The sequence below is a fragment of the Paroedura picta genome, chromosome 7, assembly GCF_049243985.1.
Source record: "Paroedura picta isolate Pp20150507F chromosome 7, Ppicta_v3.0, whole genome shotgun sequence".
In the NCBI taxonomy this organism is placed as follows: Eukaryota; Metazoa; Chordata; class Lepidosauria; order Squamata; family Gekkonidae; genus Paroedura; species Paroedura picta.
Window position 1 is genome coordinate 18,302,587 of NC_135375.1, and position 60,948 is coordinate 18,363,534.

The 60,948-nt window shown below is 45.5% G+C and overlaps 2 protein-coding genes across 2 annotated transcripts; both read right to left on the reverse strand.

Moving 5' to 3' along the window:
• Positions 1 to 5,714: 5,714 nt before the first annotated feature.
• On the reverse strand, positions 5,715 to 23,072 carry CPLX4 (complexin 4). The gene is made up of 3 exons (XM_077346402.1): positions 22,712 to 23,072; positions 17,670 to 17,757; positions 5,715 to 8,179 (listed from the first exon to the last, which is right to left on the reverse strand). The coding sequence occupies exons 1-3, from the start codon at positions 22,876 to 22,878 to the stop codon at positions 7,952 to 7,954; spliced, it is 483 nt and encodes a 160-aa protein (XP_077202517.1). The 5' UTR covers positions 22,879 to 23,072; the 3' UTR covers positions 5,715 to 7,951.
• Positions 23,073 to 31,802: 8,730 nt separating this feature from the next.
• Positions 31,803 to 59,433, reverse strand: LMAN1 (lectin, mannose binding 1). The gene is made up of 13 exons (XM_077346906.1): positions 59,166 to 59,433; positions 53,784 to 53,938; positions 53,592 to 53,699; positions 49,840 to 49,901; positions 47,527 to 47,626; positions 46,012 to 46,135; positions 45,469 to 45,527; positions 43,191 to 43,323; positions 41,352 to 41,545; positions 41,160 to 41,230; positions 35,484 to 35,637; positions 34,390 to 34,511; positions 31,803 to 33,826 (listed from the first exon to the last, which is right to left on the reverse strand). The coding sequence occupies exons 1-13, from the start codon at positions 59,365 to 59,367 to the stop codon at positions 33,790 to 33,792; spliced, it is 1,521 nt and encodes a 506-aa protein (XP_077203021.1). The 5' UTR covers positions 59,368 to 59,433; the 3' UTR covers positions 31,803 to 33,789.
• Positions 59,434 to 60,948: the final 1,515 nt, after the last annotated feature.

Consider the following 60,948-nt stretch of genomic DNA (forward strand, 5'->3'; position numbering starts at 1 on the left):
AAGGTCACCCAGCTGGCTGCATGTGGGGGAGCGCAGAATCGAACCTGGCATGCCAGATTAGAAGTCCGCACTCCTAACCACTACACCAAAGTGGGGCATAAAAACTCCTTCTTCTTTGGGTCATGGCTTCCCTGACTGAGTCAATCCATCTCAAGCTGTGTCTTCCTCTTTTCACTTTTCCTGGAGTTATTGTCTTTCTCAGGGACTCCTTTCTTCCTACAATGGATCCAAAGTGGTAGCCTCAAGTTTACACAATTTAGTTTCTGGGGAGAGTTCAGCCTTAATTTGACTTGGAACCCACCCATTTGCCTTTTTGGCAGTCCAATCTACCTCAGTATTAACAATTCATTTTCTTTTTAAAACAGCCACAGATCGCTCCTGAGCCGTAGGAGCTCCTGCCTCAGATGGCTGCAATGCTCTTCTCTAGAGGCACTGTGTGTTTCATGACTGAGAAATTCAACAGGTACAGCATCCTATGAATCACCAGACCATAAAGAGTCACTCTCATTTTGTATCTGCCTGTTGTTGTTGTTAGGTGTGAAGTTGTGTCTGACCCATCGCAACCCCATGGACAAAGATGCTTTCTGTCCTCTACCATTCCCCAGAGTCCATTTAAGTTTGCACCTACTGCTTCAGTGACTCCATCCATCCACCTCATTCTCTGTCGTCCCCTTCTTCTTTGGCCCTCGATCGCTCCCAGCATTAGGCTCTTCTCCAGGGAGTCCTTCCTTCTCATGAGGTGGCCAAAGTATTTGAGTTTCATCTTCAGGATCTGGCCTTCTAAGGAGCAGTCCGGGCTGATTTCCTCTAGGACCGACCAGTTTGTTCGCCTTGCAGTCCAAGGGGCTCGCAAGAGTATCTGCCTACTACATGGTTATTGGCAGAGAGTCTTTTAGGGAAACATAAGAAGAGCCCTCAAGGTGTAGAGGTTAAGAGCAGCTGACTCTAATCTGGAGAACTGGGTTTGATTCCCCTTGGGCCAGTCACAGTTCTCTCAGGGCTCTGTCAGCCTCACCCACCACACAGGGTTTCTGTTGTGAAGAGAGGAAGTTAAAAAGGTGTTTTTAAGCCGCTTCAGGACTCCTTCAAGTAGTGAAAAGCAGGGTATAAAAACCCAGTTCTTCTCTCCTTCTTCTCATCTTGTTTCACACAATGGCCAACCACTTCCCTTGGACAGCCAACATCAGGGCATAGAGGCCAAGGCCTTCCCCTAATGTGGCCTCCTGGCTCTGGGATGCAGAGGTTCAGTGCCTCTGAAGGTGGAGGTTCCCCTCAGTCACCACGGCTAGTATCTCCCATTACTCTCTTTAATCCCTCTATATCAGGGGTAGTCAACCTGTGGTCCTCCAGATGTCCATGGACTACAATTCCCATGAGCCCCTGCCAGCATTTGCTCATGGGAATTGTTGTCCATGGACATCTGGAGGACCACAGGTTGACTACCCCTGCTCTATATGAGTCCTTCCTGCCTGTCACACCCATCTTAATTAAATTTAATGGCTATACAGATCAAATGTAATCCCATGGTTGTTGGTTTTTTAAAAAAATTCCTGGACCAAGGTGGCTACATGTCTGACCTTGTCAGTATGCATACAATGCAGCTTTGAGCAAGAAGCCCCCCTTCCCTTCCCTTCCCTTCCCTTCCCTTCCCTTCCCTTCCCTTCCCTTCCCTTCCCTTCCCTTCCCCCGTCCCTATAATTATATTTCAGACCTGTTAACTCCCGTCTACTCTTACATTTGATGGGAGCCTCCTAATCACTTGTTTGGTGATTCGGATGGTACTTTCTCCTTTGACCCTTTAAACCAGGAAAACGCTGATCCTATATCTGCTGACGAACTTAATTAGCTCCTTTAAACCACCAGATGCTTTCAATAAGATTTTCAAGATGTCCCTGTCGCATTTTAATTCAAAGGTCAAAGAGCTTTAGACTTGCTGGGCGCGATGCTTTTAGAGGGGGCATTTTGGTTTATAAGGCGATGCAAAGGTAAGTAGGCCTGCGTCGAAATTCACTCTCGAAATTGCTGTCCGAAGTGGATTTAACATACTTTTCAGAGTATTGCCTTCAGGGGACTTAGAAGGATATAGAATCGTAGTTCAGCAGTGGAATAGGCTGCCTAAGGAGGTGGGGAGCTCCCCTTCACTGGCAGTCTTCAAGCAAAGGTTGGATACACACTTTTCTTGGATGCTTTAGGATGCTTAGGGCTGATCCTGCGTTGAGCAGGGGGTTGGACTAGATGGCCTGTATGGCCCCTTCCATGATTCTATGATTCTATAGAATTGCAGAATTGGAAGGGCCCACCCAGGCCATCGAGTCTAGCCCGCTGCTCAATGTAGGATCAGCCTTGAGCATCCAGGATAGGACCGCTCTGTGAGAACCGTTCTAACAGGATTGTTACAAGGTCAAGGTCACACAGCTGGCTGCAAGTGGAGGAGCAGGGAATCAAACAAGGCTCGCTGAATGGAAGCTGCCACTCTTTACTATGATACTAAGCTGGCTCTCAGCTTCTGCTAGGCTGAGACCATCAGGGATGTCTCATCTCCTCCCATGCCAGAAAAATAATTCTATTCAGATGTTTTGCAGCCTTTTTGTTGTAGCTTTTAGAATCATTTGGGAAATTATCTGGTTTTTTTTTTACAAAACAGAAAGTTAACATATATTTTAATACATTTTTTTGATTAGCACACAAGAAAGGACTGCTAGGTGTTAGCCAAAGATTTCAAACAATTTAGCGAATTGTCTTTACCATAGAGATTTGTGAAATTTGTAGAACTTCTGGTTTCTGTTGGAAGTGATGTGGCAACATTGGTTTTTCAAGGGGCCTGTTCCCCCAAATCAGAAGACTAAGGTCTTCTGATCTAGGTCACAGTCCATAGTATGAGAGCCACTGTGGCTGAGCTGCTATACAGTTTAAAGGAGGGGTTGCCAAACTTTGACTGTCCAGATGTCCATAGACTATAATTCCCATGAGCGCATGCTGGCAGGAGCCATTGGTAATTGTAGCCTATGGACATCTGGAGGATATACTGGCAGGGGATCATGGTAATTGTAGTCTATGGACATCTGGAGGATGTGCTGGCAGAGGATCATGGGAATTGTAGTCTGTGGACATTGGCCAGCCCTGCTCTTGCGTGAATCTCTTGATACACAAAACCAGCACCAGAGGATCAAAACTCCATGTTGACAGCATGGCAGCCAAGTATCAAAGCATCATACAACTGAGTTTTCCTGCTAAAAATGTATGATAAACTCTGCCTCAGAAATGGCATGAGAAGCTTCATAAGAGGCTATTTAGTCAGCATTGCCTTTTCCTTCTCTACCAAGAAAAACTTCAGCCGCCTTTCTACTCTCTCTTAAAGGGACAGGCCCACTGGCAACATTAAGCAGGAAGAAAACAGAAAAACCCACAAACGTTTGGGGAGAGCTGGTCTTTTCCTCCCAAGTTTGTGTTTACTCCATTCATAAGGTCTGCAATGACTGCATTTGCATGGGAGAATATTGCCTGAAGTCGTCCTGCGAAGGACAAGAAGATCCGTAAAGGACTTTTCAGGATTAGTTGATACTTGGAAACTCTTCTGGGCACTTAAGAGATTAGCAGCTCCTGCTTCGTTAATAAAACGGACAATTATAGTAAGGTGCCACTTAAGAGAATTAATCTACTTGGCTGGGTGCTGTGGCATAAACAAAACAGGCTGGTGCCCATCGGGTCACTTTCAAATATCTCCATGGAGTAGGTTTGCCTTTCACAATGCATAGAGAGCCAGTTTGGTGCAGTGGTTAGGAGCACGGACTTCTAATCATAGAATCATAGAATTGGAAGGGGCCATACAGGCCATCTAGTCCAACCCCCTGCTCAACGCAGGATCAGCCCTAGCATCCAAGAAAAGTGTGTATCCAACCTTTGCTCGAAGACTGCCAGTGATCAGTAATCTGGTAAACCGGGTTCGATTCTGCACTCCCCCACATGCAACCAGCTGGGTGACCTTGGGCTCGCCACGGCACTGATAAAACTGTTCTGACCGAGTAGTGATATCAGGGCTTTCTCAGCCTCACCTCCCTCACAGGGTGTCTGTTGTGGGGAGAGAAAAGGGAAGGCAATTGGAAGCCACTTTGAGACTCCTTCAGGTAGAGAAAAACGGCATATAAGAACCAACTCTTCTTCTTCTTTATAGAGAGGGAGGCTCCTTTAAATCACTGGGAAGGAGCAAACGGAGGCTGGGGATGTCTGATGAGGCTTCCCAGCTCAGGGTTGAGAGATACTTGGAGACTTTGGGAGTGGAGCTGGAAGTAGTCAGGATCTGGGGCAGAGAGCGATCTCATTAGAGATTATATACCATAGAGTCCCCCCTCCAAAGCAGCCGTTTTCTCCAGGGGAACTGATCTCTGTCACCTGGAGAGGAGCTATAAAACTGGGGGTCCTTCAGGTGCCACCTTGGGACTGGCATCCCTATATATCGGCATATTTACCTGGGATGAATGGATCTGTGGCCATCTGAATTTCGAGAATCCCTTCCGCTCCATACTAAGCAGCTTTGGGACTACAACAGGTAGTGAAAAGCAGGATATAAAATCTAACTCTTTTCTTATCATCCAGATTCGTGCAACGTTCATCTAGAAAAATGCCTCTACTGGGTACCGGGCCTATGACCTTCAATAGCCCTCCACCATTCCTTTCAAGGGTCTTCTGATTCTTGCAAAGACTTAGTCTGGTCTTCATGCCTGGAGTTCTTCCAAGAGGAGTCCTCTAGGGCTGTGTGTCTTCCTTCAAATCCCTCCTCCAGCCCACCTCTTTAGTGAAAGACTTTGGCTTAACAGTTTAATCTTTTATCCCCAACTGCTATCAAGCTGAAGGATGCTTAACGCCAGATGCTCCCGTGCGTTTCCTGCCCTTCGTTTTGGAATCTCCCTCCCCAGCAGAGCTGCCGACCTACAGGCGGGTCCTAAAGATCTCCCAGAATCACAACAGAGTCTTTATGGCATTCTCCCTCCCCTCCCCTCTCCAAATGCCCCCTTCCCCAGGCTTCAGATCTCCCGAAATATCCCACCTTGGAACCCTATGTCCCTGGCCTTACTTGTACTGCGAACAAATTGGGACAGAGACTTTGGTTTGGACCAATGGAGGCTGAGGCGTTGAGATCCATCACTTGATGGCCCTGCTCAGAAGTTACAGTGAACTTATGTAGCCCATCTGTTGTAAGGTGTTAGCACCTGGGCATTCTCAACTAGCCCCCCCTCCCAATAGTGAGTATTAGTCTTGGGAGCAGGGCTTGTGTTATTTCTCCTGTTCAACGTGTATTTCTATATTGTATTGGTATGTCCTTTTAATGGAGTTTTTAATGGGATTTTTAATGAGGACCTAGTGACCCGCCACAAGCCATTGTATGGGAGTGATGGGATATAAATCACATAAATAAAATAAAATAAACTAAGAGATGGAGCCAACATTCACTCACTTAAGACATTAAACTACAGACCAGTCCCTGGATAAATGCAGGGGTTATATCACATGCTCAGCTATACATAGGGATTTTTTTCGCTGCTGTGGCATAGTGGCACTATCATCATTATGACCCCAAGATCTTTCCCCCTCTCAGTCTCCACTTGTACAGATCCCACCCCACTAGCCTGTACCTGAAGTTGTCCCCACCCACTTTCAAAAAACACTTGGTGGACGCCAGGAATGGTGCTGGTAGCATCATGGTGCCCACAGGCTACGCATTGGGGAGCCCCATATTAGAGAAACAATGCAAAAAATTCGCCGCATGTGAAGCAAAAAACCAATAATGCCCCAAAGCAGATGCTGAGAAAAGCAGTTTAATAAAAATAGCTAGTTCCCCTTCCCCTTGCCTGACAGATTTGAATATTAGCAGGACCCAAGAGATACACCTGGACTGGCTTGGAACTCAAACAAGTCACCTGTGGTGGCTGTCCTGGAAATTTGAAAAAGAAGTCGCAGCTCTGTGGTTCTGATTCAGGCTATTCTTACTTGACAGCTTCTCTTCCCTCCTCCTAGTTATTGGTACAATATATGTTTTTTAATGGAGCAAATATATTTCAAGCAAGAAGGACCAGCTCAAGATCATGATTTCCACGTTCAGCCATCTCTTCTGGCTCTCATTCTGTACTGACTCAGAGCCTCAATTTGCCTTAGGCTACACAGGAAAGAAAGAGGAAGTTTAACACTTCAATCTCCTCTGCGTTTCACTGTTCAGAACTGGTCTCCTTTCTTGTTTTATTTGCATCTTAAAAGGAAATAAAGAAGAAGAGCTCGAGTGTTTTACCCCGCCTTTTACTACCCAAAGGAGACTCCAAGTGGCTCAGAATCACCTTCCCTTGCTCTCCACAGAACTGACACCTTCAAGGTAGGTGAGGCTGAAAGAGCTCTGAAAGAACTGTGACTGGCACAAGGTCACCCAGCTGGCTGCATGTGGTAGAGCAGCGAATCAACCTGGATTCTCCAGATTAGAAGCTGCTGCTCTTAACCACTACACCAACCTGGCTCTGATTTGAGTGTATGGGTTTTTTTTTTTAATATGTATTATTAATCCTGCTCTGACTCCTAATTTCTCAAAAACTGCATGACTGTAGCTGCCAGTTGTCCTGGAAAGGAAATAAAATATACTCTGGATAATTTTTTTCTGTGAGAAACTACCATTGTAAAGGCATGAAAAATAAATGGCTATTCTAAACCCCAGGGAAATTATAAATCTGAGAACTATAAGAAAAGTATTCAGAAATTTCACCTTCAAAGGAGGATGCTGTCACAGCAGTATTTGCCTGTCTACACTGGCTTCTAGTTTGCTTCTGGTTCCAATTCAAGGTGCTGCTGTTGACCTGTAAAGTCCTATATGGCTTGAGGCCGGTGTACCCAAAGAGTCGCCTACTCCCATGTGAACTAATTGCTAAAGTCATTGTCTGGGGCCTTGCTTCATGTGCCACCATCTTCTGGCCTTAGTTGGGGAGCCAGCCGAGACAGGGCCTACTCCGTTTTGGCACCACAACTGTGGAACTTTCTCCTTGGGGATATTCATCTGTCTCCTTCTATCACTGTCTTCAGCTTACAGGTGAAGATTTTTTTGTTCTTCTGGCATTCTCTCAATCATCCTTCCTCTCTAACTGCTGTTTTTTTCTATGCTTTTTAACATGTGTTTGGGGTTTGACTGTTTTTGTGATGAACTTTCTTAATGCTTTGTTTTAGTCCTGTGCTTTTTGGGGAAGAAATCTGGCACAAGTCTCCACCTTCCCCATTCCATCTTTTCCTCTCAAAGCCTCCACCAAACCTATGGGATCTGTCAGATGGGAGCTGATATTTTATATCACAACACTGACCTCTTTACGCTATTACAACTTTGCTCACTGGGCGGGGGAAATGAAATCCATTCTTTATTACTGCTTGGCAAAGCCCATATGAAGAAATGGTCCCGAATTACTTTAGTGTCAGTCACTCGTCTAAGAAAACTCTGCTCTGCTATCCCTGATAAGAAATGTGACCCTTATTTTCAAAACTCAGGACGCTGAATTGGCTTCCTCATAAGAACGTGAGAGAAGCCATCTTGGATCAGGCCAACGGCCCATCTAGTCAAACACTCTGTGTCACACAGTGGACAAAGCCGGCTGTGACTACTGTGAGGAGATGAATCTTGTCATACGGTTAATAACCTTGAAAACATTTGGGGGACGACCAATTCATAGAATCATAGAGTTGGAAGGGACCATACAGGCCATCTTGTCCAACCCCCTGCTCTACGCAGGATCAGCCTGTCTTTTGCAACCCCAGTCGCTATCTTGGATCATGGACTGTATTTTGAGAATCCCGCACCCTCCCTACCCACATTATTCAACAGAGACACTTAAAGAAAAATTAGAGGAAAAAATCCTCATAGAGGGGTAGCAAGTGAGTAGCCACCCACAACTAGGGAGCCAGTGGTACGTAGATTTTAGAGAAGTCTCTGTTACATCACAGAACATTTCTCCTCAGCCGCTTGCTTCATTTCTGTCAACGTTGTTTGGGCCTTTTCTTTGAGGGTGTCGAAGTCCATATTCTGAATGTTCTGCAGCTGCCCCAGAATAGAATCCTTGTCTTCTTCTTCTACTTGATCTTCATCCACCATTTTCTGAAGGTCTTCTGGCAAGTCGACGTCATCGCCCGCCAACTGGATCTGAGTTTCGTCCATTTCGCTCTGAAAGGGAGAGGGAAGGAAAACAGAGAGAGACGAGGAGGAGGAGGAGGAGAAAAGAACAATGCATTACAATAGTGTGTCTGCTTGGTTCAGATTCTGCACCAAGAAAAAGGGAATTCTGCGAGCGGCACAAATTATGCAGATTTGCCTGTAGATTCTTATTTTGCACAAATCAGCACAGAGCTGCTCAGCTGGGAAGATGTAGCAGTTAAGAACGGCATAATCTAATCTGGAGAAGCCCAACAGACACCCTGTGAGGAAGGTGGGGCTGAGAGAGCTCTAATAGGATGGCTCCATGAGAACAGCTCGAAGAGCTCTGTGACTAGCCCAAGGTCACCCAGCTGGCTGCCTACGAAGAGGGAGTGGGGCATCAGACCCAGCTTTCCGGATTTGAGTCCACCGCTCTTAACTACACCATCTTGGCTTTAGGGACTCTAGTATTGCAAATCAACTGTGGGAGAAGAGAGGAATAAGCCAACCATCTAAAAACTTTCTTTAGTTTCCTTTTTTTTTAATGATATTTTGTGTTCTGATGTTGTGCTCCTCCTTGGGAGTTCAATTTGATTAGCAAGAAGGCATCTAAGTTGAAGAATTCAGTGGACAGAAGCTGCCTGGCCTGAGAGTTTGTTGTCCGTTTCATACCTGAAGTTGTCTCTTCCCATCCAATTGGTCCCCTGTGTTTTGTCTTGCCTGTTCAGCCTGGCAGCAGCTCCTCAAAACCTCAGTCCCAGCCTACCTGTGGGGCAAGATTCCCCTTCTGCCTACGAAGCACATGCTTTGACCACTAGTCTGCAGCCCCTTCTTTAGAGCTGTTAAATCCAGAGTTGCTTTATCTGTTTTCCCTCCACCTGCAGCTTCGTGGCCAATGAAATCCCTTTGCTTTGGGGAGGAGAAAATCTGTGGCTTGAAAGAACAGCAGTGAGGCACCAGCGGCCCCTTAAGAATTTGGCCCCTCTTAACCATTTCGGAGTTGCCAGCTCCTCCCAATTAGCACCCCCATGAGTCATTTTTTCTGACCAGCTTTCCTTGCGAGTCAGCATTTACTGCCCGTTCCTTTTTCCACTACATCACCTTTGCCAGAACACAAGCTGGAACGGGGCAGTAAAATAACGAACAATAAAATGGCACAGGAACGGCCACATTTATTGTGCCGTACTCCGAACGGCGCTCTTTAAGGCACCCGGGCGGAGTCAACCTTCTGTTTTATTTGACACGCTCATTGTTTTGTCACCTGCTCCATGGAAGCACATTTTCACACCATATAAATGAGGTTACGTTCCCATGAGACACAGGTAATCGCGGGGAATCGTTCCAGAGTTTAGAAGTGATGTTGGCAGACAGGAGAATCCAGACTAGGTGACAACATGGGTGCTTATTCCTGCTGGCAGTTCACTGTTGTTGTGTGGAAGTGATAGTTGTGCTTATCTTTCATGTGTACGTAGCGTAAAAATGTACATAGATTCCCTTTAACGGCATAAAATTCAAACAGATACAAATAGCTGCATCTCAGATAAACCTAGGCGATGTACACAGAAAGCCGATGTGCAGTCCAGCATTTTTGCAAATAAAACCCCCTGAATTTTAACATACAGCAAACTTTATTGGTGACTTTAGACAACAGAACATGGATCTTCTTGTTGAGCAGAGCTTTCAGGTTTTGCTGTTCATTCCTGCAATTCAGCCCCAATTTGGTTAGCCCTGAATCGGGACATACACGGACAGACAAGGATGATGTGGGGGAGGATCTCAGGGACACCACAACTGTGGAGGCAAAGTCCAAAGTATGGCAAAACCTGCTATGGGTCACATTTGTGGGAAAGACATTTTGTCTTCCTAGGAGTAGTGCCATCCTTGCCTGAAGGGAGTCCAAAGAATAAAAATAAGAGGGGGGAAATGCACATATAAAGATCAGATCTTTAATCATAGAATCATAGAATCATAGAGTTGGAAGGGGCCATACAGGCCATCTAGTCCAACCCCCTGCTCAACGCAGGATCAGCCCAAAGCATCCTAAAGCATCCAAGAAAAGTGTGTATCCAACCTTTGCTTGAAGACTGCCAGTGAGGGGGAGCTCACCACCTACTTAGGCAGCCTATTCCACTGCTGAACTACTCTGATTGTGAAAATTTTTTTCCTGATATCTAGCTAGTTTGGTGTAGTGGTTAGGAGTGCGGACTTCTAATCTGGCATGCCAGGTTCGATTCTGCACTCCCCCACATGCAACCGCTGTGAGCCTCCTTCGGGTAGGGAAAAGCGGCATATAAGAACCAACTCTTCTTCTTCTTCTATATCATTGTATATATCGTTTCAGGATTCACTGTGTAAATTTGAGAAACAGGGCCATTGTCTAGCAACAAATAAACCAGTCCTGTAGGGAAGGATTTACAGTAGATATTCAGAAGACACCAACATCTGATGCATACTTAGTTGGAGTAAGCCCACTGACTTTAATGGGGGTCATTTCTGAGTAAATAGGCATAGGATCAGCACTGCATCCTAATCTGGAGGTTTCCCCATTGGATAAAAGTCAACATTAAACAGCTGCAGCTAATTAACCTGAAATCTCCTTTGCGATACTGCCGGAGTTTCAAACGCTTACTGTAGGAGAAGGCCTTGGCCTCTCTGCTCTGTTGTTGGTCCTCCACAGGAAGGGGTTAGCCGCTGTGTGAGACAGGACGCTGTACTGAATGGACCACTTGTCTGAACTAGCAGGGCTCTTCTTATGCTATGACGTCTTCCCATTTTAATTTCCCAGTCAGCCCCCAGATCAGTCATTACCTGTCAGACTAACCCAGCTTACAGGTGTCGTTGCGAGGACAGGTGTGCACAGCAAGGGGAACCATTTGCACTGCCCCATCCTCCTTGGAGAAAGGGGATGATAAAATGATAAATGAAAATGCACAGTAGCTTCATTTTTAGGCACTGCTGAAAAGATAAAGGAGGCAGGGGAGGATTTAAAATTGTACTCAATCAGTGTATCCATCAAGCATAACGATGCACATGGTGCATAAATATTTATTTGATGTATACAAAACAAGCCCGTTATAAAAACGTGGAGGGGGCAAGATCTGGCTACTAACTCAGCATCTAATGGAGAAAAATACAGAAAGAGGAAGGAAGGAAGGGAGGGAGGGAGGGAGGGAGGGAGGGAGGGAGGGAGGGAGGGAGGAAGGAAGGAAGGAAGGAAGGAAGGAAGGAAGGAAGGAAGGAAGGAAGGAAGGAAGGAAGGAAATACTGGAGGCTAACAGTTTTTAACTTGCAAATGACATTTTTAAAGATAATTTTTGGGAAGTATAATCATAAGAAATTCACAATGCAGGAAATTCTACAACTACTTGTGACCCCAATTTCATGCCCAACTATCCCCCTTCCCAAATCTTCAGAATCCAGCCTGGCCTGGAGGAAATTCACCTACCATCCCACAGTGATCAGCAATTCCCTGGGTATGCAAGAAAAAACAAACCCTGACACATACCTTCCTGTCCACCCACTTGCAAGTTCATAAAACCAGCATTTCTGTCAGATAACTATCCAGCCTCTGCTTTAAAATTTCCAAAGAAAGAGAACCCACCACCTCCTGAAGAAGCCTGTTCCACCAAGGAACCACTCTGTCAGGAATGTCTTCTGAATGTTTAGCCGAAAATATTTTTGAATTAGTTTCAACCATTGGTTCTGGTCTGACCCTTTGGGGCAACAGAAAACAACTCTGCTCCATCTTCTGACAGCCCTTCAAGTATTTGAATATCTATCCGTACATACTGTGAGCCAGCCGCATTCTAAGCATCAAACCACCAGGTGGCAGTGTGGGTACTAAACCGGAATACCAGGAATCTTTTTAGTGATATGTAGATAGATCCGATTTTCTCATCTTTTTAACCCTTGAAAACCCCCTGAAACATTCTTCCGCCTTTGAGAAAACCCAGAAGTAGCGCAATTGTACCGAATATGGTTGGGAAGCATCGCTGTGTACACACCAACCCTGGAGGAGAGGTGGGTTCTTGTCGTTTAAAAGGAACACAGCCCCCAGACTTGCAGTGTTAGAAATGGGCTATGTACCAACTGATTTTAAACATTACACAGGCATCTCGGTGTAGTGGTTAGGAGTGTGATCTGGCAAGATGGGTTTGATTCCATGCTCTCCAACATGCAGCCAGCTGGGTGACCTTGGGCTCACCACGGCACTGATAAAGCTGTTCTGACCAAGCAGGGATATCAGGGCTCTCTCAGTTCCACCTACCTCACAGGGTGTCTGTTGTGGGGAGAGGAAAGGGAAGGTGATTGTAAGCCACTTTGAGACTCCTTCGGGTAGGGAAAAGCGGCATATTAGAACCAACTCTTCTTCTTCTTTGGTAATATCAGGGCTCTCTCAGCCTCACCCACCTCACAGGGTGTCTGTTGTGGGGAGAGGAAAGGGAAGGTGATTGTAAGCCGCTTTGAGCCTCCTTCGGGTAGGGAAAAGCGGCATATTAGAACCAACTCTTCTTCTTCTTTGGTAATATCAGGGCTCTCTCAGCCTCACCCACCTCACAGGGTGTCTGTTGTGGGGAGAGGAAAGGGAAGGAAATTGTAAGCCGCTTTGAGACTCCTTTGGGTAGAGAAAAGCGGCACATTAGAACCAACTCTTCTTCTTCAGTAATATCAGGGCTCTCTCAGCCTCACCCACCTCACAGGGTGTTTGTTGTGGGGAGAGGAAAGGGAAGGCGACTGTAGGCCGCTTTGAGACTCCTGGTAGAGAAAAGTAGCATATAAGAAAAAACTCTTCTTCTTCTTGCTATATTATGTCATAGTGTATCCATAAAAATAGTCGAGGCATTTGTTTCGTAAACAGTTGCGTGGAAAGAGGCTGCACCTTCAGGGTATCATTGTATTGGACGTTAAAGAGCACAGTATGCCAGAATGGCCTCCAATGTCTGTGATGTCCAGCTGAATGGTGTTAGATCTGTCAGCCTCATGGACTGGAACCTGGCTGAAGCTCAGTCTGGGTGTGTCAGTACCTGGAAAACAGTCCACCAGAGAACCAAACACATCCGCACTGGGTTCCATGAAGAAGGAAAGAAGGGGGTGCAAGTGACACTCAAAGAACAATGACCTCCAGAGCTCACTCTGAGCCCAGCCACAAAACAGAAAACATCATTGACTCTAGAGTTCTCCGCCCTCAGGGATCCCTGTCAGGTCCTATCCTTAAGCATTTGATGCCCAATGTTTTAATATGCAGAGAACTCAAGGTAATTGGGAAGCATCCAAGCCATTATTTCTGGTGCCTAAATATTAAAGAATATTTTAATCGGGTTTTCAGAAAGATACCCTTCTGCCTGCTCTGAATGCACCTTCCTCTCTACTGATGCAATCAAGTACACATTTGTGTCTATAGCAAGAGAACATGGAGATGTCCAAAATGTAAATCAACACAAGGTGCAAACGCATAACAAAAGAATGCCTCTGAACATGTGTAGAGTGACAGCTTCCCACCCCTAAAGGAGAGCAACCAGCTTGGATACATGTAAGAAGACTTTGATGATCTGGACAGAACACCCAGTTTGGAATTTGCCCCAGGTGAGCTCAATTTGCATGGTTCCTTCTGGTCTGAGGTGTGTATGCGAAGGAGAACAGTATGTGTGCATGTAGAGTGGTACATATATATGCTAGGATCTATGTAACCATGGACAGCTCCAAGTATGCTCTCCCCCCCCCCTCGGTTCCCCAATCTCAATGTGGAAGTTGATAGAAAATGAATTCATGCATTCCCACTGGGACTGCTACATTCTTTCTCCTAGTTTCAGAGGGGAGGATATGAAGGATATTAAGTTTTAGTAAAGTCATTGCCCAATTTGGGAGGAGGAGGGAACAGAACAGCATGACCATATAGAAGAAGAAGAAGAAGAGTTGGTTCTTATATGCTGCTTTTCCCTACCCGAAGGAGGCTCAAAGCGGTTTATAATCACCTTCCCATTCCTCTCCCCACAACAGACACCCTGTGGGGTGGGTGAGGCTGAGAGAGCCCTGATATCACTGCCCAGTCAGAACAGTTTTATCAGTGCCGTGGCGAGCCCAAGGTCACCCAGCTGGCTGCATGTGGGGGAGTGCAGAATCAACCCTGGTATGCCAGATTAGAAGTCCACACTCCTAACCACTACACCAAGCTGGCTCTCAGGGGATATGGTGATATCCCCTGATAAATGTTTAACAGACTTAAACAACGTATAAAATAACAGACTTAAACAACGTATAAAATTTAATTAACACCCTTCCAAGGCCATCAAGAACTCCCAGGGTTTCACAAAACCCTGATTGAGAAAGCCTGCATTATATCAAGGAGGAAGGCAGACAGAGAGAACACGAATATTGAATAAATCCAGCTGACACCCATAAAGGAAAAATTAGGGATTGTAAAGAAAACAAGCCACAAATATTCCTTTGAAACATGCCCTTAAAAGCAAATATGCCTGATCACTGGTTGAGGCATGTCTCTGGAGGAGGTTCAGGGACCTACATACCAGGAAGACTGTCCTTCATCTAGGTAAGGAACAGCACTGATGACCCTTTGCTCCATTGCAAAGGCCTTGTGTTTATTCGGGGACACCATGAGGACTTTGCCTCACATGCCTAAGGGGAGCTTTGTGCCTCCACAGGGACACCCCAGCTCTTTAAAAAAAAAATTGTGACCACAGCTGTGGCCACAACTTTGTTGCTTCCACATCCTTCCACTGCCCCAGGAAGCTGCTTCAGGCCACAGTGTAAAAATCACATTACTTATTCAACTACACATAAATTGCACAATGGAGCCAAACAGTGGGCTGTTTGAGAATACAGATGTGTGTGTGTGTGTATGTGTTGGGGGGCTACAGGTGCTTGTCCCTGTGTGCTGGAGTCACAAACTGAATACAGTCTGCATATTTCCCCCAAGAAATATAAGGAGTTTGTCATGTGTAGATAGAGTCTCAAAGGCTAAATAAAGGTATATCTGGCTTATTTTTATTTTTATTTTTATTTTTATTTTTATTTTTATTTTTATTTTTATTTTTATTTTTATTTTTATTTTTATTTTTATTTTTATTTTTATTTTTATTTTTATTTTTATTTTTATTTTTATTTTTATTTTTATTTTTATTTTTATTTTTATTTTTATTTTTATTTTTATTTTTATTTTTATTTTTATTTTTATTTTTATTTATTTCAATTTATTGCCCACCTCCCCCTTCTCAGCTCACCATTTGCACACTAAATAAGAAGCAGAAGAAATTAAGTGAAGAATTTTTTTCTTTGCTTTGTTGCGGTGAAGTCACAGGTGATTTAGAGCAACCCTGCAGGGTTTTCAAAGCAAGAGCCATTCAGAGGTGTATCACGCCTCTGGACTTTATTGGAGGTCGCCCACCCAAGCGTGAACCAGGGCCATCCCTACGTAGCTTCCAAGATCTGACAAGATCAGGCTAGCCTGAGCTATCCATTCAAGATAAAGGGAAACTAATACATTTTTTTCTGGAGAAAGTTGCAACTCCACTGATGACTGCAATCTGGAGTATAAAGTGCAGAGAAGATGAAGTCATGCCAGATGCAGAGGCTAGATGTGCATTAGAGCCACCTGCAGCCCGCAACCCATGTGGACATGCTCACCCATCCATGGAAAGAGCTGCTGCCACTGTCAAAATTGCATGTGGTCATCATGGCCTTTGATGCAGCCCTGAGTTCCAGCGAAAAAGCTTGACTTGCAAGAAGCCACTCTAGGACTCATGGATGAAAACATCTTTTCAAAGACAAATCCGCACTGACAATCCCATTAATAGGATTAAGGCTCATTAAGGACATGTTTTGTCATATAAGTCTGCCCCAAATACATTGGAGCTTTAAGGCTGGCACCAAAAACTGCCAAAATCTCAAATGCATCTTAGAACCATAGAGTTGGCAGGGACCTCCAGGGTCACCTGGTCCAACCCCCTGCAGAATGCAGGAAATTCACAACCACCTGCCCACCAGAGTGACCCCAATCCCATGCCCTCTTGCCCCTGTTTTAGCTAGAGAATGCTCCAGATATGTTTATTGTATCCTTTGTATCCAAATCCTTCTTCCAAGGAGCTGGAAGCAATCGCTGGCGAATGCTGGCAGGGGCTCCTGGGAATTGTAGTCCATGGACATCTGGAGGGCCGCAGTTTGACTACCCCTAGTTTAGAGTGTGAATACGATGAAATTACTTCAAAAGAAATTCTGTCTAAACATCGGAACAGGCTTCCTCAGGAGGTGGTGGGTTCTCCATCTTTGGATATTTTTAATTAATGGCTGGATAGCTGTTTGACAGAGAGGATGATTCTGTGAAGGTTCAAGGGGGTGGCAGCTTACAGTGGGTGACTGTCCTGCATTGTGTGGGGGGTTGGACTAGGTGACCCAAGAAGTCCCTTCCAGCTCTGTTATTCTATGATTCTATGAATTCATAATTCAACTTGTTTATCATCGGTTATTTGAACAGCTGAAACTCTTGCTTTGGAACTGCTTCAAATCAGTTCTGGTGAGCTTCTCTTAAAGTGACACCTCTACCAGACCGCGTCTGTTTTTTCACTTCTCCATTATTCCTTCTCAATGTATAGTACATGTTTTGCACCAGAAATAACATGGCAAAGGTTTAACACAACCACTCCCCCTTTAGGAGAAAAACTTCCTAAACCAGAGTTTTTTTGACAAAGTGGGCATTATAAGACCAGACAGCTCCTGGGAAGATTTTCCTGTTAACTTTTCTTTAAGTTGAATCTTAATAAGGTGCTTGCCCATAGACCTAAGGTTAACTCTCTTTTCCCTGCTGTTCCACAGCCTTTGTGATTGTGACCTGAAGCAATCATGAATGAAGTTCCCCGGGGATTACATAATTGGTTACATGAGGACATTTCTCAATGTGTTGAACTCCCTGTGGATTGATAATTTCATTACTGCAGCTTAATTTATACAGAATTTACCAGGCTGCAGAGAGACTTCCGAAAGTGTCACGGGGCCATCACTTCCGATAAATACCTAACTCTGTTTAAAAGAAAAAAAATAATAAAAAATTTCAGTAGCTAACTGCTGAGGTTTCTCTTACAGCCATACCTTTGCTGATTAGAAACTTGATTTATTATTTATTGGGGCTGCTGTGTCTTTTAGTTGCATTCTACCTGCAACTGGAGGTGTGCATATTTCCCTGTTTGCACAAGACTAGATGACAACCATAAGATTTGCACAATAAGACCACGGGGTTAGCACTGTTGCAGAATGACAACTCTGATACATAACATTTCTTAGCATTTATTATTTATTTATTTATTTATTTATTTATTTATTTATTTAATTTCTATATCGCCCTTCCGTATGGCTCATTATAAGAAGCGAGTGAAAACATACCCTGAAATAAAATATTAGGAGTCTTTAATGTCTAGCAAGATACTGGTTTCAACAGAACATCTGTAATTTGCGAAGAGGTCAAATAATAAATTGCCAAACATGTAATAATCTGTGTAATGCTTGACCTTACCTTGGGTAGCCGGTACTTTTCTCTCAAATGAACCCTCACGACGGCTCTCCCTGCCTTTTTTTGGGTAAACGCAGCATCTCGCTCCATTCTGAAAGCAGAAATGCGTTGTTTCGTTATTGAATATCTCCTCTTTGTATTGTCTGCATTGTGCTTGGTAGCCTGACTGGCATAGTAGTGTATTCACTTCAGCGTGTATATAGATACACCCAGCATATATACCACGCTGCTTCCCCTGCTTCTATTTTACCGTAACAACAACAACCCTGTGAGGTGGTTTAGGCTGAGAGAGCCAGCCTGGCCCAAGACTATCAAACAAGCTTCCATGGCAGAGACTACTCAGACGGGCAGTTGATTTGAACTTGAGTCTCTTACACCTGAGTTCATTGCACTAACCGAGAACTCGAAGAGCTGTCATATAAAGGATGCAGCAGAGTTGTTTTCTGTTGCCCCAGAGGGGCAAGACCAGAACCAATGAGTCTTCTGAAGGCCCTGGAAGGGTTTCCTGAATAGGTGGGAGTTAATTAATTTTTCATTGAATTTTTAAAATTGTTAAAGATTTATCGGGTAATATGACCATCTATGAGCCTCTTGTGGCGCAGAGTGGTAAGGCAGCAGTCATGCAGTCTGAAAGTTCTGCCCATGAGGCTGGGAGTTCAATCCCAGCAGCCGGCTCAAGGTTGACTCAGCCTTCCATCCTTCCGAGGTTGGTAAAATGAGTACCCAGCTTCCTGGGGGGTAAACGGTAATGACTGGGGAAGGCACTGGCAAACCACCCCGTATTGAGTCTGCCATGAAAACGCTAGAGGGCGTCACCCCAAGGGTCAGACATGACTCGGTGCTTGCACAGGGGGATACCTTTACCTTTACCTTTATGACCATATATGATATGACCCATAGCTGACCCATTCCCCTCCCCCCAAAATGGCCAATGATGGGCCTGGAGGGGCGGGATGGAGAGGGGCCCTGGGTCGGTGTGTCCGAAGCTCTGCTTCCCAACCATATTCTGCACAATTGCACCACTTCTGGGATTTTCTGAAACCTGAAAAATGTTTCAGGGTTTTCTCAATGGTAAATGATGATGATAATTTCATTTCTGTAGCCTGCCCTTACTGATTGGCTCAGGGCAGGCATCAACAGGCAACTTGACAACGAGTTGTCTTATCCCATTGGAGGCAGGATTTCATTTAATTATTCTCTGATCATTCTACTCTGATCATGCTTTGCATGAGGCTGCCTCACACAGGGGTAGTCAAACTGCAGCCCTCCAGATGTCCATGGACTACAATTCCCATGAGCCCCTGCCAGCAAATGCTGGCAGGGGCTCATGGGAATTGTAGTCCATGGACATCTGGAGGGCCGCAGTTTGACTATCCCTGGTTTATACCGACTGGCGGCAGTTCTCCAAGGTCCCGGGGAGAGATCTTTCACACTGCCTACGGCCAGATCTTTTAACTGGAGAGGCTGGGGATTGAACCTGGGACCATCTGCATGCCAAGCAGATGTTCTACCACTGAGCCACAGCCCCCCTTGTTGACTAAAATTGCATTTTTTAAAAAGGCCAATCCCTCACTAATTCTGGAGGTAATGGGATCTGGCCAGAATCAAAACACTCCTTAGAATCATAGAATTATAGAGTTGGAAGGGGCCACACAACCCCCTGCTCAATGCAGGATCAGCCCAAAGCATACTAAAGCATACAAGAAAAGTGTGTATCCAACCTTTGCTTGAAGACTGCCAGTGAGGGGGAGCTCACCACCTCCTTAGGCAGCCTATTCCACTGCTGAACTTCGCTGACTGTGAAAATTTTTTTCCTGATATCTAGCCTATATCGTTGTAGTTGTAGTTTAAACCCATTACTGCATATCCTCTCCTCTGCAGCCAACAGAAACAGCATCCTGCCCTCCTCCAAGTGACAACCTTTCAAATACTTAAAGAGGGCTCTCATGTCCCCTCTCAACCTCCTTTTCTCCAGGCTGAACACTCCTTCCTCCCACTGTTGCTTTCAATTGGAATCGCAGGGAAGGGGAGGCAGCTGGATCTACCCGTGGAGCGGCATGAAGTGGTAGAGTCCTGTGACGGCTGAGTGGGCTGTACCACATGGGAGGAGGACATTTGGAATGCTTCTCCTTTTGTTAAAAAGCTCTGTATGAGTACAAAATAAATACAACATAGGAAGAGCTGCATAAGATCTTTCTTCCTGATGTGTGGATTCTCTCCCAGAGATTTGTGGGTCAATGTAAAACCAACCATAACCAAGCGTTCCAAAATATGATTCTCTGAAGTGGTACTGCTTGTCCTTCATGCTGCAGCATTTGTAATCCTGGCTATTGAGCATCTTTCTTGGAGACAGTAATCCCCCAGCAGAAGACTGCTCTATAATTCCACCTCGTGACCTTGCTTCCTGCCAAGACAAATAAGGGCATTTCCATCTGCCTCTAATGAAGCTGCAGGTTTGGGTGAGGTGCCTGAGGAATGGGGGACCCCGTTTGTGGTCTCTCTCACACACCTAAGCCTACCTGTGCCATAATGCTTTCAGAGTCTGGTAGTTTATTCATCCCAGTGAACAAAAGCGCTATGACTGATCCCCAAGCGTGGAATCAGCATAGGTGTTTTCATTCACAACTGCACGATGGTATCGCTTCCATGCCCAAATTACATTAGTGCTGCATGAAAAAAATGGACGATCCCAAATTAGTGACAAGAGAGAAACAGAATCTATCCAGTGGCTTAATAAAGCTTGAAAAGATAAAGAGTCTCTTATGTTATTTATTCAGGCTTCGACTCTGCCAGAACGGACTCTAGATTTGTTTTCCATTTTCAATCTTTCGTCAGTGGCAGTGAGTCCGTCCTTGTTAATATTTGAGTATAATTAGGCAAACACTCCTGTATCATGGATAGTCAAGGCTGTGAGCTCTTGATCTCCTCACGAAAGATTGAAAACGGAAAACAAATCTAGAGACCGTTCTGGCAGAGTCGAAGCCTGAATAAATAACATAAGAGACTCTTTATATTTTCAAATTACATTAGTGGCATTTGAGTGTGCGTCATACAACGCTCTCTCCCTCATATGGGCATTTGTAGCCCTCTGTAAGTGACAGGTTGGCAGTTGTCAATTACAGAGGTGTGCAAATGACCAATGAGAGAAAGAAAGAAGGACTTGGTATAACATGGTCCAGGCTAAAAGGAAAACAAGGGGGTCACCCAGGGTTTAATCTGGCCCAAGCCAATGATTCACTGTGTCACCTTTGACAAGTCTTTCAACCTCTGTGAACTTCAGGCTGTTCAGCTGTAAAACTGAGATTTTGGGGAGGGGGGGGGGAAGTGATGCATCAAATCCCCTTGGTCAACAAAGTTGCCTGTTCATATAACTGCTGCTCCTTCCAACCCCCCTTTTGTTGTCATATGTATAAATTTTAATATATGCTAAGATACGCAACTGAGCATTCTATGCAACCTGGCTGAGAAGCATCACTGACGGTTTCCCTTGTTCAGTAGAAGCGTCCAGGTTTCCAAGGGGTTTCAATCCGGTTTAATGTTTGTGTGCCGGTTTTCTAGATGCCGGATGCCTTACTTTAAAAAGTCAAAGTAGTATAGATTGCAAAAGATGCTGCTTTTAAAGATCCTGTATGTTTAGAGAGCTGCCTTGCAGAAAGGCTTTCTAAAGATAGCTCTGTTCCACCTTAAATTCCATATGTAATTAACCTTTCACCCATAATCATCTTAGATGTGGGGGATTTAGACAACCATTATGTAATTGATCATTAGCGAAATGATGCACCAGAGATTTGAAATTTCGGCTGTTTCCATTGCTGGAATTGTGTCCGGCTCACGCAATTGAACCTGTTTATTTTGCTTAGAAACCTACAAACAGGTTTCCGATATAACAGATACGGACGCTCTGCAATTAACACATCTATGTGCAAGCATCATGCTCAGCTACCCTTTTCTCTGCTGCTTCTTTTACACATTTTGAAAATTTAGGACTCATAAAGCCATTCACATTTATCTCTAATCAGTGGACAGTCCTTGAGTGGAAGAGAATTTTAGCAGACTGCACTTGCTATTTTTGCCTAATTGAAACGGAACAGGGAATTTCACAAATATTTTAAGCACATTTTCGGGGACGTTCAGAGGAACACTCGCGTAACCCTCATTATTAGCCACTTGCATTTTGAGAAAAAATAAAACCAATGCAATTTTTACAAACTCGAAGAAACTGCCCAACCAATACACACAAAAGAAGTACATTTTGTTTATTACAGGGTAATTGGAGACAGAACGACACCCCTTCTAAATCCAATGGAGTCTGTGGCTGAGAAGAATATTACTGTGCTTAAGACAGTAGTATAAGTTAAGTATGAGAGAGGAGGGAAAAGATAATGTGAAATATCAAACATATTAGCATATTTGTGGAGCTCTTGTTTTGGAGAATGTATCTGGTCCCATATCTGTTTCCCCCACTCCTACCAGGAATCTGACTGAAGGAGATAAATATATGATATTGTAGAATCATAGAGTGGGAAGGGGCCACACAGGCCATCTAGTCCAACCCCCTGCTCAACGCAGGATCAGCCCTAAGCATCCTAAAGCATCCAAGAAAAGCGTGTATCCAACCTTTGCTTGAAGACTGCCAGTGATTGTGGATTTCCTCGGTTTATACTGCACCTCTCGATCCAACGGGGACCCCAGAGGCTGACATAATTCTTCCCTGCTTCTTTTTATCCTCACAATAACCCTGAGATAAGTTAGGGCAGCAGTGTGTGACTGGCCCAAGGTTACCCTGCAAGGTTTCATAGCTGAGTGGGGATTCGAATCTGACTCTCCCAGATCCTCGTATGACACTCAAACCGATACACTGCACACTTTCTCTGCAAATCTTCCAGACTTTGACTTCAGGATTCCTGACGCAGAAAATCCATAGGCCTTCCAGAAAACCCCCCAGCCTAGAGAGGTATACTGCATATTCCCCTAGGTCTCTCTTTCTTACAAACAAAGACATCACGAACTAGCCCCCTGATGAGAACATGGAAATGCATACTCACTTCTCCTCTATCAACTGTTTTTGGTATTCCTCATATTCTTCTCGCGTCATCCCGGCAGCTGCAGCAGGATCGGTAGGGGCTGCCTCTTCCTTTTTTTCTTCGTTTCCCCCACCAAGTCCCAAATTCTTCACTTGGTTGCTCAGCATGCTTTTCACGATGAAGGCCATTTTCTCCGGTGTCTCAGACCCTCAGAAATCTGGGGGGGGAAACAAGCCAACGACAGCACAGCGAACCCCTAAATAAAAGAGTAATAATCTAGGCAGCAAATGGGAATTTCTATAGCCCAGGCAGTTCTTGAAGGGTACAGTCCTAGCGAAACCGCTATGCCAAAACCAGGTTGTCAGCCATAATCTGGATTAAGGCAGTGAACTCCTTAGTATCCAGAGGCAGATGGTTCAGATTACTCGGAGGAAAAAAAAATCATTAGACACAGCTACCTACTTTTTATATTAATACTTTAAGCCAATCTTCGTGTTTAAAAAAATCACATTTATCATTGCGGTAGGGCTAAAATGTATTTCATTTTTGAGACATTCAAGGCAAATGACCCATCGCCAGTGGATCTAGTGACTCAGGTGCACATGGTAGGACCCCGTTGATTACGGGAGCCAAATGGAACCCAGCAGATCGTGTTGGGTGGATGTGATCAAAAGAGATTTGTGGTGGGATGTGTTTGGGGGAGGGGCATGAGATTGTTTTATGAGATCAGGATCAGCCCTTTGATCCATCCATGTTGTTTTATCCCACTGGGGGCTGGATTTTCTTTCGTCCTTCTCTAATCAGACTTCTAAGAATTTTGTGACTGACTAATGGAATATTAGGCCAAACTTGCCCTGAAACAACGCTGGACTCTTGACATGAAAAGCCATCTTGTCCCCAACATTGGTCATTGATCTCTTGGACACTGTGGCCAAAAGACGAATCCCAGGGCACAGTTATATTGAAGAGGAAGAGTTTCTGGTTAGTAGCTGAATCGTGAAGGAAAAGGGGCAATTCTACCTCTCATACTTTAGACCTTAATCATTTCTTCCATTGAAGCGAATGACTGGCCATTCAGTTCCACAAGGAAAAATACAGTAGAAGTGAATAGCAGGGAGCTATTCTCTCTCCCCCCCTTCAAGGATCGCTGCCTTGTTGTGGCAAGGGGGCTTGCGTAGTTCAGTGAAGCTATGAGCTATGCCGTGCAGGGCCACCCAAGACGGACAGGTCATAGCTGAGAGCTCTGACAAAAGGTGATCCACTGGAGAAGGCAATGGCAAACCACTCCAGTATCTTTGCCATGAAAACTCTATGGACAGTTCCAATAGGCATAACGATATGACGCTGGAAGATGAGCCCCTCAGGTCGGAAGGTGTCCAATATGCTACTGGGGATGAGCAGACGGCTAGTACGAGTAGCGCCAGAATGAATGAAGCGGCTGGGCCAAAGCCGAAAGGACGCTCAGTTGTGGAAGTAACTGGTGGCGAAAAGACAGTCCGATGCTGTAAAGATTTTTATTCCATAGGAACCTGGAACGTCAGATCCATGAATCAAGGCAAGCTGGACGTGGTTAAACAAGAAATGAGAAGACTGAACATCGACATTTTAGGAATCAGTGAACTAAAATGGACAGGAATGGGTGAATTTAATTCAGATGACCATCAGGTATACTACTGTGGACAAGAATCTCGCAGAAGAAATGGAGTAGCATTCATAATCAATAAGAGAGTAGGAAAAGCAGTCTTGGGATACAATTCCCAAAATGACAGAATGATCTCAGTTCGAATCCAAGGCAAACCATTCAACATCACAGTGATCCAGGTCTACGCCCCAACCACTGCTGCTGAAGAGGATGAAGTTGATCAGTTCTATGAAGCCCTACAACACCTTCTAGAAGCAACGCCCAAAAATGATGTGCTTATCATCATGGGGGATTGGAATGCTAAAGTAGGAAGCCAAAAGATAACCGGGATAACAGGCAAGTTTGGCCTTGGAGTACAAAATGAAGCAGGGCACAGGCTGGTAGAATTTTGTCAAGAGAATACAATGGTCATAGCAAACACACTTTTCCAGCAACCCAAGAGACGACTCTACACATGGACATCACCAGACGGTCAACACAGAAATCAGATTGACTATGTGCTCTGCAGCCAAAGATGGAAAAGTTCTATCCAGTCAATAAAAACAAGACCAGGAGCTGATTGTGGTTCAGATCATGAGCTTCTTGTTGCAAAATTTAGGCTTAAATTGAAGAAAGTAGGGAAAAGCACTAGGCCACTCAGGTATGAACTAAATCATATCCCTGACGAATACACAGTGGAGGTGACAAATAGATTTAAGGAATTAGATCTGATAGACAGAGTGCCTGAAGAACTATGGACGGAGGTTCGCAACATTGTACAAGAGGTAGCAACTAAAACCATCCCAAAGAAAAAGAAATGCAAGAAATCAAAATGGCTGTCTGAGGAAGCTTTACAAATAGCTAAGGAGAGAAGGGAAGTGAAAGGCAAGGGAGAAAGAGAAAGATACACCCAATTGAATGCAGAATTCCAGAGAAAAGCTAGAAGAGATAAGAATGCCTTCTTAAATGAACAGTGCAAACAAATAGAAGAAAACAATAGAATGGGGAGGACCAGAGATCTTTTCAAGAAAATTGGAGATATGAAGAGAACGTTTCATGCAAAGATGGGTATGATAAGGGACCAAAATGGTAGGGACCTCACAGAAGCAGAAGAGATCAAACAAAGGTGGCAAAATTATACAGAAGAACTATACAAGAGCGAGCTTAACATCCCTGATGACCACAATGGGGTAGTTACTGACCTGGAGCCAGACATCCTGGAATGTGAAGTCAAATGGGCCTTAGGAAGTCTGAGCAACAATAAAGCTAGTGGTAGTGACAGCATTCCAGTTGAACTATTCAAAATCTTAAAGGACGATGCAGTAAAAGTGCTACACTCAATATGCCAGCAAATTTGGAAAACTCAACAATGGCCACAGGATTGGAAAAGGTCAGTTTACATTCCAATCCCAAAGAAGGGCAATGCCAAAGAATGTTCAAACTACCGCACCATCGCACTAATTTCTCATGCTAGCAAAGTTATGCTCAAAATCCTACAAGCTAGGCTCCAGCAATATGTGGACCGAGAACTTCCAGAAGTACAGGCAGGATTTCGAAGAGGCAGAGGAACTAGAGATCAAATTGCCAACATACGCTGGATCATGGAGAAAGCTAGGGAGTACCAGAAGAACGTCTACTTCTGCTTCATTGACTATTCTAAAGCCTTTGATTGTGTGGAGCACAACAAATTGTGGCAAGTTCTTAAAGAGATGGGAATACCAGAGCATCTTATTTGTCTCTTGAGAAATTTATATGCAGGTCAAGAAGCAACAGTGAGAACTGAACATGGAATCACTGACTGGTTCAAAATTGAGAAAGGAGTTCGGCAAGGCTGTATACTGTCGCCTTGCCTATTTAACTTGTATGCAGAGTACATCATGAGAAATGCGGGATTAGAGGAGTCACAAATTGGGATCAAGATTGCAGGGAGAAATATCAACAACCTCAGATATGCAGATGATACCACTCTAATGGCAGAAAGTGAAGAGGAACTAAAGAGCCTGTTGATGCGGGTGAAGGAGGAGAGTGCCAAAGTTGGCTTGAAACTCAACATCAAGAAAACAAAGATCATGGCATCCGGCCCTCTCAATTCCTGGCAAATAGAAGGGGAAGAAATGGAGATAGTGACAGATTTTATTTTCCTGGGCTCCAAGATCACTGCAGATGGGGACTGCAGCAAAGAAATTAAAAGACGCTTGCTCCTGGGGAGGAAAGCTATGGCAAATCTAGACAGCATCCTAAAAAGCAGAGACATCACCCTGCCAACAAAAGTGCGTTTAGTCAAGGCTATGGTCTTCCCAGTTGCAATGTATGGCTGCGAAAGTTGGACCATAAGGAAGGCCGAGCGTCAAAGAATTGAGGCTTTTGAACTCTGGTGCTGGAGAAGACTCTTGCGAGTCCCTTGGACTGCAAGGCGAACAAACCAGTCAGTCCTAGAGGAGATCAGCCCTGACTGCTCTTTAGAAGGCCAGATCCTGAAGATGAAACTCAAATATTTTGGCCACCTCATGAGAAGGAAGGACTCCCTGGAGAAGAGCCTAATGCTGGGAGAGATCGAGGGCAAAAGAAGAAGGGGACGACAGAGAATGAGGTGGATGGATGGAGTCACTGAAGCAGTAGGTGCAAACTTAAAAGGACTCCGGGGAATGGTAGAGGACAGGAAGGCCTGGAGGATCATTGTCCATGGGGTCGCGATGGGTCGGACACGACTTCGCACATAACAACAACAACATTCTCTCTCCAGTGCTGGATGCCATCACCTAGCTGTATCTGCTGATGGATGGCCATCAGTCTGAACACCCAGACTCTTTGGCCAGGTGTCTGGAGGCCATGGTAGACTGGCTCAAGTGGAGTCACAGCTAAAATTAAATTCAACTAAGATGGAGATCCATTGGTTGGGTTGACATGCCCCAGGTGAGACAGTGCAGCTCCCAAACCTTGACATGGTCCAGTTGAGAGCTTCCATGACGGTCAAGAGTCTGGGTGTGATGCTGGATGCCTCTTTATCTATGGAGGCCCATGCCACCAATCCTGCCTGCCAGGCACCTTATCCCCGTTGCCAGGGCTCAACCTAGCCACTGCAATCCATGCAAGGGTCACCTCTAGGTTGGACTACTGTACCTCAGTTTATGCAGGCCTGCCCTTGAAGTTACTCTGGGATAGATCTTCTAGAGAGAGAAGAAAATTCCCTACCCAGTCAAGCGGGAAGTTAGTTCTAAGGAGTGCAGAGATCCCAGGTTTGGTGTAGCTAGAAACTGCCTATAGAAACCTTAAGTATCAGTTAAAAACTCAAGATGAGTATTGTGTTTCAAGAGGAGTTTGGGTACTGGGAAGAATGTACCAAAAGACTGGAAACAAAAAGAGTCAGAGAATACTAAAGGAAGTGTGTTTGGAAAACACTGGAACAAAATCCTCTTAAGTATAAAGTAACTGAATAGCTTAAGAAACTTTCATTAGCCTGAAACATAAGAACTAAAATGTGCTCAGGTACTGATTTTACCTCAGAGTTATCTACATTGAGTTACCTCAGGAATTTTACCCCTGATTTCACCTGACCGCTCTCCTTTATGTTAAATACAATATTTTGTTCATTTGGAATATAAAAACTTATGAAGTGCCATTTAAATTGTATAAATTAAAAGGAACTCCTATTTCTTCACTCAGGGTCCAGTCAAAATATATACTATTGTGACAGGGTGGGACATCCAGAATTCTTCAGGGAAGGAGAAAACAAAATACTAGGGCAGCTCAGTCACAGAAGGGAAAGAAAAACAGGGAGAAAACATGCCTCTGAGGGAGAGAAGTAGACAGGGGCCAATAGCATATCTTCACTACAACATAAAATTGGTTTGCAGAACATTGCACAACCAGAGGAAACATGGGAATCAAGAGCTCCTAACATTCAGGTTCTAGAAACCAGTTGTGAAACACAGGATTCTGTATGCTGGTTATTTCCGGTAAAGACGCCACCTTCATGGTGCTATCATTGGGAATGTTCAGCCTGGAGGTTGAGTAGAAAGGTGATTGATTCTCTTGAAGTATTTGAAAAGTTGTCATTTAGAGCAGGGGTAGTCAGCCTGTGTGCAAATGTTGGCAGGGGCTCATGGGAATTGTAGTCCATGAACATCTGGAGGACCACAGGTTGACTACCACTGATTTAGAGGGCAGGGAGCAGTTCCAGTTGGTAGCAGAGAATAGAATCCACAGTAATGGGTTTAAATTACATTTAGAATGGTACGGGGGGGGGGGGGGATTCAGTCAGATTAGTTCAGTAGTGGAATAGGCTGCCTAAGGAGGTAGTGAGCTCCCCGGCCCTGGCAGTCTTTAAGCGATGGCTGGACAGATACTTCTCATGGATACTTTAGGCTGATTCTGCACTGAGCAGGGGGTGGGACTTGGTGGCCTGTATGGCCCCTTCCAACTCTATGATTCTTGAGGAAGACAATTGTTCCAATTGACTTAGCTCTTGTAAGCACATGGTTTTGTCATGCTTGGGTTCTGTAGAACAAGAATAATATTGATTGGCCTTACGAAATAAATCAAACACTTTTCATATCTTCGTTTAATATATAGCCACATGCTTATCAATTAGAGTGCCTGAGTCAGTAACCAAGGGGATATTTGGAAGCATAACGTCCAAAGCTCACACCCAGGCATCTGATTAACGCAGCCAAGGAAAGCTGTTGCCACTCAGTGGAGCCATTGATGAACTAGAGCAGGGGTGCCAAACTGTGGCTCTCTAGATGTCCATGGACTGCAATTCCCATGAGCCCCTGCTGGGAATTGTAGCTCATCTGGAAAATGGAAAAAAAGGACATTCGTAGAGCCACGATCTGGCCATTCCTGAACTACAGGACTAACAGCCTAAATTCCAGATAAGGGACTAATGGCCTAAATTCCATATATTATTTCTTTTACGAGGATAGATTCAAATGGGTAGCCATGTTGGTCTGAAGTAGCACAATAAAATCAGAGTCCAGTAGCACGTTTGAGACCACCAAAGATTTATTCAAGGCGTGAGCTTTCGAGTGCAAGCACTCTTCGTCAGACTAAGAACTGACATCACTTGTAGTCTTGTTTTTTGAGATTTAATGAAATCTGATTATGAAGATTATATTCCTACTGTTACGATGGTCAGGTCTTAGTCTGAGGAAGAGTGCTTGCACTCGAAAGCTCACACGTTGAATAAATCTTTGCTGGTCTTAAAGGTGCTACTGGACTTTGATTTTCTTCTATTTATTTTACGTTTGTGAACTCAGACCCTGACCTGGGTGGCCTGGGCTAGCTTGATCTTGTCGCATATTGGAAGCTAAGCAAGCCTTGGAAGATCTTGTGAGATCTTGGAACCTAAGCAAGCTAAGTCTTGGCTAGTACTTGAATGGGAGACCATCAAGGAAGATGCAGGGTTGGTACACAGGGGCAGGCAGTGTCAAACCACCTATGCTTGTCTCATGCCTTATCCAGAAGGGTTGCTGTTGTTTTATCTCAGATCAAGGGTGGCAAACTGTGACTCTCCAGCTGTCCATGGACTACCATTACCATGAGCCTCTGCCAGCAAGTTGCTGGCAGGAGCTCATGGTAATGGTAGTCCATGGACAGCTGGAGAGCCAGTTTGGCCACCCCTGCCTTAGATGCTGTTATAGTTTAAGGAAGCAAGTCTATGAAGGTCTGCTTAAAAGTTAGTCTGACTTTATTCATTGTGGCTTAGTCCTAGGAAAGCATCCAGGATTGTAGCTATTATGTTGTCCATCTTCATTGGGAAGAGTCTCGTAATTTTAAGAAACTGGGAGAGGTCCATTGGGATGCTGAGATGTTCAGGGACAAGGTATGGGTGATACTGAATCAGGACCATACCTGGGAACAGCACTGTAACAAATCTGTTTGTGGGTTATCACAAACGTACGGACAAGTATTAGGTGTCGATTCAACAACCTTCGAGATCATGCCCATGGGAACAGGCCTCTCAACGTAGCCGCCATTTTCTTTGGACATCTGGGAGGAGTCCTTCTCAGCTAATCCCTTAATCCACTTTGCCTTTCTAATTAAAGCACACCCTACTTAAAAAAACAGTACAGGATGTTCAGTAATCCAAGATTATCATTCATTAATCAGTAGCCAGACTCTCCTTTAGAAAATAGGATGGCATTTTAGACTGGACATGAAAAAAAATTACTCCATAGGAAAGTAAACAAATTGGGCCAAAATCTATATTGCTATTTTTTTTTTTTAGTTGCCCAACACGTCTCATCTAATAAAATGGCAGCTGGCTAAATTACAGAAGGCAGGTTCCATAATTTAATTCATCTGACCTGGTCTTAAATATGGTTGCAAGAAATGATCTCAAAATGGAGCATGCCAGTTTTCAAATGGCATTCTGGGGGATTCTTAGAAGCTCACCCGCTTTGGGTTCCATTTTAGGGAGAAAAATGAATATGAATAGGATGTGTGTCTACTGATACTTCAAAATTCCACCAAGGATTCTACACTAGCCACACAAGGGCTCATTTGCTTACAACTCAATGAGGAAGCTGCCTTAGATGCAGTGGTGGGGAAGGGCAGGAAATCCAGCTATTGGGGATGTAGCAGTCATCATATGCTAATCTTGGTGTAGGGGAGTGGCCAAGAGGCAGAGCACATAATGAACCTGCAGATCTCAGATCTCATCTCTTGCCTCTCCCTTTAAAGATCTTAAGGTATTCACCTGAATCCTTAAGTTGCAGAGTTAGGAAAGGTCCGAGCTTACCTACTGAGCTTCAGCTGGACCACTGGTCTGCCTAATCCCAGACACTTTGCTAGCTAGACCTATGTGCAAGACAGTTTTGTAGAACCAAAGTAATACCAGGGGAACAACAGAATCATAAAGGATGAAATTAAGGATTTTTTGCTTTCTACCCATCATTTGACACATAACCCTGTACAACAACAAAGAATCCAGGAGACTATGCAACCTTGGTCCCATCAGCTGATTTACAAATTTCAAAACAGCGTACTAAAATATGTGCATTTATTCAAATAAGATCCTGATCTCGTGAAGTGTTTGGAATTGAGACAAGACAGCTTTTTTTAAAAAAAGCATTACAAGTCGATGGTACAATTAAATTCTCTTCCAGGTGCGTTTCTACAAAATGACAACAGAAGCAGAAAGGACTTCCACACACCGCACAGCTAAGTTGCTCAGAGCTTGTCTGTTTTCAGTTTTCCGCACTGGCATTGAAACGTGCAGAGGTGATCAATGCCACATTGATGCAAGTTTGGCCTGCACTACCGGGACTGTGACTTGTGAACATGCCCAGCAGGCCGAGAAAGAGAAAGGGCAGGAACCGATCTGAAAATGGCGGAGACAGAGTAGTATTTGACCACGTGCCAGAATCCGCAGAAGCAGGCCTGGGTCTTCTCAGGAACACATCCTGGGTCGTAGCCCCTTTCCGGCCTGCAGAATGCTTTCAAAAACCTGACTTTATCCCTCCTGAACACAAGATACAATGCCACTAATTGCTTCAATATTTTAATTCTCCAATTGGACGCATCATAGCTGGGGAAGATTCACATTATGTAGAAACCAAATATAGCTAATGGATTTTCGTTCTCCCACCTGCTCAAGTAGATCCCAAAAGAAACAGCCCAACCCCAAAGCAGTCCTTTCAGCAGAAAAAAAAATACACTGAAAATTCTCCTTATATTACAGAAGTGGGCTTCTCTTTGGTGCTGGGGGGCTGACGGCCACGGGTGAAAAGCTCAAAACCACCCCTTAAAGAAGAAAACACTTTATTTAACAGCACTAATTTTTAGTATCTGTTTTATTCCAAGGCACCTGTAACGAATACTTGCTGGTGTGAACTTTTGAGTGAGCTGCGGCACACCGCCAATGTGTAGTCCCAGTGGACCTGAAAAGATGCTGCCATTTGGTTGCTCTAACTTGTGACTTTGTTTTTCAGACAAGGGGCTAGTTTGGGGCAGCTGCTTCTGCAAGCAGAGCTGTAAACAGAGACTTGACAGCACTGAGAAAATTTATCATGTACAATCCAGCACGTAATGCAACGGATACCATCTAGATCAGGGGCAATCAAACTGCGGCCCTCCAGATGTCCATGGACTACAATTCCCATGAGCCCCTGCCAACGAACGCTGGCAGGGGCTCATGGGGAATTGTAGTACATGGACATCTGGAGGGCAGCAGTTTGATTGCCCCTGATCTAGAAGAAGAGACACACAATTCCAGTAGAGAAGCAGATGAGCGTTGCAAAGACCTGTCCTTCAAATGGTCCGGGGCAAGAACACTCACAAAGTATGGAATACTGAACGTGGTCAGGCCGCAAGTCAGCTTTAGAGATCTTCCAAATGGTTAGTTTCTCAGCTAAGATTTGGCTTTTCTGTCTAGGAACTAAAGTAAGTAGCCACCTCTAGTCAGTTAAAATTTTGTGAGCATTTAACTACAGGCCTTGAAGACAGAAATGGAAAAACCAGGTTGGAGATGCCAAACCAAAAGGAGATTCGTTTCATGTTCGGAGTTGGGGAATCGGCTTCATTTCCCCTCCCCCTTGCCACAAAATACATGATAGTATAACCACAAGTGGAGATACATGTCCTATACATGAATAGGAAGTACCCAAAAGCATTCAGTCAGAGCTGGAGGGTACAGGATGGTACAGTGTGTGGGAATGCTGTTAAGGTATCACACATAATGCTCCTGGCCCAACACATGCCCTGTTTGGAGGGCAGCTCTGCTGTTCGGAAGGGCTCGTTGCCACATCTGGATGGCTTGCAATAACGCTCAGTGACTTAGTACCACCACTAGATTGTATGCTATCAAGCGGGGATGAATTTTAGAAGTCATGCACATTAAGATCTCTTCCCTGAAGAGAGATTAAAGAACACTTTTACAAAAGTCTACTCAGTGTACAAAGTAGTATATCAAAACATGCTCAGAAAGGGGCACAACGCTTCTCCCGAATCCCGTTCTCCCCTGCTGCCTCCACGTAAGAAAAAAAAACTCCCTCAAGTGTTGGTCCATAAAATCGTGTTGTTGTTGTTGTTCCAGAGATGTCTTCCTTCAATGCCTTCGATGGTAATTCGTTTTAAGGTCAGGTTTGCCGTTTTACAACTCTCTTCTCGGAAAAACAGAAGGGGGATGCAATTTGGCAGCCTTCCCCTCCCTCCCGCCCACCCCCCAAAAGATATTCTGCACCAAGATCTCCCATAGTCCAAACTGATTAAAAAAAAAAACCAAAGACCTTTCTTGTCTTGGTTCTCCAACCTGGGGAATGTCTGGACAGCACGTTAAAGAACATAATCCAGCTCCTAAACAAGGGCAGAACCCGCCTCGGCTTCCTTCCAGCCAGTCAATGTCACAATGTTTTAAATCCGGGATTCGGCGTCCTCGGCCAGGAACTCAATAATTTACAATATTGAAGCATCTCTGAACGCTAAACATTTCCGTCATCCGCAAACGCATCGGCTGCTCTGTCAGTGGGACTGGCCATCAGAAGAACTTCTTCGCTGCTGCTTCTTGCTGACTCCTAAAACCACACAAGCGAGAGAGAGAGAAACCCGTCAAGTCAGCCGGGAAGGAGGAAGTCAAGTCTTGCCTGTCTGAAGGCAGCGGGGCACTTTTCAGGTCGAGGGCAAACACGGACCACGGGTGTCACCCGCAAACTGCGATGTCCAAATAGTGCTGGCTCCAACATTAGGGCCTACTAGTTGGACGTTGCTTAGGCCAGCCTCTCTAAACTATTTGACCATTCAGAAACCCCGGAAACATCGTTCCTGCTTCGAGAAACCCCGGAAGTGGCGTGATGGTGTAGAATACAATTGGGAAGCATAGCTGAGGTCCATGCTGATGACCTAGGTCAGGGGTAGTCAACCTGTGGTCCTCCAGATGTTCATGGACTGCAAGCAGAGCTGTCTGTAGTCATCAGCTGGTTCAGAGACCAAGGAGGCTGTTAGTCCCCCCCAACCCCCCCCCCCCCCAGTGACTGGGATCCTCCTCAGAAGGGACCCTCCACAAGCTGAGCTGGTCGGCTCTTCCAAAGCACAGGATTCTGGATGGCTCCTTCCGAGCCACGCTCAAGCAGCGACTTACCTGTACATGATGTAGCCAATGAACAGCACCGTCTGGACTGCAACAAATATGAAGAAGTGCGTTGTCGATAAACACGATGGAAACGGAGGCAGCTCTGGACATTTGGGCTTTTCGTTTGACGGCTAGAAAGCAAGAGGGATCACTCGGCAAGTGGGTAGATTCAGTGCCTACGTCAGCTGTAATTTGACAAGCCCTCAAACCAACCCCCCCCCGCCCCCCGCACTCAAAATACTGCTTCAGTGTTAAATAGCTCTGGCCTTCCTCACCAGGGTTGTCCTGGGCATTTTCTGAATTAGACCTTGAAATGCCTTGAGCCAGATTTGGCCCAGGAGAGCTCGCGGGGGCCTGGAAGTCATTTGAGATGCCGCAAATCTGTGTTCATTCTTCCCACCCATACACCAAAGACCAGCGAGATCAGGTGCAGCAGACAGGGACCGTGATGCTGAGCACGCTCACTGAAACGCATAATGCTCCTCAAAGAGACTCATTTTCAGGTCAGCGTTCTCAGGGACATGGCCCAGACAGACCGTGAAAAAAATGCCCGTTTGCCATTGACCCAAAACAATGGCCAAATGACAAAGAACAGCTCTGCCAGGTCAGGAAAACTGTGCTCTTCAATGTGCAACTGTTATTAGCCGAGCTTGGAGTCATGTTTTCACATCCAGCTTGGTTTAGTAGTTAAGAGTGACGGCCTCTAATCTGGAGAACCAAGTTGGATTCCCCGCTCTCCTCTGTGTGCAACCAGCTGGGTGACCTTGAGCTGGTCACAGTTCTCATAGAGCTCTCTCAGCCTCACCTACCTCAGTGGGCTGCCCTGATCTCACCAGATCTCAGAAGCTAAGCGGGTTTAGCCCTGGTTAATACTGGGATGGGAGACCTCCAAGGAAGTCTGGGGTCACTATGTAGAGGTAGGCAATGGCAAACCATCTCTGAGTTGAAAGCCCTCTGGGACTGGCGCAGGTTAGCTGCAACCAGATGACCCTTTCTACCGTGACGAGTGGGACTGATGACCCCAGCGCAACCACGTTGGCGTTCGGTGGCAGCATGCAGATCCTCATGACCAAACTGTGCCACGTTCACAAATATCCCAGTACCATGTTTCTCTGGACTAGATGCTCAATGTCCCTCTTCACTACGTGGAGGTGCTCCTTGATGTCGTTGAAGTGCTGGGTGGTTTCGTAGATGGCGCCGGCAGAGCCGTGATTCTGAACGCCACTGACCAGCCTCAGGGTCTCTCCCATGGAGCTTCTGGAATGGACAAAACAACCTTTTTAGTCACTTCCAACTCAGGCCTCTTTAAGGTAAGAGAAGAAGCTTCTTGCTCCAATTCCGAGATTGAAATCGTTCCTTTTCAGCACTCCCTTCTTTGGCCAGGCAGAAGGCCAAATGGATCAGAGAAAGAGGGACAAAGCAAAACCCAGGACATCAACCCCCTCCAGGCCATTTGGGAGTGGGTGGGTCGATATAGCTGTAGCTGAAACAAAATCAGAGTCTAGTGGCACCTTTAAGATGTGAGCTTCAAGGCGTGAGCTTTCGAGTGCAAGCGCTATTCTGAGCTTTCGAGTACAAGCACTTGAAAGCTCACACCCTGAATAAATCTTTGTTGGTCTTAAAGGTGCCACTGGACTCTGATTTTGTTTTGTTGTGCTGCTTCAGACCAACACGGCTACCCACTTGAATATAGCCATATATGGTCATATCACTGGATAAATGTTTAGCAAACTTAAATATTAATTTTTTTATACTCCCACCCACTTGGGAAACCCTTCCAGGGCCGTCAAGAAACCGCAGGGTTTCACAAAACCCTGGTTGAGAAAACCTGCTCTATCGAAATCCTGCCGCCATTCATTTATAGCTCTTCATCCCTAAACTGCAACAGACGGGGGAGACCAACTGAGAAACAGAAGGGGAGAATCCGGGGCCAGAGCCAAAAAGGTCCAAGCTCTGCTGAGGCCAATCTGATTTCCTTGGGGCTGGGACTCCAGAGCAGGTTTGGTATAGTGGTTAACGAGTGTGGACTTCTAATCTGGCATGCCAGGTTCGATTCTGCACTCCCCCATGTGCAGCCAAGCTGGGTGACCTTGGGCTCGCCACGGCATTGATAAAACTGTTCTGACTGAGCAGTAGTATCAGGGCTCTCTCAGTTCTAACAGGGTTTCTGTTGTGGGGAGAGGAAAGCGAAAGCAACTGTAAGCCGCTTTGAGCCTCCTTCGGATAGAGAAAAGCGGCATATAAGAAGCAAATCTTCTTAATGCTCTCAGGGAGGCGTAGCGGTAAGGGTGGTTTTCATAGATATAAAGGTTGCAAGACCGTTCAGGGCAGCCTTTTTCAGCCCTTTGACTGCAGTAACCCCTGAAATATTCTTCAGGCTTCAAGTAACCCTAGAAGTGATGCCAGCTGGCCACGCCTCCCTGCCACACCCTGGAGAACATGGCTGCATTGAAGGGTGGACTCTGTGGCATTGGACACAGCCTTCTCCGGCTTGAATATCTGAATCCCTTTGTTTGCAACAGCCTCCCCTCCAGCCGTTTTCTGCCAGTGGGGCTCTGTGAAGAAATTCGGAGGCTGGGGGGGGGGGGGGTAAGGAGGCAAAAATGGCTATTTGGTCCAGACCTTTACACCTCTATTAGCTTCCACTGTTTAACTTCAGCAAAGTTACGGAATCAAGTGCCTTCTAAGCATCCACCGAAACATCGTTATCTTCTGGTCACTGTAAAAGGCCACTCACATTATTGATGCTTATTAAGGACGGATAAGCGCGGCTTTAAGGACTTTCTAAATTGTAATCAGTTGGGTGAATTTATCTTCTGGCTCCCCCGCCCGCCCCAGTTCTTGAAACTTCCAATCACCAAGCGCTTCAAATTATTTTGCTGCCTTTAAAAACTGCACACACCGTATGCAACATGTACGATCCAAATGCAGACAAGACTAGCCATGTGTAAAATAAAGGGGGGGAGGTAGGGGAGGAGTTTTCGGACAAGTCGCAGCTTGGTTTCTGACACGGTTTTGACCCTAAGTCTGCCAAAGCTTTCAATCATATCATAATTCCCGAGGAAGCAAAATTCTATTTCAAAAGAGGCCAACATGTAAGAAATGCCCTCATGGAAGAAATCAAGAAGAAGCTTTAGGGATCAGCAAAGATTTAGGGATGAAGGCCACGATTACCTTTTGCAAGACAAATTCATTTCCCGCAATGCATCGACGCAAAACGTGGCATTATCTTGGCATTTCGACTCATACAGAAAACAGACTAAAGCCACGGAAAGTGCAGAGGCTGAAACGGCGATTAGATGTCTAAACTGAGCCGATAAGGTGGCCGGGATGCTCCTTAATCAATATGTTTCTGTACATTTTCCCTATTATGATGCTTCTTTCCAGCTGCAAAGAGGATTAATGCCTACCGCTGGATATCGTTATATGAATGGTAATCCCATCTCAAGGTTAACAGAATCATCAAAATCTGCGTCTTGAACCAGATTTCCATTTACTTGAAACTGCAACTGGGTATTCATTAGAACTGCATCCCAAGCCATTCTGGACCTCTTACAGGGGAAACAAGTTGGATGGAGTTGATGATGTGTTTATGTGCTAGGTGCTCTCAAGCTGATTCCAACTAATGGCGACCCTATGAATTAATCGCCTCCAAAACATCCAATCTGACTCAAGATGGGTCTTCCTCTTTTATCGCCATCTTCAACTCTTCGTAGCATTATTGTCTTTTTCAGTGAGTTTGGTCTCACAGTAACGTGACAAAAAGTATGAAAGCCTCAGGTTAGTCATTTTAGCTTACGGGGAGAGTTCAGGCTTGATTTGATCTAAAGGTAAAGGTATCCCCTGTGCAAGCACCGAGTCATGTCTGACCCTTGGGGTGACGCCCTCTAGCGTTTTCATGGCAGACTCAGTACAGGGTGGTTTGCCAGTGCCTTCCCCAGTCATTACCATTTGCCCCCCAGCAAGCAAGCTGGGTACTCTTTTTAACGACTTCGGAAGGATGGAAGGCTGAGTCAACCTTGAGCCAGCTGCTGGGATCGAACTCCCAGCCTCATGGTCAGAGCGTCAGACAGCATGTCAGCTGCCTTACCACCCTGCACCACAAGAGGCTACAACCCCCTTATCTGTCCTTTTGGTGGGCCACGTGATGGGATGTGTGGAATCCGCATTCAATCCCTGATGAGCTATACAAGTCAATGAGTGAGTGCAGGCTAAAACTTGCCTGGTCTCAGCTGTTTCAGTCTTCTTACACATATAAACAGACGTTTACTGCCTGAAGCATGTAAGGAAAGAGAAAAGAGGGGGGAAAGTCTAGCAAATTTAATTGATGAACAAATTAGTTAGGAGAAAACCTTTGAAAGATGGAAACTGAAGGCAAAGAGAAACACATTTTCAGCCTGCACCAAACACCACCGCCCAAAAAGGTGGCTGGAGAGGGGAAGCATAGTGATTTCTTCTATCATCTTCATAGGCCAAACATCTTTTCTAATCAAGTGCTTAGGAACCGCACAAATCTGGACATGGAAATTACAAGGACAATAAGTATTTTTCCTCGAGGGCGACCAAGACGGCAGAAGGATGATCATTTTGGGTTTGTTTTTTTTCATCCCCTGCAAGACAATCTCTAATCTCCAGCTGAAAATATTAAGATGATGTTACGTAGAGGCCTTTGAAATAAATAGTCACTAAAAAGGGCCGGCTTCTGATGTTAACAAGGAAATCTAATTTACTTGTCAAGTATAAAGATTGGACAAGAATATTAAAGTGAAAGATGGCTCTGAAAAACAAGGGCAACAATTCTAATCTTTATTCTGTAAAAGCTGACCTACTTATATAACCCTGAAAGAGCTGACCTTGGGCTATTAAAGTGGAGAGGCACCCTATTTCAAAATTTCTTGCAAGGTATTTCAAGAGCTCAAAACAGTGAAAAGGGGGAGGGGAGTGGCTTGGTTGATTGTCTTTTACTCTCAGCCATTCCAATACAAATTATTTTCCATATCCTGCAGGATCCACCAATGCAGCCATGACAGGAGCTTACACAAGGGAAGCAATTTATAGCCCAACAATTTACATGAGGTGTGTGGTTCTGTGCCTACTCAAACGGTTCCATAGCTGATGAAAAGCTTTTTGGGATGGTCCATAAGAACGCAATTGTAGATGTTATTTATTTAAATTTATATGCCACCACTCCCGGGATTACTGGCTCGTGGCTGTTTCCAACATCCATACAAATGCAGTAAAATATAATTTGAATCAATTGAAAACGTTATAAAATACATTGTAAAAACCCATTAACAAACAGCAGCAAGCCAAGTACTTCTATAGTTCAGATGATCTAGTTTATTGTGGGGGTATCGCAGTTTTACAGGGGCAGCCCTGAGATGTTCCTGTCCCTGCCTGGCCTCAACCATAAACCTGGTGGAAGAGCTTTGTCTTGCAGGCCCTGGGGAACTGAGACAACTTCGTCAGGGCCCTGAGATCCTCCAGGAACATATTCCACCAGGTGCAGGCCAGGACCGAAAAAGTGCTAGATAAGACTAGAGGTACATCTAGCACAGCATCTTATTTAGGATCGGTCATAAGAACATAACAGTAGATGTGCTAAATCACTCTAGCGGTTCATCTATTTCAGCATATTATTTAGGATGTTCAGCCTGGAGAAAAGGAGGTTGAGAGGGGACATGATAGCCCTCTTTAAGTATTTGAAAGGTTGTCACTTGGAGGAGGGCAGGATGCTGTTCCCACTGGCTGCAGAGGAGAGGCCACGCAGTAATGGGTTTAAACTTCAAGTACAACGATATAGGCTAGATATCAGGAAAAAGTTTTTCACAGTCAGAGTAGTTCAGCAGCGGAATAGGCTGCCTAAGAAGGTGGTGAGCTCCCCCTCACTGGCAAGCAAAGGTTGGATACACACTTTTCTTGGATGCTTTAGGACAGGGGTCCTCAACCCCCGGTCTGCGGCCCGGCACTGGGCCGCAAGGACATGGTGCCGGGCCGCAGCGAGAGGGGGGGGAAGAGGCAGGCACAGAAGCCGGCACGCCAGCGATGCAAACGCGCATACGCGGAGCTGCCGCGCATGCATGTTTGCACCCCCTGCTGGCGAAAACACGCATGCGCGCCAGCTCTGCGCACACGCGTTAGCGCCACCTAGTGGCAAAAACGTGCATGCACGGTAACTGCGCGTGCGCGTTTATGTGCAGCTGCAGCGGCCGGGCCGCCGGCTCTCTCCCACCCTCGGAGGCGGTCCCCAACTACAAGAAGGTTGGGGACCGCTGCTTTAGGATCCTTTGGGCTGATCCTGCGTAGAGCAGGGGGTTGGACTAGATGGCCTGTATGGCCCCTTCCAACTCTATGATCCTATGATTCTAGGATAGCCCATAAAAATTTAAGAGCAGATGTGCTAGATCACAGTGGTGGTCCATCTAGCTCAGCATCTGGTTCCTAACAGGGGAGGGCCTGGTGCCACAAGGTTGCCCGTAACCAGGACAATGGGCAGACAATACTCCCTTCTCCTGCTGCCTGCTTCCCAGCATTTGACAATCAGAGGCATTTTACCTCTGGACTTGCAAGTTCCACGTCAGCTATGAGCCAACGGCCAGGGATATCCATCCTCCAAAAGCTTGTTAATCACGCCCTTTCTAAAACCACATGCAACTCACGCTGACGGGCAATCCAAAAATAGTCTCTTGGCGTTTCCCGGCTCACAGTTAGTGTTTCGTCAGGCAACATGGTGCCCCTGCCAGAACTGAAATGGGCCGGGACAGCTTCCATCTGCTCACCTGATTTCACCAACTTGCCGGAGAACCTCCTCTTGAGTTTTCACAACTGTATCAAGTCCTTGGACAGAGACCTTGCAAGGGGAGGGAGAAAGAGGAAGAAGTCACACAGAGGGTGCTGGGGAGGCCAAGAACAACAAAATACGGAACTGCGGCCTCTGCGACAGAGTCACGAACGGAGAACCTTAAAGCTACCTGCCCTTGCTGGCCCGGGACGCCAGCTCCTCTTTTTGAAATCTCCTCAGACAAAGTAGAGACGTATCTCCTCTGCTCATCCAGAATCATGTCCAGCTGCCTGTTGAGCTGCTTTATTTCAAGGTGAATTCGGTTTTGGCCTTCAAAGATTTGTCTCAGTTCACGGTCGCTCACTGACTCAAAGAAATCATCCACTAGAAAAACGGAATAAAAAGAGAAAAGATAGTCTAGTTGCTTTGAACTCGAAGTATTTAACGACTCAATTCTCTAGCACATGCGCCAGGTGTTCCACAATATAATGCAGGGGTAGTCAAACTGCGGCCCTCCAGATGTCCATGGACTACAATTCCCAGGAGCCCCTGCCAGCGAATGCCAGCATTCGCTGGCAGGGGCTCCTGGGAATTGTAGTCCATGGACATCTGGAGGGCCGCAGTTTGACTACCCCTGATATAATGCAACAGGAAATAAGCAGACAATGCATCAGGGATAAAATACCCACAGCTGTGTGTGCACTGCCTGTGAGCATGGAACTAAAGAATGACACACTGCTTGAAGAACACATCGCTGCTCCCCCCCCCTCCCAATATATCTACTTCCAGTATTGTCTAAATACTGTTTCTGGAAGTTGTGGGTCTTTGGGAACAATGCAAGAGCATGAGCAACTGCAACGAGAAGGGCAATGCTTTTACCTTCAGTTTTTTTGCATTATGATGCCTGCTCCAATCTACTGCAATAGTATTTTATGCATGCAGGCAGACTGAACATTGCTGTTTAGTACTTGAGTGCAGCTGTGCAGAACACCAGAGCAGCTGAGCCCCTGCTTGTTACATAAAACAGTCAAAAGAAGAGTCTTGGAAAACTAGCTTTACCGTTAGCTTTGGAACACAAGAGCAAGCTAAGTGGCAATGAAGTTATGCCACAGGTTGGGCAAGCACACGTTAAATGTGGTGTCAGCATGGCACAAAACCAACAGTTGACTTAACATCTCCCTGCAAGAGAATCTGGGCTACCCTTCAGATTCCACATGGCTTCAAGTGCGCCAGCTCTGGCGCCTTCCTGGTCCCTGGTGTAGCCGTGTCAGTCTGCCTGTAAGCAATAGAAAAGAGCAAGAATCCAGGAGCATCTTAAAAACTCACAGGATCTGTGGCAAGAGGATAAGCTTTTGCAAGTCACTGCTCACTTCTTCAGATATAACTGGAGTTTGTCTGTCCTATATATCTCAAATTACTCCACTTGCCAGCATAGAAGGCCGATGGACTCCCATTCCAGCTGTATCTGAACCTGTGACTCATGAAAACACATCCCTTTGCCATGAGAGTTGTTAGGGCTGCTGGACTCCTGTTCCTTTCTACTGGCGGTTCCTTGGATAGACAGTACAGCAGTATTCAGACACATCAACCAAATATGGGCACTGCTGATAAGAATGAGGCTTGAGAGTCTCTCAAGCCCTTCACATTCCTCCCCTCCCTGCACGTGTCAGATATAAGAGATCTGGCATGCAACAAACTTTGGTTTGTGCTCTAAAAACCGGACTGCAAACCGTGGCTTAACCTTTATTTGCAGGCAAGGAAACAAGCCACGATTAGTCGTTCCCTCTGACATTGCAATAAGCCATGGTATGCCGGGAGCCATGAAGTCTTCAATATCCAAACTCTGTGGGGAAGGAGGAGCGTAAGGCAGAGGACTTCCGGGGTCATTCTGAAAACAGCAAGGCTCACCAGAACCATTAGTGAAGATGCACTGTTACGTTCAGACCGTGTAACGACTCATGTGCTTCAAAGGACAGGCAGGTCCACCAACTGAACCATGCCTCTTCTGCCCTGTCTCTCTGCTGCCTACCTATCTCTCCTTCCACATTGGGGTGCTCCTTCTGGAACTCCTCCTTCTTTTTGTCGAGCTCTTGCTGGAAATGCTCAAACTCCTCTTGATACTTTTCTTTGTCCTTCTCGGGGATTTCTGTGTCAGGGGGAGGCTGCAAAAGCAAGTTTTAAGAGGAAAATTGATCAGGAGGGCACCGTCAGGTGTTTCCGCTGAGGATTCTAGGCATGAGGACTACACCCCCCCACCCCAAAACCTAACTGCAAGAAAAGTTTCTTCCTTTAACTATATTATGCAATAATTAGTCTCCAGTCCATTGTTATGGTCCTCACATGTCAACATACAAACATGGATTAGCCACCACTCCATTAAGAACCAAAAGACCCTGAAGGAAGGGGGAAAGGCCAACTTCTACCACCATTCAACCGTAGTGACTATATAAATAACCACCCCTTTAAGATGACCACACTATGAAGGTGCCCACAATTTTGCCTGGGGAGACTTTGCCATCTAAGCTGAACTTTTCCAGCTGCTCTTCCCCTCCGCATGCCTGCTGGTTCTTTTAAAAGACCCCTTCCCTGCTGGTCCCTTTTGCCTAGGCAGACTTTTTTAGGGAATAGTTAATGTCTACGGCAGGGATGCCCTGTGTTCTTGGAGCTTGGGGGGCAACAGCAAGGCAGATGTCTGGAGTTTTGGCCCTCCTGATGGCAACTGGGGTTTGGCCACTGTGCAACAGAGTGTTAGACTGGACGGGTCAGTGGCCTGACCCAATGGGGTTTTCTCTTATGTTAAGAGCAGAGGTCCATCAATGGCCACTTAGCCACAAAGTGTAGAGGAAACACTCTGCTCGGGGCAGTGCTGCTCTGTATTCTTGGTGTTTGGGGGGGAGGGGGAACTGTGGGAGGATTTCTGAAGTTCCGGTCCAGCTGGTGGATCTCCTGTTGGCCCCTGGGCTGGGCTGTTTTGATATGTTCTTGTCCTGCTCCCTTCAGCTTCCCAATGTTGTTTACTGGTCTGAATATTTTGTGCTGATTGCATCCTCCTCCTTGTGCTTCTATTTGTGCTTTATTGCAGGTCTTTTGAATTCAACACACAATAAAGCCCATTAAACAGAAATAAAAGTGTTTGTTCCAGGATCTGGTCTCTTAAATAAATATTCCACCAGGGCCTGCAAAAAGGATCCCTTCCACTAGACATTCAGCCAAGACAAGTGAGTAAAGCCGCTAACCACCAACCAGAAGCCCCGTAATCTGTGCTGATAGAAACCCGGACGACAGTGCAGACAGACCAAACTGTTGCTTGTTATTGAGCATGGTTGTTATATCACACTGTTCACTGCTGTTGTTGCATTGTTTAATACAAGTTTCACTGTTAAATAAGTTTTATATTGAACGTTGATTGCACTGTACTGCATATGAGAGTTATAATGTAAACTGCCCTGAGCCGAAAGGGAGGTCAGTATATAACAAATACACAAAAAAACATATCCGCCACCTCCAACTGGTTACGGATCCCTGGCCCTAAAGAGGCACGTCGGGCCTCAACAAGGGCCAGGGCCTTTTCAGTCCTGGCCCCCACCTGGTGGAATGAGCTCCCCGAAGAGATCAGGGACCTGCCGGAACTTCCACAATTCTGCAGGGCCTGCAAAAGGGCGCTCTTCCACCAGGCATTTGGTGGGGCTGACTGAGCAATAACACCTACAGGTGCCCCCCAGACTGAGGGAACGAACCGACTGAGGGATTGTCAAGTTATTGTTGAAGTGCCGTTCTAATTGTTCCAGTTGATATTTTGTTGTTATTGTTATATTGTTATATTGATTTTTGATATTGATTTTGATAGTGTTCTATGTGAATGTTCAAAAATGTTTTATGTAAACCGCCCAGAGCCATAGGGAAGGGCGATATAAAAATATAAATATAAATAAATAAAATAAAATATTACATGTTCATATCACCTTTCTTTCACACACCGGAGAATGCAGGAGCAGCTTTCTTAAGTAATGCAAATAGAGAAAAGACTTCCCCCTGGGATCACCCACAAGCAAGGTATTTCACTGCCAAATTGGGACGCCAGTCCTTAGGTGGGGCCTGGGGATCCCCTGGAATTAGAGCTCATCTCCAGAGGTGTCAGAGATCAGTCCCCCTGGAGAAAATTGATGCTTTGGAGGGTGGACTCCATAGCATTATCCTCCACTAAGGTCCCGCCCTGCCCCAAACCCCGCCCACTCTCAGCTCCACCCCAAACGTTCCAGGTATTTCCCAACCCAGAGCTGGCAACCCTACTTCCCAAGGATGCTTACCGCTACTTTGCCAGGCTCTGTCAACTGGAAAGTCAGGAAAGACAAGACATCGTGGTCATCTGGGGAAAAATGAATTCCCAAACACATCAAGTTACCAATGGGAAGCATCTGGGCAGCACAGAATGATGGTCAACATGTCACTCAGGGCTCTCAGACTGGGTTAAAGCATTAACCATTTACTGTCTTGTCACAGATGCATCTGAAGTGACACGGTACTTTCCCAAGCAAACACTGCTAGTTTGTAAAGTCTTTCAACTGCCTGACTTCCAATGCTCTGGCCTGCCCAAAGGTCTCATTTCTTAGGGGAGGGAGAAGCGTGGGGCCAAACACTGCGTGTTAATGCCAGGGTTTCCCCCATCACAACTGAATTCAGCAAGTGCTAAAGCAATACTTGCCTCCAATATCTGGAGGCTAACTGAGTTTGCAGATTTTTCTTTAGTTGACATGAGCCTAGTTTGCGTAAAAGGGAGGGGGGGAGGAGAAACCCTGAAAAACAGCCAACAGACAAACACAAGAGGTACAACTTAAATAGTAAGAACTCACCTGCAAGACCCCCGGTAGCTGCAGAGATCCCAAAGTATCCCTGAGATGGTAGCACCATATCTTCAACCTTGGCACAAAATTCATAGTCTTCTTTGTCCGGAGTAAAACCATTGTTTATCAACACCTAAAAAGAGAGATGTTAATATATGAAATAGCCTTATACTTGGTCAGGGCTATTGGCTCACCAAGCCTCATATTTAGCTTCCTTTAAAGAGACACCGGGGTAGTCAAACTGCGGTCCTCCAGATTGACTACCAGGGGTAGTCAAACTGCAGCATTTTCTGGCAGGGGCTCATGGGAATTGTAGTCCATGGACATCTGGAGGGCCACAGTTTGACTACCCCTGAGCTAGATCATAAAAATCACATAAACACAGAAGCCCTCTCCTCATATTCAAGAAATGCTACACATTAAAATCCCATGGAACTAGGTCAAGTTTCTTCGCAAACTGTCATGAAGTTGTCATTTAGCACATAACAGGGGCGACATCTAAGTTCCAACTCCACATCTTAAAATTAACGATCAGTGGTTTGACGACATTGAATGAAGGCATGGAATGCTATGACTGTTCCCCAAGATCTCTTTATCACCCTGGCTCAGCAGCCCCTTTCCTTGCTCCCTTACTAGCCAGTTTGGTGTAGTGGTTAGGAGTGCGGACTTCAAATCTGGCATGCCGGGTTCGATTCTGCACTCCCCCACATGCAGTCAGCTGGGTGAACTTGGGCTCACTGTAGTGCTGATAAAGCTGTTCTGACCTAGCAGTGATATTGGGGCTCTCTTAGCCTCACCCGCCTCACAGGGTGTCTGTTGTGGGGAGAGGAAAGGGAAGGCGACTGTAAGCCACTTTGAGCCTCCTTCGGGTAGAGAAAAGCGGCATATAAGAACCAACTCTTCTTCTTCTTCCCCCAAGCTTGAATGGTGATCCGTTCTTGATCCTCCTTACGACTCTCTTAATCTTCCTTCCCAGTCAACTGTCAGTTCTTAACTGCCACTCTTAACTGCAGAATTCTGTTTGGATCCCCTGCCACTCAAAGTTCTCAGATCGGGTTAAAGCATTAGCCATCTACTGTCTCAAATGGGTAGCTGAGTTGGTCTGAAGTAGCACAATAAAATCAGAGCCCAGTAGCATCTTTAAGACCAACAAATCTTTGTTGGTCTTAAAGGTGCTACTGGACTCGGATTTCATTTACTGCCTGTCACAGATGCATCTGGAGTTACATGCTACTTTCCCAACCAAACACTGCTAACCAAATACTCAACCCCTGGGCTTCTCAGCCTAGTTGTTATGTTTTGTGTATGTGACTGGGATGGGCTACGTTAACAGACCACCACAATTGAGTCCATAAACTGAAAGCATATTAGATAAAAGGGACTAGCCTCATCTGGTATCCGCACATGCCTTATCTCTCCTTTCACAACCGTCAGAATTGAGGGAATCAGGGAGTCTGTACAGTCCGAGAGACTCTAACGTTAAATATCCACATGCAGAAGTGTCCACGAATTCTGAATGCTTACTTGCAAGGTCTTTTGGTAGAATATGATCTTTGCTCGGACAGGGTAAGGCTTGTTACGAAAGTCCCTCTGACACGATGCCAGCGCTTGTGTGGAGCCATCACTGAAAAAAAAGAGAGAACAAACACCAGATTGAAAAGGTTTAGAGGAAATCTGTAAACGAACCAAATTACACATGGAATTTATTCAGAAACCGAAAGACTTGGGAACAACTTCAATTGAATTTCATCAACACTAAATGATAAGTTTAAGAAGAGAGAAATACACCAGAGGAAAAACTCTCTGGATCAGAATCCTAATTAGGTTTTCAAACCTTGGCAAGGAGAGAATCCATGCATATGCCACATTAAAAACCAATGGTTTTTAAAATGTGCTCCAAAGAACCCTATGAGTGTATCAGGGGTTCTTCTGTGAGAAGACAGCAGCTAGAACGATGAGGCACAACCTTTCCTGAAAGATGGCTTGTCAACAATTGCCAGGGTTCTCTGGGAAATCTTATCCTGCCACTCTGCCAAGGGGGTTCAAAATGGCACAAGTGGGTTCCCCGTTCTGCATTTCATCTTCAAAACCATCCTAAGGAGTGAATTAGTTTCTTTCAGCTGTAATCTGACACTCTGATTACTAACACCATACTGACTACCCAGTGAGCAGGTGGTTAGAGATTTGAGCAGGGAAGCACACAAGACAACAGCAAAGCCCAAAAGGCTAGGCCCATACCACCTACGACCCAGGTGCACTGCTTCTAGATTTCTCACAACCTGCTTCCTTCCTTTTCCCCTCACCCCCAAGCTCCACCCTTCCATGATGGACGCTGAAGCGCTCATGACAGATGAACGGAGGCCAGAAAGGGTTCTCTGAAGCGAGACAACCAGAAAGTCAAAGCTAGGTCAGAAGGAAGGCAGATAAGGAACATGTTCCAGAGAGTAAACACGCAGTCCAATTGTAAGGAAAGAGTCCTTGTGCTTCATTGCACCGGAACTAATGCACTCAGCTTGGGGGGGGAGGGGAAGCGGCAAAGAGGCCAGCAATGTTTTACTTTTTGGACTATCTGAACTGTTTCCCGCATACAAAACTGCTGAAGCCAAGTTTTCAGCGAGAAGCCTTTGGCCGTGCAGTGAAGCCAACTGGAGGAAGCCTTTCCAGTGAAGGGTTCCCTTCTTCTGACAATTGGAGGAGCACAAAATGAGTGGGAGAAAGGGGCTGGCTTCCTGGGGAGAGCTTCAGGGATGGCCCATGAGCTCTGAGCAGCTCTTGGCCTCCTCCCATCCAGCGGGTGGTGCTTTCCACGTCCACGCTTAACATTATTTTGGTCACTGATCCTTGCATTGGGTACACCTCTGGATCAGGATCTGCTCTTCTGGCTAGAGAAGGTGGGAAGGAGTAGGGAAAAGGAAGAGAAAAGATTGTGGAAGAAAAACTCTGTGCCACTATGCTAAGGGGTGGACTGGAAAACATGAGGCAAAGAGGGAGGGGAATTAAGACTTGGGTAATCCCTGGAGATTCCTCTGGTGATTCATGGGTGAGGACAGAAAGGAAGATGACAGTCTGTGCATTTATACTGTGCTAGTAAGTTAAGGTGCAAATTTAGATATGTGAGGGAGAAGGATAAGGCCCTCTGCAGTGCAAGGCAAAATACCCAGAAGGGGATTTAAACTGCCCTAGGCTTTGAGGACAGGAAGGCCTGGAGGATCATTGTCCATGGGGTCGCGATGGGTCAGACACGACTTTGCACCTAACAACAAGGCTTTGATCACTGGGGGCTAAAAATTGGATGATGGATTGATATGCTGTGCTTGGGTTGGACAAAACCAGGACTTTGACTGCATTTTCCCACTTTCACTGCCTCCAAGGCAGTTTATACAGCTCTTTCTTCCTCCGTTTTATCCGAACAATCCTGGGATGTACAGGTTAAGGGACAAGAGTATGTTATTGTTTGTGTTGGTGACTCCGGCAGTGGCAGCATAAAAATCGAAGGAATAAATAAATAGCAGTTTCAGGGCTGCGTGGGGATTTGAACCCTGATCCCAGTCGTAAGCCAACACCCTACACGTGCTTTTAAAGGATTGCATGGGAGTTGGGAGGAACGAGGAACTGTGCGGAGCCAATGCTATTTTCATGCCTAATTTTTAAACTTCTCTGTTGGCTCTGTTTAAATTAACTATATTACAACTCAAAGGTCCTGGGATTATGTGGGTGGAAGATCCAATCCAATGGAAGGATTCTTCGAACCATTTCCACCTAGCGTAGAAATCCTTCCAGCTAGTTTCTGCAACCAATGGAGAGAACCAACCGTTCAACATACCAGCCGATACTTACTTCTGATGGTCATAATGCAGCTTGCCGTTGTTGCCTAGGATAACTATTGCCGGATTGTTTTTCTGCAAGAAGACATAAATACAGGTAAGAACACAATCAGAATTAGCCCTTATATTAAAACCTGAGCTACATAAACTTGAGTTTGGGAGAGGTGGTAGTTCAGTGCTTCAGCACCCAACCTGGATAGCCCTGGCCAATCCAATCCCATCAGGTCTTGGAAGCCTAGCAGGATCGGCCCTGGCAGCCGTGTGGAAGGGAAACCTCCAAGGAGTACCAGGGTCATGTGGCAAACCACTTCCAAATGTCTCTTGCCTGGCTAACTTCGTAGGAACTATTGGTTATGTTACACACATGTCATCATATATGATAAATAAAATAAATACCCCTATATACTCACACATAAGCCGACCTGCATATAAGCCGAGGCACCTAATTTTACCACAAAATCTGGGCAGACTTATTGACTCGCATATAAGCCGGGGGTGGGAAAAGCTCCATCATCACAGGCTTTCCCATCCAGCATTGCCATTCCTTTTGCCATTGAAGGCAAAAGGAAAAAAAATGATCAGAGTCAAACCGTTGATGTCCTACAAGCTGCCAGAGCAAGCTCAGCTTGCAGTACACATTTGCAAAAGGCAATGCAATGATTGGCTGGAGCAGGTTTTTATTTCAATTACCGTATGTACCCGCTTATAAGCCGAGGAAGGCTTTTTTCAGTGCAAATAAGGGTGCTGAAAAACTAGGCTTATACACGAGTATATAGGATAAGTAAGTGGTTCAGCATGCAGAAGCTCACAGGGTCAAGTTCCAGCATCTTCAGGCAGTAGGTAACATGAAAGACCTCTGCCTGAAATCCTGGAGAGTCACTGCCAGTCTGAGTAAACAATACTGTGTTTGATGTATCAATAGTACAAAGTGCAAGTTACTGTTCCTACACCTATCAAGATGGTATCACAAGGGAAACACTTCAACAGCACTAGAGAATTTTGAAAAGAACTAACAAACTGGCGTCTCTAAAGTCCTGCAGCAATCACAGTCCAATAACTCATGAACACTTACTGTGACTTTACAGGCCTTATCAGATAATACCAACACTGACCCGAAGCATGCCTCTTACTTAGCTGGTAAGCAGATTACAATGAAAGGCATTGTGAAGAAATACGACGTGAACAGACTAAAGCTTAAACGCAGTTAGAGAAATCAAAGCCAAGGACTTAGTCAACACCACTATCTAGGAACTGGACGGGGGTGGCGGGAGGAGAGAGAAATCCTGCAAAACTGTGGTGCCTTGAACCACCCTGGGCATATCGAGGGGGCCTCTAAGCACATGCAGGTCAAGAGGTTACTACTCCAAGCTTAAGGCCCTCAGCTTTCCTAAAAGTTTCTAAGCTGTGTGAAAACAAAGAGGGCCGCACATTTCGTGACCTACCCAAGGAAAATAAACAACGTGATTTTTAAGGATATGGATCATGATTAAGAACACAAGAGCCACCAGGGTTATGCTTGAGTCCGGGCCAGACATCGGGCATATAGATCGGGTCCTCCCCTGCCCTTGGGGCATCTGGATCCCTATGGGGGCCACCATGGCCCCAGCTGTCCATCAGATTGATACTGCCAGGAATGGGTGAGTGAGGAATATGCCTGCCACCTTTGTCAAATTTTAAATTGTGGTTAGTATTGTATTTATCAGCGAAATGGTAATCTTGCCATCTCGTGTTTTTCTTTTTTATTCTGTTGAGAACTGCCATGAGCCGGCCATAGAACCATAGAGTGGGAAGGAGCCATACAGGCCATCTAGTGCAACCCCCTGCTCAATGCAGGATCAGCCCTAAGCATCCTAAAGCGGTCGGTCTGGGAGCTGGCGGTATAGAAATTTGATAATAAATAAATGAATGTCGGATGAGGGAAAAGGGTCATCCAGCCCAGCACTGTTTCACACAATGGTCAAAATCCAGGTGCCATTGGGAGGTCCTGGCATTGACTGTTAAAGCCCTATATGCTTTGTGACCAACATACTTTAAGGATATCTTTTCTCCATATATGAAACCAACGACTCATTCCAGACACCTAAACAGACCCTGCTTCAGTTGCCTCCACCATCTGTGGTGCCACCATCAGGGTGACAGCCAGAGAAAGGGCCTTCTTGACATCAAAGCTTTGGAACTCCTTCTCTAGACAGACTCATCTGTCTCCCTTTATCGGTGTGTTCCAACAGCAGGTGAAGGTATTTTTTGTTTGTTTGGCACAGCCCCAAGAATGGTCATTGGCCATCCTTCCTGGTCCGGGTGGTGTTTGTATGTTTTCACCGAATTATTTTTAATTGTTCAAATGCTTTAATGGTTTTTACGCCTGCCGCCCTGGGGACCATGTTTAGGTGTGCAAAGCAGCATACAAATATTTTAAATGAAATAAACCGTATAAAAATGTACCACTTCCCCCGCAATCTGTTATATTGTAACACGGAAGCAGCTACAGAATTAGCGCAAGTTACCTGCACATCTTGCAACCCTTGTACAGGCAGTGCCAAGTGGGAAATTCTCAACAGCATCCTCTTTAATGTGCAAAGCCATCCTCCCATAACATCAGTTGAGCTGGAAGCCAGTTGCACACTCTTAAAGGTAAAGGTATCCCCTGTGCAAGCACCGGGTCATGTCTGACCCTTGGGGTGATGCCCTCTAGCGTTTTCATGGCAGACTCAATACGGGGTGGTTTGCCAGTGCCTTCCCCAGTCATTACCGTTTACCCCCCAGCAAACTGGGTAGTCATTTTACCAACCTCGGAAGGATGGAAGGCTGAGTCAATCTTGAGCCAGCTGCTGGGATTGAACTCCCAGCTTCATGGTCAGAGCTTTAGACAGCATGTCACTGCCTTACCACTCTGCACCACAAGAGGCTCTTGCACACTCTTACGTGCATATAATCCATTGGATTTCACAGATAGCAATTATGCACAGACTAAGCGTGTACATTAACCACTGAATCTTAGTCCATGACAACACTTTTCTCTCTGGGTATTGGGAAAAAGTGCACTTTCCAAAGTACAGGCTAATCTTTGAGCTGAAATATGGGAGATCACTGTCAGGACTTCCATTTACTGACATTACAAAGGAAACCATTTCTTAAATATTTTCCGAATTCCACCACCCTAAAACGTAGGATGCTCTTTAAGAATCTGTGCACCTCTTGCGATGAGAGTTTCTGAACTGAGGCAGATGCTGTTGGGATGCTGTGGGTGTTGTGAACACATGAAGCTCTCGTCTACTGAATAAGACCACTGGTCCAATAAAGTCTGTATTGTTTATCCAAGCTGGCAGCAATTCCAGAGGGCCTTGGACCGAGAGGTCTTCCACATCACCTATCACCTACTACCTAATATTTTTAACGGGAAATGCTGTGGATTTAATAAAGGACCTTCCGCATGCCAAACAGATGCTCTAACAATGAGCTGTGGCTACTCACGTAGTAAAGAAATATCCTAGCCTATTTCAACATTCACTTGAGAGGAGACTGATGGTGCGAGTTGCAGACGATTAAGTTCAGTTAAATAAGTTTACACAGAACTGTAATCTAAAACCTTGACCACAATGGAACTTCTGAGAAAATGTTTACAGGAACTTGCTATAAAACATGCTTGTTTTGACTTGTGCATTCCCCCATCAGATGCTCGTTTTACAAGAATTCTGACGAAGCAGAGCAATCCCCTCTTCCAAACATTTTCCCTAGTAGAAGCATTCAGTAAGGCTCTCCACTGACCTTTGCATCGTTGTCGAAGGAGTCAAAGAAGATACCAACGCCATTCCAGTTATCAGCTGCTCCAAAAACAGGACCGTCCAAACCTTGCCCTTCAGTAAACCAGATTGCCTGTTCAGAGAAATTCAAATCTCAGTTTTAAGGTACTCCATTTCATACAACGGAATTGTTTGCAAAAGCAACCGTTCAACATACCAGTCCGTCGGCTCCTATTCGCCCCCTGCCAGTCACTCGGAAGGTCACTTCAATCTCCCAGTGTTCAAATATAGATTTGCTTTTTGTCCATACCGATCCCCTTTGGCTCTTCAATGATGGAGTTATCCTTATCTGATCTGCACTGGGTATAGCATCTAAAAAGGAACATCAGTAAAATGATTATTTTAGAAGTTTACGGTTTCTGTACGAATCATGCATGCTATGACATGCACCCCCCCTCCAGCCAAGTGGCTCCTTTTTCTGTTTCTCTGTCTGTCTGTCCAATGCTTAAAATGTATCTAGATATATTCTTACCCAGCTTAGGATGCCAGTACCCTTGCATTGACATATGTTTGATTATGGCACACACCCATATGATATTAATCCATAATGCATAAAATGTTTTATTTCAATTTTATGAAAAAATGGTCAAGTCAGACTGTCAGGGAGGTTTCCTTTGAAACTTGGCAAGCGATCTGAAGCACATTATGCACACAAAGGCGCTGCATTAAAAGGCAATGTAATTAATAAAGCCTGCGATGGGACAGCAGAGAGGGTATTACAAATTAGTCCATTGACAGTGATAATCCTGGCTGAATACATTTACCATCTGAGATACAGAACATGAAAAACCAAATAAAGTTCTATTCAACTGGATAGCAGGGTTGGTCTCAAGTAGCACAACAAAATTTGAGTCCAATGGCACCTTTAAGCCCATTGCAAATTGGTACAATTAAATCAGGATTCAACAAATCCCTGGTGCCTGGTTGCCATGACAGCTTGCATTTTATTGGGGCACCTAAAGTTTTCAGCAATGTAGTCATTCTTTGTGATCCTCAGTAAAGCTTATTTATCATTTCACATTTTAAAATAATGCATGCCACAAAATACATATGCATGTTTGTGTCCCTGCTTCTTTATATGTTCAGTGGTGCAGCATTCAGTGGTGCAGCATGAATTTCTTAAGCATTTGCTTTCTATGCTGGTTCCAATGTTCAATTAAGTGGAGCTTTTAGGGGTAACAATGGAATTATAAGAAATTGGGGAGAAGTTAGGTTTAAAGTTAGAAGTCGGCATTTTGTTGTGGTGAGTACATCTAAAGTAACCTGTATTTAGTTAATGGGGGAGAACTGTGGCTCAGCGGTAGAACATCTGCTTGGCAGGCCAAAGGTCTCAGGTTCAATCCCCAGAATATCTAGTCAAAGGGATTGCCTTGGACCTTGGAGAGCCACTGTCAGTCTGAGTAGACAATACTGATTTTGATGGACCTAAAGTCTGATTCAGTATAAGGTAGCTCGATACGTCCATGTATTTATATTCTACAACAGCAATAAGGAGAAAATATGGGCATTGCAATACAAACCCCTGAGGGGTAAAGTTAATCTGGCTCCTGAAATTTTGGGCTGGCTCCTAAAGCAAAAGATTAAGGGTTAAGGGTTGAATTAAGTACAATTAGAGTACAGCATAACACAACCCAGGACTCTACTACTGAGGGCTCACCACCCTCAAGCAAGAATGTATAGGACCACCATTCAAAGACAGATTTTTTTCCTTAGGAGTCTATGCACATGGACGCCATGTTCAGCAAACACACAGGCCTATGCCACATCTAATGCAAGCAGAAACATGTAGTAAATTAGAATGTGCAGTTTCTAAACTAAGCCATTCCTGGCAGCTAATATTAAAGCTTCACATGGTACATGAGAACAGCAGTCATGTAACCAACTGTGAGTCATGGCAGGGGTTTCATAGCTCTTTCACTACAGTAAATTTTGATATTAAGCATCTTTCTCCTTTACTCTTAACCCTCATTTTGTTCTCCACCTGCAAAGTCAGTACTTGGCAATACATTTTTTATACTGAGCAGCTAGCATTTTCTGAATCACCATGTTCCTTCTATTTTAAATTGCAGGGTTTTTCTTCTATTTTTCTCCCCGCCTGGTTTTCAACCCTACTGTGTTAAAAAAATCTGAGCTTTTTCCCAGTCCTCATTTAACTTAATATTAGATGCCATTTGCTTTAAGACTCAAAGCAAAGGTTTAACCAGTGACAGAATGGTCAACATAGCACTATAAAGGTTGCATGCAGCTGTTTGGGCAACTTAAACAAAAAAAATCAAAGTCCATAGCAGCACAATACAGGTAGCCAGCAATTATTTGAAAACCTTTTGGCAGGATTTTAAGCAAAGGGAGAGGGCGGACAGTTGGAGGAAGAGGCTGCACAAGATGGAAAGGACTATAAGCCAGCCTCTTAATTGTCTGAGCAGTGACACATCATCATAAAGATGGGAACAGTTTCACTAAACTTCAATGTCATTAGATTAAGAATGCAAGCAGCTCCATTAGGACTACATAGGAATTTGGCATAGAAAATGTCAGTATGTAACGTTGAAAAAATTACATCTGGTTCTTCAGTAGAAGAAGAAGAAGAATTGGTTCTTATATGCCGCTTTTCTCTGCCCGAAGGAGGCTCAAAGCGGCTTACAGTTGCCTTCCCTTTCCTCTCTCCACAACAGACACCCTGTGAGGTGGGTGAGGCTGAGAGAGCCCTGATATCACTTCTCGGTCAGAACAGTTTTATCAGTGCCGTGGCGAGCCCAAGGTCACCCAGCTGGTTGCATGTGGGGGAGCGCAGAATCGAACCTGGCATGCCAGATTAGAAGTCTGCACTCCTAACCACTACACCAAACTGGCTCAGTAGAATGTTCAAGAAAAACTTTAGGCTTCAAGTTAACATAGTTGCATGTAACTCCTACAGCTGTCCTTTACTGTACTGTGATACTAGCTAAAGATAATCAAGGAGTCTTTTTAAATCACTCAATCTGCCTTACAATTGGCTCAGAACTTTGATATGACAAAAAAAAATCACCCCTTTTGTCTATGCAAGTTGATATGGAATGACAACCATCGTCCTCTACCACAGTTGCACTCACCCACATGCATTAAATTCCTCAGGGGCCATAATACCCAGTGAAAAAGGATGAGAAAATCCTGAAGACTTTACATTTCTTGCTAAGTGTATGACAGAATGGTCAAGCAACGTGGGCGGGCTTCCCTGAACAAGCAAGAGGTAACAGAGATCAGCTTGTTTGTCAGAAGGCATTTGAAAAATAAACCTGTTATTGGGACACCATTGCAGCTTAGCTAGGCTCCATATGGTGTACTTTACTTCTTGGTAACACAAGATGCCACTAATCACCTATCTTGGGGAAGGAACACAATACTGACAAACAGCAGTAAACAAGCTCTGTATCAGATTTCTATCAGCAGGCAACATAATCAAAGACACAGCCTCCTATAGGACTCTGGAAACATGTTAAAGCACATGCACTGCTTAAGTTAAACCATTAGAGAGAACACAAATGTTGCTTGGTCGTTTCAAAATAACAGCTGATAACTTCATTCATTTACAATTATTTATGCATTAGAAGATTGTTATACTGCTTCTCCCCACAAATGGGCTTCGGGCAATCCAGAACAATAAAATACAATAATAAAGAAAGAGTTTAAAGACCAATTTAAAACCAGTCCTACCTCTCTTCCACACCTGAACATTCTCCACTAGCTAACCCAGAGAATGATATAGAATGGGATAGGGCATCTGCTTCCAGCCCACCAAGGTCTCAGCTACATGCCTGGTGGAGGACTGCTGTATCGTAGGCCCTGAGGGACTTCATAAGTTCTGTCAGGACCCCCAGCTCAACTGGTTACTCATTCCACCAGGTTGGGTCCAGGGCCAAAAAGGTCCTGGCTCTGGTCAAGATAAGACGGACATCTTCAGGGTCAGGGGTTACAAACCAATGGGTGTTGGCAGAGCACAATGCTCTCCAGGGAACATATTGGGGTAGACGGTCCCTCAGATACACAGAGCCCAGACAACAGGGTAGTCAAACTGTGGTCCTCCAGATGTCCATGGACTACAATTCCCATGAGCTCCCACCAGCAAATGCTGGCAGAAGCTCATGGGAACTGTAGTCCATGGACATCTGGAGGGTCGCAGTTTGACTACCTGGGCCTTTAAGGTCAATACCAAGACCTTGAACATGATCCAGAACTCCACTGGCACCTGTTGGGAGGGCAGGTCAAATATGTGACCTCCATGGTGTCCCCATTGGGACCTGCACAGCTGCATTCAGTAGCAGCTGCAATTTCAGGATCATGTTGTTATCAATGCTTTGTTTTGCATAACAAAGGCTAAGGCAGAGAAAGGCACATTTACATCAGTCCGCTGCACTGGCATTTTTGCACTCTGAGGTATATCAAGGTTTAGAAACATTATCTGCATTTATATGGAGCAATGAGTGAGGATGTCATGTTCTAGTACAATGAAAAATAAGTTAAGGTGCACCCTCATGTATAATTGACAGAATGTTGTAAATACCATCTGTATAAGGGGGCAGTTTGGGACTACGCATCAAGTTCTAAACTATTTGGCTGTCCTCAAATTCATTTTTGAAGCAGCTGCTGAGTCACCTCTTTAGGCCACCTCACACAATGGTGGCACGATACAAAACATTATCAACAGATTGAGTAATGGCACAATGGGCCTGCATTCATAAGACCATTGCCCCCAAAGATAAAAAGGCATACCTACAAAGTGGCTAGCTGGGATAAGACTCTCTAAGGCAGGGGTAGTCAACCTGTGGTCCTCCAGATGTCCATGGACTACAATTCCCATGAGCCCCTGCCAGAAAATGCTGGTAGGGGCTCATGGGAATTGTAGTCCATGGATATCTGGAGGACCACAGATTGACTACCCCTGCTCTAAGGTATGACAGGACTAAGACCTGAACCTCCAGGCTTTCTATCCCCATTCTACACACCAGAGGACAACACAAAGGCATCTGTGCCTATGAGAACAGGCCCTAAGCCACTTCTGTGAACAGTCACTTTATCTCCCCCATATCAGCCGACTACAGGTTTACATAGCCTACATTTTGTAATAGGGCTATCATCCGCGTTCTAATTGTCCACCAGCGCGGTTTTCAATTACAAGATTAAATCAGTGGGTACTTAACGGAGTAGCAGTACAAAGACCTCAACACAGAGGAAGGGGGATTCCTAGACATCTACCTGCTTGATGGGCCACTTATACAGAAGTCCCTTAATAGAAAACGAAGTCAGGGAACGGCCCCAGTGCCAGATAGTCCTGCTTCTTTATCCCTCCACCCCTCCTCCTACCTCCTACCAGGTTGCCATAGCTGGCTTCTGACAGTGGGTAAACAGAAGACTCCTTTGCAAACACTCCGCCGTCACCTAAAGCCCAGCCCCCAATGCCAGGGGACGCTCGCACTCTGCACATGCTCGCAGGGACCCTCGCCACCGCCTCGTGTACTCCTGACCCGAACTCCTTCCCCGCCCCGCTCTGCCTCCGGGTACTTACTGCCCGTGTGCAGCCAGAAAGGCACCGAGCCGTCCGCCTGCACCAAATGCGGCCCCTTGAAGCTGTATTTGTACTCGAACCGCCGGTGAGGCGAGGGAGGCCCGTTTTCCGCCTGGCCGGTGGCGTCTGCGGCGTGGAGGAAGCGGCTGCCCAGGCAGAGCAGCACCACCAGGCTCCCTTTCGGCACCCAGACCGCCGCCATCTTGGACTCTGCTGCATGCAACCCGGCTCAGCCAACAGGGCGCTACCCGATTGGCCGAGGCGACGGGAAGGCGGGGCCGGTCCGCGGGCAAAGGGCAAAGAGCGTGACGACTTGGCGCGAGGGGGCGTGGCCCGCCGGGTCCCGCCCCCTCGCCCGGCCCCGCCTACGAGGCCGAGGGAAAGGTCCGTTGGAGGGCGAGCCTGGCGGCCGTTGCTTCAGAGGCGGCCACGCCCACTGCTCCCCCGCAGCTTTAAAAGCGGCCGGCAACCGTCCCAACCGTCACTTTAGTGAGTTGGGGGAGTCGGGTCGGTAGGTCCTTGGGCGCTCTGCGAAGGGAGTCGCAGTGCTTGATCCGATTAAGCAGCTCAGTCTACGAATATGATGTAGTGAACAATACAGTCAGTGAGCAATACAATTTGATTCGCGTCAAGATCTGCGGGAAACTTCCAGCTGTACTCCATGGTTGCTAGTAAAGGAAATACTCCCATTTGTTCTTAAGAAATCGCGTTTAGGGAAACGTGCATCATTCTGGAGAGTTTGGTTCCGTTTAAATGCATCATTTATTCAAAATTACCTTCTCAGGTTTCATATTTAAAAGACGCTCAAGGCATAATCGCACGATTGAAGACTATTGAGGCCGTTATTAGTAGATCAAGTGTGGTGGTTCAGTGTTGGACCAGTACCTGAAAGAGCCAGGTTTGAATCCTTTATAACAGGGGTGGGCAGACTGCTGGCAGGAGCTTGTGGTATTTGTAGTCCATGGACCACTGAAGAAGCTCCCTGGGCCACCTTGAGCCAGTCAGCTGTCTCAGCCTAGCCTACTTTACAGGGCTGTTCTGAGGATGCAGAAGAAAGGTCTAACCGTTTTGTGCCTCTACTGAGGAGAAAGGTGGGATATAAAGGAATTAAATGAAGAAAGCAGAAAGAACATGTTCTGCTATGAACTTGAAAGAAGCTGAACCTGCACTTGTCATTGTAGCCCAGGGATGGCCAATCTGTTGTTTTCCAGGTGTCCATGGGCTACAATTACCATGAGCCCCTGCCAGCAACATGTTGGTGTTGAACCCAGCCGTATGTGCCAAGAGAAAGGAAGATTGGAGAGAAAGCCGGAGCACTTGTAACAGCACAGCCTTAACAAACTTCATGTAGGGCTACTTGGACTGTCTGCAGGCAGTGCTTACATGTGCAGGGAGCATGTCCTTGCATTGCCAGTTGGAGGATCATGATGTCCAGTTTCGTGTTCTGTAGTGAAGCATTTATGAAGTATCTAAGCCTGGCTAGTGTTAGCAGTAGGCTTTAAGCTTTATCTTCCTTCTTGGTTGATGAAGTCCAAAGAGCTCCCCTTTCATGCAAAGTGCTCATTCTCCAAAGCAAGATTCTCCATCGTGATGCCCGCCGCAACTACTTCTCCTGGCACCTTTTCACAACGCAGGCCATTGTAATGTAGGGCTTGCTACTGACTGCCTGTCTCATTTAATTGATAGGGTTGTCCATGGTTGAAGTAAGAGCCTCAGCCACTGCAGGTCAAGAGGACTCGTACGTGGTTCCATTCTTCCTTAGGCCTGACCAGTGTTGCTGTGT

What these genes read in the sequence shown, in the direction of transcription:
- LMAN1 (XM_077346906.1), bottom strand. Translation starts at nt 59,367, where the DNA reads ATGGCGGCGGTCTGGGTGCCGAAAGGGAGCCTGGTGGTGCTGCTCTGC. An exon ending in GAATAGGAGCCGACGGACTG is followed by an intron (nt 53,700 to 53,783) that starts GTATGTTGAACG and finishes TTCTCTGAACAG; the next exon opens with GCAATCTGGTTTACTGAAGG. An exon ending in TCTACCAAAAGACCTTGCAA is followed by an intron (nt 46,136 to 47,526) that starts GTAAGCATTCAG and finishes CTCTCTTTTTAG; the next exon opens with GTGTTGATAAACAATGGTTT.
- CPLX4 (XM_077346402.1), bottom strand. Translation starts at nt 22,878, where the DNA reads ATGGCCTTCATCGTGAAAAGCATGCTGAGCAACCAAGTGAAGAATTTG. An exon ending in AAACAGTTGATAGAGGAGAA is followed by an intron (nt 17,758 to 22,711) that starts GTGAGTATGCAT and finishes TTCTGCTTTCAG; the next exon opens with AATGGAGCGAGATGCTGCGT. An exon ending in AAAAGTACCGGCTACCCAAG is followed by an intron (nt 8,180 to 17,669) that starts GTAAGGTCAAGC and finishes TCTCCCTTTCAG; the next exon opens with AGCGAAATGGACGAAACTCA.